Source organism: Notolepis coatsorum (genome assembly GCF_963971535.1).
Source record: "Notolepis coatsorum genome assembly, chromosome: 4".
NCBI classification, from domain to species: Eukaryota; Metazoa; Chordata; class Actinopteri; order Aulopiformes; family Paralepididae; genus Notolepis; species Notolepis coatsorum.
This window is the reverse complement of record NC_140168.1, coordinates 69,173,567-69,245,655: the sequence shown is the minus strand read 5'-3', so window position 1 is coordinate 69,245,655 and position 72,089 is coordinate 69,173,567. Positions and strand designations below refer to the sequence as shown.

The 72,089-nt window shown below is 42.7% G+C and overlaps 2 protein-coding genes across 2 annotated transcripts in view; both read left to right on the top strand.

The window, feature by feature from the left end:
- LOC311226546 (uncharacterized protein) overlaps positions 1-11,477 on the top strand; it is a gene marked incomplete at both ends in the record, with an annotated part of 21,034 nt that extends 9,557 nt beyond the window's left edge. The window contains 3 exons of the mRNA XM_084311966.1: positions 9,106-9,139; positions 10,577-10,765; positions 11,455-11,477. Coding sequence (XP_084168092.1) covers positions 9,106-9,139; positions 10,577-10,765; positions 11,455-11,477 — 246 coding nt within the window. The remainder of the gene's footprint in view (positions 1-9,105; positions 9,140-10,576; positions 10,766-11,454) is intronic.
- Positions 11,478-20,691: 9,214 nt separating this feature from the next.
- Positions 20,692-45,181, top strand: LOC311226545 (uncharacterized protein; the record flags this gene model as incomplete). The annotated part of the gene is made up of 3 exons (XM_084311965.1): positions 20,692-20,869; positions 25,614-25,667; positions 41,335-45,181. The coding sequence occupies 3 exons, from the start codon at positions 20,692-20,694 to the stop codon at positions 42,576-42,578; spliced, it is 1,476 nt and encodes a 491-aa protein (XP_084168091.1). The 3' UTR covers positions 42,579-45,181.
- Between the last annotated feature and the right edge of the window lie 26,908 nt (positions 45,182-72,089).

Sequence of the window (72,089 nt, the reverse complement as noted above, 5' to 3'; positions counted from 1 at the left end):
GAAGGACAGGATCCCCTTTTACAAGTTTTTGGAATGCTGTCTTTTTGCCAACTCCGAAGATCCGGGAAGTTGTGTCACAGCCAGTCACAGCATGGATGAACAGCAACTGAGAACACACATCCTGTCCGAGTACTTCTTTCAAATGGTTTATGGCGTACACTTTAAAACTGCCATCAGCTTTCGACTTGTCTGATCTGAAATAAAGGCCCTTGCTATCTCTCTGTGCATAGTAAAGAAGTAAGACGAGGAGATCAGTATCTTCTCCAATCAGCGTCGTGGTGTGAAGAAGAGATGATCCCACTGCGGCCCTTACTATGTCTACATCAGCATCTCCAAGTGAATTGACCACAGTGCAATCCCGTTCTTTCAGTTCATCACTTATCATGTGGATCAGTTTCTGTTTATTCAGATCTCTTGACAGGAACTCCTCCTTCTTTTTTTTTAAACTTTTTTGACCAGTCACCTGGTTCTTTTTAGCGTTTATCGCTTTTTCTTCTCATTCATACTTGGTCAAGTTCGACCGACAGAAGTAGACTGAAAGGGTTCAGATGGGGGGGGGGTAGACACTCTGGGAAAGGCACGGCTGCCGTCCGGGATTCGAACGCGCTCAGCCCCAGATCCGCGCGAGCGCGGTTGTCCACGGCGCTGAAATAGCACTCGCGGTACGTGGTGAGCTACTGGAGCTCCCCTGGAACTCCTCCTTCTTACCTGAGATCTCAGCAGTGAAGTTGACAATGGGATGAATATTGTTTCCTCTTCTTTGATGTGTGTTGTCTTTAATGGATGGCCCATCCTCATAGCCATCAAACACAATGGTTGTAGCTGAGCCATAATGTTGGATGGTGAAGTCTGCATATGACTGTGCAATTTTACCATAGCTTTGTCCGTGCTTCCATTGTATTCGGTGAAGGAGTGAACCACCATCAAGAACATAATGCTCCGTTTCTGGTACAGAATCTAGGATTGCATCACTTGCATGATCACAGATCGCGTGCGCTAGTTGTGGTTTATCAGCTTTGTGGAAGACGTTTCCGGCTTCAAAGAGGGCAGGAGGGAAAGGACTGAGTTCGTAACGCATAACCTCCTCCAATGACAGCTCTCCAGTTTGGGAGACAATAAGGAAACGTTGAAAAAGAAGTGCAGAATCAATTATTCGATCAGGAGCAACCTTGATAGACGATTTTTGTCCAAGGTTTATGGCTTTATCCTTTCTACTAAATGAAAATGTGAATGCCGGCTGTCCGATCATTTTGTGCATGATGTTGCGTCCAACAGAGTCATCATGCACGTTCACTCCATCCTCAGCGACAACACCTGTAACAACATTCCTTAAAGAAGAGTCTGGAGAGAAAGGTGAACATATAGCAAGTTTTGAAGTGATCTTCTCCAGGTCAGCAGCATCCCTTTTCATCCTTGCCTCTGTTGAATCCTTGTGCTGTTCTGATGTTGTGTATGTCTGGTTTGAGAACTCCTGCATTGCGGTGTTATACTCTGATGTTATGCCCTTTGACATTGTCCAAAGGGATCTCTGATTGTCGGTCATTCCACTTCCATGTGTCATCCCTCCTGTAGTCTTCAATGACCTCATCAATGTTGTTTCGATTACAAGATCTGAGCTGAGGCCTGCCCATGATTGGCTGCTGCGACGGATAACATGAAAACCCTTTTCAAATTGTCTGAAGACATCTGGGTGGTTGATGTGAAGCTGACTCATCTCTTGGACATAAAAGTGTGCCGATTTCAAGTAATTGTAATGCCCAGCCGCAGCGAATATCGGCATGCATTCAGAAACAGCGCGTAGGTGCAAAAGCCAGGAACCTGTGCGATCTGCTGTTATCAGTGCCCTAGCAACTTCTAACATGTGTTGGTAATTTAGCCACAACTGACTAGTTTTGGATCTAGCACACAGTTCCATCTTCCTTTTTCCCAGCTCTTCATTTATTGTAATGAGGGTCTCTGATGTGAACACTGTTTCCAATGGCATTTCACCCTTAACTATTGAGGTATACATTGCTTCAGACTGTTCAACCATTGCTGCAAATTCATGACTATCATCTACCATTTCTGATATTATCATGCGGTTAAGACATTTGTCAACCAGAAGATGGCCACGGAATGCTCTCTGAACTGATTTGCCTGTTATCATATGGGCTACTGAGTTCTCCCCATAGACTACCCCTAGAATGTCCTTAAGTCCTGTACCGTCCATCAGTGTACCAATTGCTCCTAGCAAATTCATAAATGTGTGAAATCCTCCTAGGAGCAGGACAAAGGACTTGAGGTGACTGCACTGTGGTGAATCTAGGATTATCTCTGCTGCTTTCCAATATAGGGGTTGGTCAAATGTAACTACTGGGGCAAGGTGGTGTTTGGATGCCAGACCACAAATGAACTCCAGTGTTGACAGAATGCATGTTTTGTCTCCGGAGTACATGTCTATCATTGGTAAGTATCTCACTGAAGACTGCCCTGGATGTTCATCTCCCTTATGAATAATGTGCATCATCCCCTGCCAACCAGGTGCAGGCTGTTTGAAATTGAACGATAACTCCCAAAGCAGATCAACCATCTTGTTACATTCTGCGAGTCTTGGAAGTTCTTTAAATGTGGTGTCTCTGCAAAAGTGTTTGGCAAAGTGATAATCTATTATCACAACTTTTGACCTCTGCACAAGATTCAGTTCATTAATTCTGAACCTCGGAATCCTTTGGTCTGTCTTCTGTCCTGGTGTCAAGGCAGCTATCATGCCCATCCCATGAAATGTCCCTTTCCCATCAATTGTTAGAATATTATGATCTACATTGTCTGCAGCAAATAAGACGGTCGTGTTCAACACATCAATATCCTTACCAAGCATGTTTGGTGCAGTACAATTTGCAGCATTCATTTCAAACCTCTGCAGTTCAGAATAGGAAGAGCAGAATCCCATCTTATTCAGCATATCTACAATGAACCGAGACCGGTTTAAGTGGTGCATTTGCACTGCTAGGCCAATTTTTTTTAGTAAGCTATTTATATTTGTATAGTCATTTTAAGCTCCTGGGCGCCAGTTTGGACGCCATCTTGAAAATGATGCCTTTCCGGAAGGTGTATTTTCCTAGATTTTTAGTATGTTCACAAGCATGTCTAGAGGTACCAGAATCAAGTGAAAAATCATAGTTATATATTTTTTTCTATTGAGATATATAGCCATTTTAAGCTTGGTCTGCCGCCATTTTGGACGCCATCTTGAAAATTAAGCCTTTCTGGAAGGTGTATTTTCCTAGATTTTTAGTATGTTAGTGAACATGCCCAGAGGTACCAGAATCAGTTGAGAAATCCTTTGCACCATATTCTCAATTTGAGATATAGCCATATTAATATCTCCACCGCCATCTGGGACGCCATCTTGGAAATGGCGGCTTTCGGGGGGGTCGATTTTGGTCGACTTTTAGTATGTTATTTAGCATGCCCAATACTATCGGAATCCATCGAAAAACCTTTTGTATCAATTTTCTTTGGGTTAAGTGCTTTTTTTTCATAGATTGACTCGCCTATTAATACTTTTGCTGAACTGGGTCCTGGAGACCACATGCGTGGACGTTACACTGCCATCTAGTGGTAACATAATGGTAAACCACGTTACAGGGAAAATTCAAGATGGCGACGAAAACACCTGAAGATTCAGTTGGATGCTCCAGACCCAACCGTCGATCAGGTAAAAAAAAACGAATAAAATGTCATGGTTGTTTCTCGTTCAGTTATGCATAATAGTGTTTGATATGACGTGCAGATTTGATAATGGTTAGTAACAGTAACCACCTACTATGCTGCTAAACATGATGTCCACATATGTGGACAGTCGATCTTATTTTAGTTTTTGTTATTCAAAATGTACAAATGTTAGCAAAAAGATTTATGAAAACGTAGTTTTGGAAGATTTGGGCAGAAAACAATAGTTTACAATAATATAAACAGATATTGCATGTGTTATGAATAAATCAACATGGATTTTTATTTAATCTTTCTCATGATTTTATTTCCAGAGCACAATTCTCTGTCAAGAACAGAGTTGATACTGGGGGAAATTGTTGGGGACAACTCAGAGGTGGAAGATCTGTCTGACATCGATGATCCTGTGGCAGATGTTGATTATCTGCCCCCACAAAAAAAGCCAAGCAGCGATGAGGACAGTAGTGGGGATGAGGACCCCGTTCCACAGCCCACTGAGGCCAGCGGGGGACGCAAACGTCTCGGTGAGCCATGACCCAGTGGTTGTTTATTGTTAGTCTATTTAGCATGAACAGCACACTAACATTGGAATTGCAATATACTTACTGTATGCACAATAACCAGATACACTGTGTTCAGTGTTTGTAGCAAGATGCTAATTTACAACACCTGTCTACAGGTTATCGTTCAGACTGTGATGTTGCCAGAGCTCCTAGACGTCAGGCTCGACAGGTTGAGGCTGATGGCTCAAACGATGGCCCTGAAGAGCAGACACCAGGACCAAGCTGTCCAGGACAGCCCAAACAAGGTACTTGCTATTACTTTGTTATCCACCAATACACCTCAGTGAATTCCATGTATGTGTAAACTTACTGCAATAAGGACTATTTTCATTTTGATTCTGGTTCTGCAGGACGTGGAATGCACTGGAAGCCTACTCCATTGATGCCAAACCTAGCCCAGTTTGAGCCTGAGGAGGAAACCGACCATGACAGAGGAGGATGGACCCCACTGGACTATGTGGAACAGTATATTGACAAAGATATAATGACACTGATTGTACACTGCTCTAACACTACGTCACTGGCTAAGGATAGGAACCCACTCAAGACGTCAGTTGATGAGATTTACCATTTCTTTGGTGCCTCAATTTTGATGTCCTGCATCCGGTACCCACAAATCAGGATGTACTGGTCCAATGCCTTACAATTCCCTGCCATCATTGAAAGATTTACACGTGACAGATATTTCAGACTAAGGCGATCACTAAAAGTGCTCATTGATGATGACATTCCAGAAGACCTGAGGGAGTGTGACAAATTCTGGAAGGTGAGGCCTTTTCTGGATCGCATTCTGAAAGGCTGCAGGTCTCAGGCTCGACCCGATTGCGTGTCCATTGATGAGCAGATGATTCCATTCACAGGAGCCTGTCCGTCTCGACAGTATCTGCCAATGAAGCCAAATCCAGTTGGCATGAAGAACTTTGTTTGCGCTTCAGCAGAAGGCATTGTGCTGGACTTTGACGTGTATCAAGGTGCAGATGCACTGATCGCCCAGGTCCAGGAACCAGAGGGACAGGGTCTGGGAAGCTTGGTCATCGATCGGCTGTCTCAAACTCTGCATGCTGGTACAAAAGTATACTGTGATCGGTTCTTCACAACGATCAAATGTGTGGCTCGAATGATGGAGAAGCAGGTGTACCTGACTGGTAGAATTATGAAGAATCGGGTTGCCGAAGCCCTGGAGAAGTTACCAAGTGACAAAAGAATGAAAGAGCAGGGAAGAGGTACCTCAGCACAAGTTACCGCTGAAGAAGGGACAATGTGTGTGGTGAAGTGGTATGACAACAAACCAGTACTGATGCTGTCTGCTGTTCATGCTACACAGCCAGAAGACACCTGCCAGCGATGGGACAAGAAGCAGAAACGATATGTGACTATCACAAGACCAAGTATCATCCGTGAATATAACTCTAAGATTGGTGGGGTTGACTTGGTAGACAGAATGATGACTTACTATAGAATGAGCGCCCGTACCAAGAAGTGGACTCTTCGGATGCTGTTGCACTTTACCGATCTTGCTTTAGCCAACAGCTGGCTACTGTACTGCCAAGACCACACTGTACGAGGTACACCAAGAAAGGGAGTCATGGAGTTTCTTGAGTTTCGCACGGATGTGGCTCAGGCGTTCTTGGCACAGCGTGGCAATGATGGCGACTCGGACCTTTCGGAACAAGAAGACAATGCATACCTTTTGGAGCCAGGTAAAAAACGTCCAGTGAAGGCAGTGCCCCACATCTCAGTCCGCAGGAGGGCTAATGCACATCTTCCAGAGGTGGTCAACCTGAAGAATGCAGCACGCTGCAGAGCGACAGGCTGCTCTGGGAGAACTCGAGTGCAATGTGTGACATGCAAGGTGTTCCTGTGCTTGCAATCTGGACGCAACTGTTACGCAGCCTTTCACACATAGGTGTGTATCATAGCTGTGTATAATAACTGTTCATACAGACAGCAAATGACGAGGCTTTTAGATGTTACATGTTTCCTGCAAATTTAGTTTTTCCATAGCAATGTTCAGAAATGGTTTTATATGGAACAGTGTTGACGCATTTAAAAAGATGTGATGTCTTCCCGCAACAGTTTTGCAGATACTTTGTTACACAGACCTGTTCCGATGTTACCTAACATATGTTCTGAAAGGGTGGGAATTAATATTTTCCCATTTGTTTTTGCAATGCGATGTTCAAAACATGTTCCTATATGTTATTTATAAATGAAAAAGCATTCAGGAAAACCACTGCTGTGGTTTCAGGTTGGAAATAAAGACTTTTGCACTTTGTGACACAATGGTGACAATGGAAATTCAGACCAAGTGTCCCCGTATGTGGACATCATTTTTCTCAAACTACATCATATGAAATAATTATGCTTAGTTTTTATACTAGGAAGGTCCCAATAAGCCCAAATAGCAAAAATAAATAAGAATGCATGCCAAACAAGAGTTCGGGTCTCAGGAGAGAAGTCTTATATTAACTTGCTGATACCTGTATTAAGTAAGGGATAATGTATAGCTACGAGGTCATTGTCACAAAATAATTGACCGACACAGAGTTTAGAACACAGAGGCGCCGCGCCGAGGTGTTCTAAACGCAGTGAAGGTCAATTATGTTGCGACAATGACCGAGTATAGCTATACATTATCCCGCTTATTACATGGCTAACTTACTAACAATATACCTAATTCATTTTACACCATCGACAAGACGAGATCAAATGCAGACGCAGTTGTTCTGTGGCTCCTCTGTCATCACCGGCAGCCGGCAGGTGTGTGGTCTGATTACCTGATGAGTGCAGCTGTGCATATGCTGAGCTTAGCTTTCGTGACTGTCTGCGACCAAAATGCTTGATTGTGATTGGTCAATAGCGCTGTGTTACCCGTATCAGCGGTCATTATTGCGCGTTGCCCATAGCAGCGGTCTGTTATCGAGAAATAACTGACCGCTGTCAGGGGCAACCGAGCGCTATAGACTTATAAATAATATACTAAATATAAGACTAAATAATAGACTTATAGAAGATGTGCATTAAATGCAGACCAATTCGCCTTATTCACTTCGCCGCCATATTGGTCAAGTCTGATGCAATGTGAGGCACTGTAAGTGCCTGTTCACTTCAATGCTAGAACTTAGCTATAAAAATGCCACTTCAAGAACCGAAATAGCCAAAACTGTTGGAATACACTATTGGAACTACAAGCGCATGATAACCTGACTCAGATTGTTTTTCACCACCATAGTTTTTGTGTCGTGAAATACATGGAGGTTAATTTGTCATCAAGTTTATTGAAATCCTTTGAGGTCCTGACTGGGGTGCGGCATAGGTGCTCACTCTCGCCCTTCCTCTTTTTCCTCCGCATAAACTGGACTATGAAACAGGCAACCAGCAACAGCCGAACCACCATACAGTGAAGCCTGACTGACTGAACAGCTAGAAGATTTGGATTTTGCTGATGATTTGGCACTCCTAGCAACATATCAGGAAATAAACACACAAACTAGAGAACTGCTGCTTTGCTTGGGCTCAAAATAATTTAATTGGCGACCCAATGCATGTGTGTGTGTGTGTGTGTTCCTGTGCCTTATGTGTGTGTTTACTGCATGCCAAATAAAGACATCTTCTAAGCAGGTTCTAACATGGAACTGGATAGGTCACACATTCACATTCAACTAATTCAGAACACAGCGGCCCGCCTGATCTCAACCCTACCGAAGTCAGCCCATGTCACCCCACTTCTTAGGGACCTGCACTGGCTCCATATTGCTGCACGGATCCGCTTCAAGGCCCTCGACCTGGCATACCGTGCGGCAAGGGGAACTACTCCCGCCCACCTCCGGTCAATGGTCTCTAACTACACACCCCCAAGACCCCTACGCTCTGCATCTTCTGGCCGTCTCAGACCCACTCCTATCCGAGCTCCGGGAGGCTCATCAAGGAGAAGACGCCTTTTCTCAGTCCTTGCCCCACAATGGTGGAACGAACTGCCCACCACAGTTAGGACAGCCGAAACCCGTCCAATCTTCCGCCGTCGACTAAAGATGCACTTCTTCAACCATTATCTGAAATGAAAAAAAATCATAATTATTCTAACCCTAACCAACCTTACTGTCATGCACTTACTGTTATGCACCTAATATACTAACCTACACTGTAGCACTCAACACTTTGATGAACATTGGTACTCAGCTGATAGAGTTGTGCCCTTCCTGATGACTTGTCGCACATAACTTGTAAGTCACTTTGGATAAAAGCGTCAGCTAAATGTAAATGTAAGGAGGCAGAGAGGAAGACCGAGAACCACCTGAAGAAGAATCACAGAACAGGAGATGAAGGCGGAAGGCCTGTCATGGCAACAATGGGATCAGAGGGCACAAGACTGGTGAGGATGGAGAGGTTTCATCAATGGAATATGTTCCTTAGGGAGCTTAAAGGCCTAAGTAAGTAATTGAAATGCGTTCATAGCGATCTATTAAATAACGATGGCGGCAAAGTGAATAAGGCAAATGGGATGGATCCCCAACGTATCTTTTTTTTTAAAATAAATGTTTTAAGCATAACAAGTGCAGATACAATTATAAAAAAAAAAAAGCCGAGTGCAGGAGCTTCCACACCAACGTCCTACTCCATGCTTAGTTCAACCAGAAGTCCCCCCAACTTATCTTTTTTGAGGGATGCCTGTTTATTAATGATTGATAGGAAGGTCTTGCAATGAAATAATGCACTCTGCCTGTGACTGCTGAAATATTGCCAACAGACTACTGTTTTCTCTGCTATGTTTGCATCTGTTGCCTTTAATGGGACCCATGATAAACTGTGTTCTTGCTCTCATGTCTTGCAGTTTTCCACTGATCACATCCAGCTTGAAGTAGTAGGTACAGAACACAATTCATTCAATCTCTTGTGTAAACAACTGTAGGTTGTGTTGCTATGTTGGTTCTATTGTCACGTTTTAGACTCTGATACGTGAAAGTTGTAATAAGATATTTAAAGATAAGAGATTAAACACTTTTGACGGTATTTATTATAAAAAGTGAATAAGCAAGGTATTATAAAAAGGGAATATGCAAGGTATTATAAAAAGTGAATAAGCAACGTATTATAAAAAGTGAATAAGCAAGGTACAATTGAAATCTAGTTGGTACAACGGGCCGGTCGTGTAGAAAAGAAAAACAGTCAAGTCATTGTAGTCCAGTCAGTGAAGTCCAGTCCGTCCAGCAGTTTCGTCCAGTTAGTAGAAGTCAAAGCAGAGAAGAAGGCAGAGAAGTCCCTCCTTCCCCGTCAGGGTGTTTTTTATTAGCTGCCCCAATAGTCCAGTGTGTATGTGGTCTCTGTCCTGCATGCATGTCGTGTGTCTTGGTCAGCCTGTATATCTGCCGTGCATGAGTGCGTGGTACGCACATTTATGTGCACATATGTGCGTGTGTGTGTCTGTCTGTCTTTATTGATAACGATCTGTGATTGATGGAGAGTGTGGTATTTGACCAGTACCTGACCGGGAATTTTATAATCCTTTGGGCGGTCGTATATTAGTGACTTGTGGCATTTTGTGACAATGAGTTGAATTATTTTATCTGGGCTAATCTGGTGAGATCCCTCACCAAAGGTTCTAATGGACTTAAGTGGATACACTGATTGTGATCTGGTCTGGAGGTTTGCCAGATACAGCAGTGTCCAGCGTGAAGTCAATGTGTGTTGAGTGAGAGAGTGAAGGGGGAGGTATGTGCTGTGTAGAGGAATGTATCTGTGTCTCCTACAGTGTTATGGAGAATTGCTACGTGGCCTATGTGCTGTGTCTTAATTTAGTAATTATTTATCACTATCCACAGACTTAGAATTCAAATCAAAATTGGTGATGTGTGTCGTCTGGTTCATGCAACTCAAGAGTATTGAACCAGCAATCTGAACCTGCTTCTCTGACCTTTTAGGTAACTGCTGTTCATCTTTTTAATTCTCATGCACTGTTCCTCATCTCCACTTGATGAATGAATGAATGATCATTACATTTATATAGCGTTTTTCTAGACACTCAAAGCGTTCCCCACAATGTAAGGTGGAAGTTGCCTAACCTTGCACCCAACCTTGGACTATGCAGGCTCAATGGGTGCCATCACTGGCACCAGGCACACATCACACTACACAATGGCTGAACGGCTCAGGAGACGGGGATTGATCAGCCAATTAAGGGGGGGAGGGATGATTGATGTGCTTTATTACAAGATAAAACTATTACCTGATGATTACCATGATATATAGTACCAACAGATTATCTTCTATCCATCCATTCTAACACATTGCTGTGTGTCTACCAGGGGCTGAGCACCATGCTCTGGAGAAGGTGAGACTGCGGGCCTCAGAGCTGATTAGCTGTGAATGGTGCAGCAGCAGGAAGCTGCCGGTGTTGTTCTTCCAGACCACTCAGGAGGAGTGTATGCGGCTCCGCACCCAGCTCAACATGTCTCAGGAGAGAGGTGGGCCGTGGTACGACTGTGCCGGAAACCGTGAGTACAAGGCCTCACACCCTAGAGAACACATTTATTATCCACTCCATAGGCACATTTCTGTATCTCTTGTCGTCTTTTCTTCAATTCTCTTGCCGAGTGCATCGCTGTGAAAACGACTGAAAGGAGGTCCCCTCCACTAAAAGAAAAGCTTTTTTTGGAGGCATGGCCTCGACTATAGAGATTGTTAATTGTGCAGAACTTGACACCAGAGACATCAACACAATTTTCATAATTCTGTCTCTGTACACCACCACAATGTATTTGAAATGAAACAATCAAAATGTGCTTTAATCGCAGACTTTCAGCTTTAATGTGATGGTATTTACAAATCATTACCAAATCAGGTGAACAGTGTAGGAATTACAACAATTTCTATATGTGCCTGCCTCCCTATTTTTAAGGGACCAGAAGTAATCGGACAATTGGCTGCTCAGTTGTTCCATGGCCATGTGTGTTATTCGCTCATTATTTCATTTACAAGGAGCAGATAAGTCTAGAGTTAATTTCAAGTGTAGTGTAGGAGCCAAATCCTATGATGATAAATTGTATCTGTATTGCCCCATTAGACATATAGTTTATTATGGTCTTTGTGCTTTGTGTTTATTAATATATCTTATTACATGGCGTTTTAACATTCGCAAAAATGCTTGATTGTGATTGGTCAATTATTTCTCGATAATTCACAGCTGCTACGGGCAACGCCCAATAATGACCGCTGTTAGGGGCAACAGAGCGCTATTGACTAATCACAATCAAGCATTTTGATCGCAGTCACGAAAGCTAAGCTTTACCATTATGCACAGCTGCACTACATCAGGTGTAATCAAGTCCACACACCTGCCGGCGATGACAGAGGAGCAACAGAACAACTGCGTCTGCATTTGATCTCGTCTTGTCGATGGTGTAAAATTAATTACGTATATTGTAAGTAAGTTAGCCCTGTAATAAGCGGGATAATGTATAGCTATACTCGGTCATTGTCGCAAAATAATTGACCTTCACTGCGTTTAGAACACCTCGGCTGCGCCTCTGTGTTCCAGAACGCTGTGTCGGTCAATTATTTTGCGACAATGAATTCCAAGATGGAGACTTACCTGGTCAACTCCCCTTTTTTCCCACGTTCCTCCTAACCACTCCTATAACATGGCAGGTCGTTTTGAGTTCAGGTAGGCCCAGGTAGAGCGGTACCATATAGTTTTTGAACGCACTTGATTCGCACTTGATTGAGTTTACGTTAATTTACAAAACCCTTTTTGTTTGTTTTATAGTGGCAGGCAGCTATTGGGGCTGTTGTGATTCGCTTTCCAATAAATCCCGTTTATTTGACAAAGTACATCGGATCAGCATCATCTTTTCTTTTGGACTGCAATTCACAGCATGTCGGACTAACAACGCATTACCTGGAGCCTCAAGGCAACTTTGGTTCATAGGATTGCCTTTACATGTAGTATTTGGAATCTGCTGTCAACTCTCAATATGGAAAATCAAAACGAACCCATCAGAGAGATAGCAAAACGACTGTTTGGTACATCCTTCAAAAGAAAGAACGCACTGGTGAGCTCAGTAACACAAATAACCAGAAGACTATGGAAAACGGATGCCAGAAGAATTCTTTCCCTGGTGAAGAAAAACCCCTTCACAACAGTTGGCCAGATCAAGAACACTCTCCAGGAGGTAGTTGTATCTGTGTCAAAGTCAACAATCAAGAGAAGACTTCACCAGAGTGAATACAGAGGGTTCACCACAAGATGTAAAACATTGGTGAGAAACAGGAAGACCAGATTAGAGTTTGCCAAAAATAACATATAAAAAAGCCTGTACAGTTCTGGAACGACATCCTATGGACAGATGAAACAAAGATCAACTTGTACCAGAATGATTGGAGGAGAAGAGTATGGATGATCCAAAGCACAAAGCATACCACCTCATCAGTGAAGCATGGTGGTGGTAATGTTATGGCATGGGCATGTATGGCTGCCAATGGAACTGGTTCCCTTGTATTTATTGATGATGTGACTGCTGACAAGCTGCAGGATGTATTCTGAAGTGTTTCAAGCAATATTCTCTGCTTATATTCAGCCAAATGCTTCAGAACTCATTGGACGGCACTTCACAATGCAGATGGACCCAAAGATACTGTGAAAGCATTTTTATTTTTGTATCCACTTTTTCTCCCATTTTCTATATTTTCTCCCATCCCAATTTCGTATCATCCAATTCAACCCTCCCCTGTCACGAACGCTGTTTCTTGCCTCCCACAAGCCGGCTGCAATGTGGACTAAGTCATACATAGCACAAGTCCCCTCCGGTACTTGAGGTAACAGCAGTCGCATCTTTTCACCTGCGCAGCTCGATCTCTCAGTGGCGAGGAGTAACGCGTGGGAGGCTCACGCTGCCCCCGACACTTCCTGATTCTACTGCGCAGGCGCACCAACCGACCTGTAGGAGTCGCTGTCCACAACGCCCGATCCCCACCCATCAGTTTCCCACCCCCTAATACGGCCAATGTGTATTAGTATGAACGACCAGTTAAACTGAAAGCAATGTGGAGCGCTGGGCTCGAACAGGCGAGCCCAGCGTCTCTGCATTCGTGGTGAGCGCCTTGCCCACTACGCCACTGTGAAAGCATTTTTAAGGCAAAGAAGTGGAATGTTGCAATGGCCAAGTCAGTCACCTGACCTGAATCCAATTGAGCATGCATTTCACTTGTTGAAGACAAAACTGAAGGGACAATGCCCCAAGAACAAGCAGGAATTGAAGACCGTTACAGTAGATTCCTGGCAGAGCATCACCAGGGACGAAACCCATCTGGTGATGTCTATGGGTTCCAGACTTGATGTCTATGAGAGTCATTGATTGCAAAGGATTTGCAACTAGGGATGCTCGATATTGGCTTTTTTACCTATACCGATATTGTCCAACTCTTAATTTCCGATACCGATATCAACCGATACCGATATATGCAGGGTTTCCCCCCCCCAAAAAACTTAATAATTTCAGGTAATTAACATTACATATCTCTTGTTGTGGAATTAACACAACATTATGCATACTTTTGACAATAAATAAAATCAGAATTTGTTCTTACTTGCTTGCCTGGGTAAATAAAGGTTATAGAAATGAAAAAAAAAAAAAAAAAAAAAATGAAAACCAATACCGATATTTTCCGATATCACATTTTAATGCCGATATCGGCCGATAATATCGGTAGGCCGATAATATCGGACATCCCTATTTGCAACCAAGTATTAAAAGTGTCAATTTGATTTATGATTGTTAGTTTGTCCAATTACCTTTTGGTCCCATGAAGGGGAAAAAGGGGGGGGGGGGGGGGGGGGCACATGTAGAAACGGTTGTAATTCCTACACTGTTCACCTGATTTGGATGTAAATACCCTCAAATCAAAGCTGAAGGTCTGCACGGCACATCTTGATTGTTTGATTTCAAGTCTGCTACTCATTGGAACAACTTGTTTTCTTCTTGGTCTCCTCAGAGTGTAATGAGAAGTACATTATTCTTATCTTGGAGAACGGAATGACGTTGAAAAAGCAGATAATTTTGGAGAACATCCTGGTGGAGATCGGCATAATAAACAACCTCAACAAGTTCCTGACCAAGCTTTCCTTGGACGAGACCAACATCAGACTGGTCAACTACAACAAGGCCACCAAGGAGATGGAAGAAAAGGTGGCCTTCACATCTATTACCATTATCATTGTTCTCGCATAACTTGAATAGATAGATGGGGGACCTTTCTACATGGGTAAATCTATTACTCTATTTGCCCAAATATAAGACCAACCTGATTTATAAGACGACCCCCCCCCCCCTTTTCAAGACTAAGTGTCGAATCTTGTTTTTATCTTGTTTTTATAAGTATAGCCTATCTGACCAGAATGTAGGCTACATCAACACCAACACATTGAATAAAACAATGTTGGTATATATTTACATCAATACCAACACATTAAATAAAACAACATAGGTATTATTTACATCAATACCAACACATTGAATAAAACAACATAAGTATTATTTACATCAATACCAACATATTGAATAAAACAATGTAGGTACAGTATATCTTTACATCTTTCAAATGAAATTGTCTTGTTTACACACAGCGACGCCAGGCTTTCGTAGATGTACAGAGGGAGCTTCATGCCAAGGGAATCCAATATTCCCTCCTCAAGCCTGCCATTCTACGAGTGCACCACAATGGAAAGACTCTTACCTTCTCAACAGCCAAGGAAGCCGAGGATTTTTGCCATCAGCTGAGTAACTCGAATATTAAGGCCGCCAGACAGAACCTGCACTGGAGCAAACGGTCCATGGACACCTAACTAAAGCAGCCTACACACTACTTTACCTTACAAATCGCCTGCGCACTGTGCTGTTCACAGTATACAACTCAGTCTGGATCTTGAAGTCATTGTGGTTTCAAACCACATGACATCAGCGACCGGGGTTTACACATCACACGATCTTTCATCAGGAGGAATCCCTGTCGACTCTGGTCTCCAAACTATGTTTTATCATGGAAACACACACAAGAAGTGTCATGGAGGTATTTGTTTTGGTCAGAGGAATACACTGGAGAAAGCACAAGGCAAGGTTTTAGTGGTTTCTCTTTTTCTCCTAGCAGAGAACAAAGCCAACTTGTCAACCGCACTCTGGTAATGCGCTGGTTATTTCCCAGATCTCCACCCATCCCCTTTTTAAAATGAACATCTAATCACTACACAAATTACACTCTTTGTATAGTTGTAATCGAGCTCAGTGCCAATGTAACGGAGGTACCGCGAGTATATCCACAGTCATGATAGACTTCAAGTGTTGTGAAGTGACTATGGCACGTAGCGGTACTGCAAGTAAACTCACTCTCCCTTAACAGTTTGAGTGCCAGCCATTAACATTGGAAACCCCGTTAAATGCCAGCACCCACTTCAATGATAGCGTTGTGAACGCATAATCTCTCTCTTACATTATGGCTATGTGTCTAATCTGCCTGTCGCTTATCAATGACTTTGTTTGCAGTCAACATTGTCGAAACGGATTGTTTTTTTATCAGTTCATTTTTGTTTTATAGCATTTTGAAAAGCCCTCGTTTTCAAGGAAAATATATAGATTCCGTGATAAACTGCATTTACTGGAATATTCTAGCATACACAAAAACGTTGTCATTTCTCGGCCTATTTATGAATCGTTTTCAAATACACGCTAGATTATCGATGGTATATGTGTACTTATGCACGCTATAGAGGCGGGCTGAACATTTTCCTCATCAGCAATCACCGCGCAATAGGGCTGTCCCCGCCTAAGGATTTGGATGGTCGACTATGATTGGCCATAATTTGCCGTTAGTCGACTATTGGTCGACTAAAAATAAAATAAAAATAAAGTATAATATTTTTAATTCTTTTTTCTTTTTCTTTTTTTGTATCATTCCATTTGGGCTGTGGGGGTGCTTAATGTCTGAAGGAGTCGACTGAAGGCTTCTTGTCCTCTGCAAAAGCATGCAATTGGTCCACTGATGGATACATCTTGATATTTGTCTAGTCTAGTGTGTTCATTAGATGGGTGAAATCCTCTTTCAGTGCCTCTGTGCCTGTTTTCGTAGGCAGTTAGCCTCTGGTATGCGTGCCATTAGCGTTAGCCACGCTTCTAGGCCTCTTTTCTTTTGGAAAGAATGATAAAAAAAATTATAAATATTTTTTTATTTTTTATATTCGACTAAGAGGTTGGCCAGTCGACTATGGCTCCTTTCGACCGATTAGTCGACTAATATGGGTCATGCCTACCGTGCACACACACACACACGCATAGGGCAAAAGCTTATATCTCTGTGAAAACAGGTCTGATTATCCTAAGACTGGTAAAATAAATTCCTTACCTGAGATCAGATGTTATCCAAAAAGATTATTCCATTTCCTGATCACCATTCCAAATATCGTTCACGCTTATTGATTACAGTGTTGGTACTGTAAATACATAATCCACGCTGTTCTGATGGCCGGCAATCACTTGGTCTCTTCAGTTGGCTTGACGGAAAAGTAAAATGAGCAAACTGACCACTCCCCCTGCATCAGTCTAAACTAAAGTAATGGGGTGCAGTTACACAGGGAGAGATGATAGGGGGCGGTATCTTCCCAATTGAGCTCAGAGAGACTCTGCAGCACTAACCCGAGGCTCGATTGATGAAATATGAATTCAAATCGCCAATAAATAAATAAAAAAAACGACAAACAAGCGCTATATAGCGTCTGGGGCACTCAAAGGTCGGCATGAACTAACGACAAAAAGCGTCCGTCCGTGGCTCTCAATGTGTTTAAAAGGCATCCAGACACATTACCAAGAAGTGAATTCACCTCTTGGTATAGTGGTCTGCAATGTCGCCCGCGGCGCGGGAGACTGGGGTTCAACTCCTACTCAGGGCATGTCAAATAAGACCGGTTTCAGTGGTGGCATGACCCGGATGCCTTGGGTGGTGTGAGTTTAGGGCGGTGAGTGTAACGGAGGTACCGCAAGTATATCCACAGTCACGATGGACTTCAAGTGTTGTGAAGTGACTGTGGCACGTAGCGGTACTGCAAGTAAACTCACCCCCCTTAAAATGCATCCAGACACATTACCAAGAAGTGAATTCACCTCTTGGTATAGTGGTCTGCGATGTGGCCCGTGGCACGGGAGACCGGGGTTCAACTCCCACTCAGGGCATGTCAAATAAGACCGGTTTCACCAACAGTCTGACTAGATGTGAAATAACGTGAAAGTCACACCCAAAAGCCCCAAAACAACCCCCTCCTCTCCAGTGAGAAACGTGTGTGGTTTTCTTTTGAGATTGAACATACTTTTTTCTGATGCCATTGTACAAAGAAATTTCACTAAGCCACATAGATACACTTAGGGCTGGGCGATACGGCCTCTAAATGATATCACAATATGTTTTTGCTCCATCACGATACACGATATATATTGCGATATTTTGATATTTCCTCTAAAGCACTTAAAAATGCTTGATTTAACCCTTGGATGGATACAGTCACACCAATAGATGATTATATAAACCTCTGTTGTCAAGCCTCGTCAATATAACCCCCCCACCCCCCCTTTTCTCACTAATGGAACTGGTGTCGTGGATCACTCCCCTGTGAGCGTTTCCAGGGTTAGCGGCTAACGTTAGTTAGCTTAGCTTAGTTAACGGCTAACTTAGTTACCACCTCTAGGCGTATGTGCGTGTACGTGACGTAAATTGGGTGAGTGTGTGTGTGTGTGAGGGAGATGGAGAGGAAAGTGCTGCGCTAAAGTAAGTCTCATCTCAGCCGCGGCGGCTTAGAAACGGACGTGAGGTTTTGTGCAAAACATCACGATGTCCACGATATGTTTAAAAAGTGTATCGTTGGGGGGGTCAGGTGGCGTAGCGGAGATTGCGTTCGTCACCAACACCGGAGACGCTGGATTCGCCTGTTCGAATCCAGCTCCCGGCGTTGCTATCAGCTTGGCTGGCCTCTCACACTAATACAATTGGCAGTATTAGAGGGTGGGAAAGCTGAAGGGTGGGTCCTGGGCGTTGTGGACAGCGACCCCTACAGTTCGGTCGGGGCGCCTGCTCAGCAAGGGTAGGAACTAGGGAGAGATAGTGCGGCCTCCCACACGCTACACTCTCCCCAGTGAGAACCTGCGCGGTCAGGCTGGCCTGCCGGCAGGCTGCACATGCGTCGGAGGAAAGCATGTGACAGTCTCCGGTCTCTCGGACCAACAGTAGGGGAAAGTACGCAACAACCAGGAAGGGTGGGATGGGAGAAAAATTGGGAAAAAAGAGGGGAAGAAAGATAATCAAAAGAAAATAATTAAAAAAAGTATCGTTAATGAATTGTACCCAATATTTATTTAATATTGTCATATTGCCCACCCCTAGATACACTCTTCCATAGCAAGACAATACAATTATTACCAGCAATCATGGCCAATTTGATGAACCGCACCTTGTTTCTCTTATCAGGAGAGATGTCAGACATGTCGCCTAATAAAGCAAATTTAGGTGTACATTACAAGGGATCTCAAACCCAGTGATCTCTTCGAGAGTCTCCCATATTGAGCCCCAGTAAGGTTTTAGTTTGTTACAGTCCCAAAACATGTGAATAAGGCTACCTGTTTCAGTTGTGCACCTAGGGCAAAGATCTGAGATTGAGTAATTCATCCTGTGAAGTCTTTCTGGCATAAAATTCTATGGATAATGTTAAACTGCACAAGTTTGTCGAGTGTTATATGAAAAGTATAGTGCTGACTCATAATTATTCCCATTCGCGGTCTTCAAAAGTACAGTCCAAGTCCCGCTCCCATTTGATTCTAGCGTTTAGGGGTTTAGTTTCAGTAAAAGCCTAAATTCGGTTAAAGACGGGATGCCTCTGGGGTGTATCACACCTTTTAGAATATCGTCAATGGGGAGGGGTTTTAGGAGAGTGGAGCTTCCTCCCTGAAGTGATGAAATGCCTGACCTGTAAATATTTGAAGAAATTAGTAGTTGGAAGGTGCTGCATAACTGTTCAAAGGACCCGAGTGTGTTATTTTCATAGAGGTCCCCAAATGTTTTAATTCCCTGATTGTGCCACTTCTTGTCTTGGTTATGCATCTCTACGTGTTTCTGGTAAAGCTGGGTTGGTGTGGAAGGGAGTGTTCCTGTGAAGTGCAATAACACTATTAAGATGTGTCTGAATCTCAAACCATGTTCTAGGTGTATGTTTATGAGTTATCAGTATTATTCTTCAGACTATGGTATGTGGTATGACCGGATAAAGGGAATTACCGGCCAGTGGCACGTCCAACGCAAACCCAATAATGTTTCAAATCGGTAAATGTTCACGCTCAATATCTAGGATTTATTTTTCACAGCTTCAGTTTATATGACAATGCTGTGTGAACGTGGAGGTCCTCCTGAGTGTGGATATACGTGTCATGCTGTCATAAAGCCAGTAGACTTGTACAGTGTCCAATATAGTCTGAAAATGGCACTGAGTGTAGTATGGGTTGCTCTGAGGACCAGCAACAATGTATTTTACACTTTTTCAGTTTAGATTACAGTGGGACGTGAAAGTGGTGGTCCTCCTGAAATGTTTATATGCTATTCATCAACATTTTAAGGCATCAAACATTAATCTGACTGTTCATTTGTTGACTTTGATTGTGTAATAAAACAAAATCATGTGGAATGTATTGGTAAAAACAACCTTCTAACTGTCTTCTACTATTATGCACTTTGCTACAGTACCAAGTAATCTACTATCATAGTAGTACTATGCCTATTATTACTACCTACTATGCTAAATAGTACTATGCACTCAAGACTGTAACATTTAAGTTGACGTGGCTGCCCGTGTCAATACCTTCCAAGCTGTTTTAAGAAATCTCATGTATAAATTCATCTGTCGGCTAAATTACTCTGGAAATGACATCATTCTGGCTTTAATGGACGTTAGGTTCAGTGCCACACTTTACCACTCATCTATGTGGAGACATTGGCACAGCTGTCTATTGTGGGACGTTGATGTGCATTTTAAGTGATGTTATTTTTGCCTGTTGTGTGTGTAATTTTATATAGGTTCGTTGTGTATGTTTTATTTTTTTTATCTGGACCATCAGTCCGTATTAAAGTTTGAATTGAATTAAATATAATTTACCCTTAGCTGCCAAAGTTATACCCTTCCTGTTTACTTTTTGTACACAAACTTGTAAGTCGCCTTGGATAGAAGCGTCAGCTAAATAATTAAATGTATAATCAAATGTAACTATAAACATACATTTCTCACGCATTTATTTTGAAGGCTAAAAACGTCCACACGGACGTTGTTTTCTCGAACCGGAAGTCTTGTCTCCAGCCAGCGGAGCGGATCTCTGGACCAGATAGAACACACAACATTACAAGGATGTCGCCTAACAAACTTCAGTCGTTGAGGTGTTTTCTCACCGAACGATTAACAGCAGCTGCGGTGGAGATATTTGGAGAAGTCGAGAGTGTCGTCGAAGAATACAGAGAGGAGAACAAACGTCTGCAGCAGATGTTGAACAACGTACTGCGGCCGGATAGCAAGCTCCACATAGCAGGTTTGTAGAATTAGCTACTAACACGGCTAACGTTAGTGCTCATCATTGTTATAACCGCACCGCAACCCACACTATTAGGTTGTTATAATTGCACATGTACATTTATTTAGACTGAAAATCGTCAGCGAAGCCCCACTAGAATGTCTTGTAGCCCAGGGCCATAACCCTAACAGCACTAGGCACATCGTAACCGAATTGGCACAATCAACGGACACAACTGTAGTTCTCGGTGGATTCAATAGGATGCAAAATGGCAAATTGATTGAAAATTGTATTAACAGATTGCAGAATGGGTACAAATAGTACAGCTCAATAATAAATACACACAATTGTTAAGGGGATGCAGAAAATACTTTCGTCTTGTTTACATCAGGGTCCCCCATTTTTTATTCATCATAACATATATGACATACAGATAGACATAGATGTGTGGGCTATCGGCAGGCAACAAATAAACCTTCAATTCTATATATATATATTGTATTACAAAATATGCACACCCGAGCCACTAGTGGTCGCCAAAGTGCCGGTGGGCAAATCGTCCTAAACATGTGGGCCCTTGCAGGTTAAGAGGAATTCAGAGATGTTGTTTCTAAACATTTTATCCATGTTAGAAAATAGTTGCACTGTGTATAGTACTATGTAGTACACAATTGTGAAGTTAACCATTTTTGTCTTATGGATTTTTTGGGCGGGCCTGAAATCATGGCTAATTGACACTGGAGCCATGCTTAACATAACTCCTCCCCTAATACTATACATAGAGCACATGGTTCTCCCAGAGTTGATAGTAGCTCAAAGGTGTAGGATAGTAGGGCTGACTTCGATTTTTTTTTTGGAATTCGAATCTTCTAGGCCGAGATTCGATTTAATTCGAAGCTTCGAGATTCAAAAATATGTTGTGGGACTTGTACAGCACTTTGTTCAACTTTGTCAGTGCTGTAAAGTTTAAACCTTTTTAAATCTTAGACAAACAAAACACTTTGCTTTCATAAAATATTGTAAGCCGTCATTTGAGGCTTTATAAAAGCAGCACAATGAACACATCTGTCAGTGCCGAGTCCGACCTCATCTTAAATAACAAACAGCATTGCTTGTTGTAATTAACAAAGAGAGGCATCTCTTTTTTAATAATCAAATTTTATTTTCATATTCGAATCCCATGCCCATCGAACGAAGCTTCGAAGTATTTAAGACAGCCCTATAGGATAGCAAAGCTAATATGGATAATGTGTTTATTTGAGGTGTTTATTTGAAGTCAAGTTCAGTTGACTTCTGGCCTATGGTATTTTCTCCCTAACTCGTACATGCCAACTAGGCTGCAATATAACATTAATGTATTGGGACAAATGCATCCGCCAAAGAACGTCCAGCTAAACGGCTAGTTTTTGGCACTGACGGACTGTTATGAGAGGAATCTAAAGAGCCTCATCCATGATATCAGTCCACTTTTAACCCCAACCAGAAGTCTCTCTGTAATCCCAGCTAGGGGCACCACAGCTAATAATGTTAAAGGAAAGCACCAACATTATGGGAAATGTGCTTACTGTCGGACAGCTTTTCTACTGAATGCACAGAGAGGAAATTGGTATCTATCTTTTTGTCTGACTCTGGAGAAGACGGTAAGCACATTTCCCATAATGTTGGCGTGTTCCTTTAACATTACCTCCACTCTGTCTGGGATGGGAATTGATAAGATTATATCGATACGATTCCATTATCGATTCTGCTTATCGATACAATTCTTTCTCGATTCCCTTATCGATCCCTGCTGAATTTATAATTTAAATAAATTGGAAATGCAACAGAACTAAGCTGGTTAGAATAAAAACATGCAACTTGACATTTCTGATTGTCATTTATTGTTGAGCCCCCATGTCAGAAAAATACAAAAACTGTAAAAAATAAACTTAACTATAAAATAAAATAATGTATTTGAGATTCTCTTAAACTAATTTATTTATTTTTTATTTTTTTATTCTTAAACTAATTTAATCTATTGAATAACGACCTGTTGAATGCAACTACAGTTCAATATCTTAAACTAATTTAATCTATTGAACTGTAGTTAGTTGCATTCAACAGGTCGTTATTCCTCTGACTCCTCCGTCTCTGGTCTTTCAGAAGACCAGCGCGTGCACGCTCGCCCCCACCCTTTCTACCTGAGCTCAGTGTGTCTGTCTCTAGAGCTGCCGCGGTATTGATGTTTTCCTTACCGCACACACTTGCAAAATATTTCCTACCGCCGCGGTTATTACCGCACGCACACAAAAAAAAAAAAAAAGTTTGAATGCATTTTTTTTTAGTAGTAGTCTACTCTTTATAGCATATAGCCTGCCTCTAGTCTAAATGTCTATCTTTAGAGGATGACTTTGCAGCATGAATATTGTTTGGGATTCGGCAAGCACGCATTAGTTATTGAAAGTGAAACACGGATTCGAAGTTTCCCCTCAGGCTCTGGTCATGCGCAGTTCACTCGGTGTCGCGGGCAGGGGTGGTTACCCCTAACCCCCCCGACCCTTTCTTATTATTACTATAAAGTTACTACTTTATAATAAAGGCATTTGTTTTGTGGCACTAACATTATATAGTTATACGTTCAATAACATCAGCGTATTTACCGGACCATAGCAAGGCAAGCAATACTCTATTCATATCTCAGTTCCTTTCTTTGCTCAGAGCGTGCTGAGTTGTCCCATTCTGCGGTCTGTTAATAAAGTTTTCAATCAGACAAGTGTATAGAACGAAGGGCTTTTATTATAACATTCGTTGCAGACAGTAAAATCATTATGTCTCGTTTAGTACTCCTGAGGAGCGATGGTAGTCCACTCCGGCGGAGAGTTAAAGCTAACGTTATTAGCCGTGTTGTGATGAGCTGACATTCAGGAAGTAAAAACCTAATACGCGCTTGCCGATTGGTGGTAACACACTGCATGACGCTACAACGTGTGACGCGTCTCTCTTCTGACCAATCAGTGGTCTGCAATGTTTCACGTGACTTTTCTGGTACCCAATAGGGTCGCTTGGAACCTCGATAGAGGAGTAGGGTATATCTGCAGAGCCGCAAGCCCAACGAGAGGAGGGTAATTTATTATTATTATTATAAAAAACAGCAGTGACGCGGTATTCAGCCTACTCTGCGGTGGCCGTGATGTAACAGCGATACCGCGGTAATGCGGTAATCGCGGCAGCTCTATCTGTCTCTGTGTCTGATCTTGGTTAGCTAGCGTTAGCTCTGCGGCTAATGTTAGGTTATCCGGAATTAAATTAATGACTAGGTTGCAAAGCATTGAAGTCGTTTTCACTGCACATAGAAACAGTCAAACAGCGGGAGCATTTCGGGAGCATATGCGACCAAAGCCCAGGCAATTTTGAGCCCTTAACACTTTCAGTGCCCAGCAGGGGGCGCACATTTAGTGCTTGAATGCCCAACATCCACTTAAATGTTAGCATTAATATCGCCTAATCTATGTTTTAAATTATGGCTATGTGTCTAATCTTCCCGTTGCATTATCAATGACTCATTTCCAGTCAACATTGTCGAAGCGGATTGTTTTTTTATCGGTTCATTTCCGTTTTATAGCATTTTGAAAAGCCCTCGTTTTCACGAAGAAAAAAAAAGATTCCATGATAATCGCCCTGTACTGTAATATTCTAGAACGTTGTCATTTTTCGGCCTATTTATGAATCGTTTTCAAATAAACGCTAGATTATCGATAGTATATGTGTACGTGTGCACGCTGGTGCCGCGCGCTGAAAAAAAATCGATTCTCTCAGTTCCTGATCGCTCTTACAGTCAAACAGCCATATCACATTATAGGGGAAAAGCTTATATCTCCGTGAAAACGGGTCTGATTATCCTAAGACTGGTAAAATAGATTCCTTACCTGAGATCAGATGGTATCCAAATGGATTATTCCAATTCCTGATCGCCATTCCAAAAATCGATCCCATGCGTATACTGTAAAACACATATTACACGCTTACATGTAAAAAAAAAAAAAAAAAAAACGGTTACATGCGTGAAAAGTAAAATGTGGATTCCGGAGTTTTTTTTTCTCATCCATTTTCATCGAGTCCAATCCAAAATGGTGCATTACCATCTGGGAGACGATAGGGGGCGCTTTTTTCACATCTGAGCGACCTGGCGGGGCAGGATTACCAACGGTAGACTCGTTGATGAACTATGAATTCAGATCGCGAAAAAAAAAAAAAAAACGTTCTCGTGATGGGCATTTAACCCGCGGGCTGATAACCCGAGATATCTCGTGATGGGCATTCAAAGTGTTTGGAATCAAATAGTCTGCTCTATGGCTACATGCGTGGTGCTAACGTTATTGTTTTAAAATGCGCAACTGTCGGAAAAACATGGCAGCGATAAGAGGAATTGATAGTCACGGAGGCATGCGATTCCAGGAATCGGACAATTAGGAACCGGCTCCCAACGGGAACCGGTTTTCGATTCCCAACTCTCTCTCTGCACTCTTGAGAGCGAGAGAGACCGCCCGATGCTTTCTTCTTCTCTAAGACCCACGCAATGTGCTGCAACTATTTTGTTCATAGAGGAAGTCACTGGGGCAATCTAACCAGATAGTTCCAAGACATTGTGTCGGTCCGAGAGAAGACTTGTCGGAAATACAGTTGGACTGCAGTGTTCTGTTGTGGATGGTTAACTTTTGTTTGTATGTTGTGATGTGAACTAAAATGTTTTTGTTTCTGGATCCTGTTTGCTGCCGGTCTGAAGCTGCGCGGCGCACTCGGAACACGGCCAGAGCTTCCACCATGGGTCTCAGACTCAGTAAGTCAGCTAAATGTATCTATCATCTGCTTTTAACCTGTGTTGAAACCGGTGCGGCAAGTGTAAAAGGTGAAACGGGTATACATATACTATGGTAATAGCCATACTGACCAGTGGTTATTATTGAGAGCCTAGGTATGGGATATATACAGATATAATATATACAGGTATGTAAACAGTAATATACGGGGTAGACTATAGGATGAGGTAGGTAGTTATGATTACAGTGCAAGGCAGTAGAATAAATAGGCATAAATTGAGTAATCAACAGAGTTCAGACGGTATGGGCAACAGAGCCTAGAGTATAGGCTGTCAAAATTGGCCTAAAATTACATTTGACTATTCCTTCTATATTAATTTTTTTTTTAAAACCACATCGGTTCGGGCGGCTGGGTGGCGCAGCGGACTAAGCGCTCGTCACCAACGCGAGAGACACTGGTATCGAATCCGGCTGTCAGCGTTGCCTCCGGCTTGGCCGGCTGCCATACTGGCTCAATTGGCAGAGTCAGCGGGAGGGAAGCCGGTGGGGTCGTATTCTGGTCGTTGTAAACAGCGACTTCTACAGGTCGGTCTGGGCGCCTGCACAGTGAGGGAGGGAGATGGTGAGGGTAGTGTGACACGTTACTCCTCGCCAAATGAGAGTCCGTGCTGGCAGGTGAAAAGATGCTGCTGGCTGTCTCCTATGTCTCGGAGGAAGCATCTGATGGACTTCAGGGCTCCCTAGACCGACCAGTGGGGGGCACATGCGAGCAACGACCAGGAAGGGGAGGGGGGAATTGGCATAACGACAAAAATTGGGATGGGAGAAAAACAGGAGGAGAAAAAGTGGATAAAAAAAAAACACATCAGTTCACATGTATTGGAGGGGACATGCGATGGGCTTCTATCCTCCCTACAACCGGCCAGTGGGGGGCACATGCGAGCAATGTTCAAGACGGGGGAGGGGAGAATTGGCATGGCTAAATTGGGATGGGAGAAAAAATGGCGAAAAAGTGGATACAAAAATATATATATATATATATATTTAATTTTAAACAACTTTATTCTTAGGGCGGCTGGGTGGCGCAGCAGAGATTGCGCTCGTCACCAATTCAAGAGACTCCGGTCTCGAATCCCGGTGTCAGCATTGCCTCCGGCTTGGGCCAGTCGTCATATGTTAAGAGCTACAGGCAGTCTCTATCTATCTCAATCAACTACTCGAGATAGAAGCCTGTGGCCGCTCGATATCCCCCAGCGAGGTGCTAAACTCGCCAAGTTCTCGAGTCAATTACTATTTATGTCAAGATTACTTCAAGTCACTGGTCTAGTTATATCCAGTTGATATGAAATGTAAGCATGAAGAGTTAATCTCTTCTTGTTTGTAATAAACCGAATGTATGTCTAGGAGAACCATTATCGCCTGTAATAAAAATAATATTATTATCATCATCATCATTATCATCATTTTACGAAAGGGCTTGTAATACTGCTCATTTGAAAGCTTGGTTGTATTACTACTCTTTTAATAAGTATTACCACTGTTAATAATGTAACATTATCGTACTAACACGTAATCATTGTTTGCACGCCCCAGTACCTCCTGTCAATCCATCAGATCTGTCGATCCATGGTACCGGTCCTCAAGTCCTGCAGTGACTCGAACACCGATTTCCCACAAAACTTGACAGAGTCCGTCGGACACAGAGATACCGGAATCCGCAAACAACAAACATTGCCATGTATAGTATTTATACAGTACATAGCATATATATATATAATATATATATTTTAGCTGAAAAGCATTAACCAGTCAATTGATTCAATCTGTAATAGTCACCTTCCATAGGAAATCAGGGCGGCGTCCGGCGTCGTGGCACATTGCTGGCAGAAATCAGTCCAAGGATTCAATGGATAATTAGAAAAAAGTAATCTTTATTTCAATGAAGTTACAAAAAAGGACTGTATTGGATATATCCATTACAGTTTAAAAGATTATATAATACAAAACATCTCATCTCTAAGATCGCCAAGGCCTAACACGGCTTGTGCCTGCCAAAGCAAATCCTGCATCTTGTCTTCTAAAGTAACAAATGGAAAAATCCGAACATCTAAAAAATCTGTCTCATAGCAAAAAACTCCCTTTGTCATTTTGAGCAAAAGAGCAAATGAGCTAAAAAACAAAGCTTTGTCCGGGGGACTCTACTTTGAAAAATAGACCGATTCCGTTCCTTACGGTATCGGCCGCTAGAAGAAAGTGTCTGCAAGCAAAATCTGAAATTCTGAGCTCTCGAAGTTGGAGCAGTCATTTTTATATCATATCAGGACCGCTTTGCCATTGGTCCAAAAACAGTGATGTCACAGCTATGTCATTCCACTAGCCAATCAACGTATAACACACATAGTAAGGATGGACTCCTCCCCTTCTAGTCGTTACATCTACTGGAGAAGTAACAGATTACGTTGTGTTGGAAAATCCCTATCTGTTACTAGCAGGCTACCAGAGGCCCCAAGGTCGTCTCACATTCTTAAGGGGCCAAGCAGTATGGAAGCAATTGCCCTGTGTTGCATTGTTACGACCCCTGTGAGTCTAAGGGTAAAGGGCTGTAACATAACAGTTGGTTGACAGAAAAGATGGACCACGTTTGTAAACAACAATGATATTTATTGAAAGATGCAAAGGAAGCACATGTAGCTCAGGGGTGAGCCCAGGCCAAAACAACAAACAAACACCACTATACTCCAAATAAACACAATCTAATCTATGGTAAAAGAGATTACATTACCTAAACTACTCTTACCTAACCAAAACAGGAGAAAACAATGTCCAAAGGAAATGGCAGCTCACCCCATCTGTGCTTCCTGAGAAAGAGAGAAAAACACATTAATTATACAGAAACAAAAGCAGAATATATACAAAGACAAACTATGGCTGACAATGCTCTCTCTGTGGCCATACACACACAAGGAAATTACTACTAAGCACCAAAGGCAATAAACGAAATGCAATACTGTCAAAGTTACAGGTTTACCAAAAACACAACATGCCTAGCCTCATGCCAGAGAGAGAGAGAGACTGAAGTGAGAAGCCATGTTTTAACAGGTGTGGGGTGATCCATGATTGGGTGGTGTGGATTGAGTGTTGGAGTCTGAAGCCATCCACCAATCGGTGCTGTATTGCAATAATGGAAGGATTGGCCTGGCAGGGACCAATGGTAAAGGGAACAATGGCTGGAGGGAGGGAACAAAATGGAGAACACACACATGGAGACACACACTGGGGAATATATACATTGGGATGTAACATGCATGAATAGCAATTGCCCTTCTTGCATGAATAGTCTAACACGCCTATATATACAACTCAACACTCATATACAATAACACTGATTGATCACACATCATATATGTATTTTGTAGTTTAAAGTATAATATGTATGTATATTTTTGTATTATAATGTATAAAGGGTTAACTTTTGTAGGCAGAGATTCACTCCTCTGCTCACATCCCAGCCTGTGTGTGGGTCACTCCCTTTTTTTTGCACATTCCAGAGAAATGGACAGAGAAATGGACTCTGTGCAGCCCCATGCATTATCAAAAGGTTTCTGTTTCCCGTCTGACTGCATATTCCATTAACTGTAGTGTAGTTTTATAAGTGTATAAAGAATATACAGGTCATATACATAGCTCCAATCATATATAATAAACATAAGAACATTATACAAAGTGTCACTCGTTGACTTGTGGCACTTAACATGTGTTTACACATAACGTGTTTCTTCTCAACTCCTTTCTGACTGGGCATTACCAGCCCAGGCCTAGATACTTGTGCAAAGCGTATATTCATATATATACATATACACATATATATATATATATGAATACATATCACATCTAGACACATACAGTAACATATGCCTAGATTTAAAACAGATATATACCATAAACATATGCTTAAACCTTTTACATCCCACAATTGACAGAGAGAACAGGATGTCACAATCAACCAGTGTCACTAGTTGGCTGTGACACTTCACACCCCCTCTGTCATTCTGTTCTGTCATTCTCCACTGTCTTAATAGCGTCTGTACTGGGGGACGAGATGGCGATTGCGGGGTCACGTGGCTGTGACTCTCCACACCCCCTCTGCCATCTTGGTACCTCGGTACCCTGGTAGCCGGCGGGAAGACTTGCATCTGTTATTCCCTGGCTGGACAGCTCGATGGGATAGGGGCCACGTCGTTGCTTGGTGTCCGGCGGGAAGACTTGCATCTGTTGTTCCCGGCCGATGCACCCAGGTTGTTGTCGTCTTGTGGTCATCTTGGTCATCTTGGTCATCTGGTCATCTTGGGGTCACCCCCTCTGACCTCTTGGATCTCTCCCATAGTTTGAGGTAGGTTGAATTGTCACTTCTCGGGCGACCCCACGGGTCCCCGAGAATTGTAGCAGCAGTCCTCTATTGAAGTGTGGTTGGCCTGGTCGTGTGACCCTGTCCGTAGGCCTCGCAGGACATCACAGATACAGTCCACAGAGGACTCATTTCTTTTCTCTCTTTCAGGTCCATTCAGGGCTCTCGTCGCCCTGTAACCTGGGTCCAGGCCGATGTCTCTCTGTCTCCATGTCACAGGATATGCGGGCCTGCTTGGCCTGCTTAGCTCTCTTGTTCGGTCTAGGAGGTCCAGGAGGTCTAGGAGGTCTAGGTCTAGTTCGGTCTAGGAGGTTCGTCCCTTGGGTACCGAACTCTCTCCCTAGATCTTGATCTAGATGAGGACCTTGAGGATGCTCTGGAGCTTGACCTCTCCCGGTCTTCCTCCATTTCTGAGTTCTGATCTGGGTCAGTATATTCCTTTTTGCCATTTGCTGCGTCGTCCACTGACTCTGGGGGACAGCCCCCCCGTCTAAGAATGCTCCTGGCCCGAGATAGGGCAAGTTCTGATCCTTCCGGTCCGAACTGTACTGTCGGTCTCCTTGGTGTATCCTAAGGAGGGAGGTCGGTTCATTCCAGGATCGCAACATATTCATTTTTATCCTCTGATCTTTTATAGAGCGTACAGCTCTCTGTCACCCCGTTCGTATTGGGCTGGTAGGGTACAGAGTATTGGGCCATTACACCCGCTTCCTCCAGTAGTTTCAGTCCTGCTTTCAGATACTGCTATTCGTCCCGATGGCACTGGTTCAGGTTTTGTCCCCCTTACCATCGCACATTGTTCACAGGCTTTTCGGACTGTTGTTTCCATCCATTTCCTTCTTGCACAGGGGGTCAACCCTGTGTTGTGCTTGTCTCGGTCCAGACTGGGTAGTTGGTGACTGTTATGTCTGGTGTTAGCTCTGGCTAGTTAGCCTGCTGTAGACTCAGGCTATGTAGACTCAGCTCCTGCTGATAACACCAGCCTGTATGATTACGCTGGTTCCACTTCCGTCACAGTAGCAGGACTTATTCTGACTTTAAGTAAACATTTAGGTTACTTCTAGTTCAGGTGACCTGTTACCTGAACATTACGTTACCCTTTAGTCGTGAGTAAACGCTACTTTAATCACAAAAATAGAGCTTTCTATTGAAGTGTGATATTCTCGAGTAGAGCTTTCTACTCAAGTATGACTTTAAGCCTTTTATCGTAGGTTTCTAGTCGCGTGTAGAGCTTTCTACTTAATTGTGAGAGACTGATCCGTCTCATAGGGTAGAGCTTTCTACTAGAGTTTTGACTTTAGGTATAACACTGCGTTACCGTTCAGTCGTGCGTAAACGTTTACTTTAATCACAAAAATAGAGCTTTCTACTGAAGTGTGATATTCCCGAGTAGAGCTTTCTACTCGAGTATGACTTTAAGCCTTTTATCGTAGGTTTCTAGTCGCGTGTAGAGCTTTCTACTGTAGAGCTTTCTACTTTCTACTTCATTATGTTACTTCAGAGGCACCTGACAGCAGTCATTTCAGTTCATATTTTTTCGGCTGTTAACACCTATTCAAATAGTATAAAGCCCAACTCTCTGATGTTCTAAGCCCCAGAACCTCCGATCCGTTTCGACAGACCTATAAACCAGTGACTTGGCCGCCCAAGCACCACAGCGTCCTGTATGCTGAAGCTTCCAAGTCCCCACAAATCTGATAGGCCCGTCGGATATAGAGACCCTGATGCTCGCTCTGTCCCCCCGCATCAAGGTGCTAAGCTTGATGAGAGTTTGCAGAGTCTCAATTTTTATCCATAGGCGCTGGTGAGTGTACATCTCATGCAGCTGATATGGTTGGTACGGGTGCTAACCTACCAGATGGTTGCTGTCAGGAAATCTCCTTTGCATGAAATAGATTACAAATTTACTTTACTTTACTCTGATTTAGAGAAAGGACAGACATCTTTACATAGTATACTTAAAATATATACAAAATGAATGTAGTATTCTATGTCATGTTTCTTCCTAAATGATAATAACACTATATATTATTCCTTTCGACAGATGAGCTGAATGTCAAGCGCAGTGTGCACTTGCTTGAGTGTCATGTGTCAGGGCCCCAGAAGGTAAGGATACTATTGATTCTCCTTCCGGGCTTTGGATTCCTCCCTTTTCGCCCTCATCTCTGCTTGCTGCTCTGGGGTTAGTTTCTCCCCCATGTTTTCCCCTGGATCTTGACCAGGGGTTCTTATTTCTCTTTCCATCATTTGGGCCTTTGAAGCCCCTTCGGGGAGCTAGCGTCTCCTTGTGCTAGCTTCTCTTGAGCTATTACTCAGGATGTTGAGTAATCAGAACTGTGTTCAGTTTCAGAGGTACTTAGCTCCCCATCATGTTCAGGCTCAGACTTAGTTTCACCTGGGGGAGTCCTCTGTGGCCTCGGGTTCTGATCCCCGATCTGAATGTCGCCATCCTCCTCCTCTGGGCCAAAGAGAATGGGATCATTCCGCTTCGATTCCAGCTCGTCCCAGGTAGTGTGACGAAGTGTTTTTGAGCAAGACACATAACCCCTGACTGCTCCCGTTAAGCAGGTTGGCACTTTGCATGGCTGCCTCCACCGTCTGTGTTTCTTAAGCCCTTGCTTTCTCTGGAAGCTCATGTAACACTGGTCACAGTAGTAAGGTTTCTCTCCTGTGTGTATCATGTAGTGTTGTTTAAGGTTAGTCTTCGTCTTGAAGCTCTTGTTACACTGGTCACAGCAGTAAGGTTTCTCTTCTGTGTGTACCCTGTGGTGATTTTTAAGTCCTATCTTACTCTTGAAGCTCTTCCCACACTGGCCACAGCAGTAAGGTTTCTCTTCTGTGTGTACTATGTGGTGACTTTTAAGCTCTGTTTTCGTCTTGACGCTCTTCCCACACTGGTCGCAGCAGTAAGGTTTCTCTCCTGTGTGTATCATGTGGTGTATTTTAAGATCTGACTTTGTCTTGAAGCTCTTCCCACACTGGTCACAGTAGTAAGGTTTCTTTCCTGTTCCAGGTTTAGGGAGTTCTTTGGGTGTGAATCCCCCCATTTCGTGTCCAGAGGGAACTCTCAATGAGGGCGGAGCCCTCTTATCCATATACATGGAAGTGGGAGCAGGCATTGCTCGGCCAACTCCTGGGTCCTGACCTTGTTCCTGTGTCATCCCCTCCTGGGTGTGTCTCGCACAGGTGGAGTAGAGCTCATGGCGTTCAGGGTTAGTGAAACCCCCTGAGCCTTCTTTCTCCGGGCTTGGAGACCGAGTATCTGGTGTTTCCTCGTATATCCTCCCTGGTCCTGACAGGGGCCACGTAATTTGGGCCCTCTGTTCTGAGCGACTCACTTCCCGTGGTGTTCCCGAGGGACCAGACCATGTCTGGTTTCTGTATGCCCACTTGTTCATGACCTGTGTGAGGTCTCCAACCATAGTGGGCTCGATTTCCTCGAACAGGCTTCCCCAGCCATTACGGTAGTGTAGTGGCCATGCTTCCATTTGAGCTCTGCACACTGTGTTTGCTTGGTATTTATCCGGGACTAGCAAGACCACTGCCATTGATGCAGCTGGTATTTCTTGGTAGGCTTCCAAAAGGCACCATATGCTCGTGTTTGCATCATAGTGCCAAATCCCTATTCCAAACAAGGTCATGACTAGGCTTGTTATGCCTACGCCCTGGGCTTGTCTGAAGATGTTCCTGTAATATGCCAGGAGTACTCGGGTTTGGCTTTCAATGTCTGTTCCTGGCAGCACATCCTGCATGGCAATTGTCAGTATCCCCGCGTAACCCTTATGTTTAAGTAGGTAGGGGACTCCTACCAGCACCGTGCCGTCCTTAAGGAGGTTATGAGGTTGTCCGGCCACTTCTCTTGCACACCAGTCGGCGTAGCCAGGTCCTGCCATATCCTGTATGGTTTTTGCCATTCCTCCTCCATTACGTAGGCCTCGGTGGGCCGGGTTAACCACAAACGTGTGCTTCCCTTTTGGTACAAAATGTTGTAACCATATGGAACAGACCCATAGGTGCTGTATATGCTTCGGGTTTCCCGGTTGAGTTCTTGGTTTAATAGCACAAGAGATTTCATTTAATCTTGGCATGCCAGGTGGCATGGTCTGCTCCCCTTGCGGGGAGTTTGGTGTAGGGATTTGGGGGAGTGGGTTCCACTGTCCCTGAAGTCCCAGGCTGTCGGGCCAGTATGCGGGGGCCGTGGCTGCCGTGGCCTTCTGTGTTCCAATTTCTGCCTGTTGTACAGCCGGTAGCTCTGGGTATTGTGATTTGCTTGGTTCTGTGAATTCCCCTCTTTCCGCAAGCGTCTCAGGGGACTCTGGGTGTGTTCCCCGTTCTCTTGGGTAGTCTAACCCCCTGCTGGGTGTAGAAACTCCCAATCCATCATCCGAGGGTAATTCCTCGTCCTCGGTGATGTGGGAATGATTGTGAGACATCCTGTTCACTTCCATTAGCTCTTGGCTAGTTAGCCATCAATTAGCTCCTGGCTTTGTTCGCCTGTGGTGAGCTAGTTAGCTCTGGCTTGTTAGCCGATGGTGAGCTAGTTAGCTCTCGTCTGGCTAGGGCCAGCTCCTTTCCAGTTAGCTCTGGCTTGTTAGCCGATGGTGAGCTAGTTAGCTCTCGTCTGGCTAGGGCCAGCTCATTTCCAGTTAGCTCTGGCTTGTTAGCCGATGGTGAGCTAGTTAGCTCTCGTCTGGCTAGGGCCAGCTCATTTCCAGTTAGCTCTGGCTTGTTAGCCGATGGTGAGCTAGTTAGTTCTCGTCTGGCTAGGGCCAGCTCATTTCCAGTTAGCTCTGGCTTGTTAGCCGATGGTGAGCTAGTTAGCTCTCGTCTGGCTAGGGCCAGCTCATTTCCAGTTAGCTCTGGCTTGTTAGTCGATGGTGAGCTAGTTAGCTCTCGTCTGGCTAGGGCCAGCTCATTTCCAGTTAGCTCTGGCTTGTTAGCCGATGGTGAGCTAGTTAGCTCTCGTCTGGCTAGGGCCAGCTCATTTCCAGTTAGCTCTGGCTTGTTAGCCGATGGTGAGCTAGTTAGCTCTCGTCTGGCTAGGGCCAGCTCATTAGCTTGTGGCTAGTTAGCCTGCATTCCAAGTGGGCTCCGTTTTGGTCGCCTCATGTAGCCTCGGGCTAGGTAGCCATCCAGTTAGCATTCAGTTCGCTTGTGGCTAGTTAGCCTGCATTCCAGTGGGCTAGGGCTATGTAGCCTCCTGTAGCCTCGGGCTAGGTAGCCATCCAGTTAGCAATGGTAGCAATGGCTAGGTAGCCTCCAGTTAGCACCAGCTTATTAGCCGGCGCTGCCAGCCTGTATGGCTGCGCTGATGTCTCTCTAAACTGCCAGACATTTTAGAGAGAGGGTTTTCTTTACTTTCTTTTTCTTTAATCCAATTTTGCGGCCTCAACCGCTCCACCAGCAATGCCCCCACTATGCAGATGCCTTTAATTTGCCACTGCTTTTCACTGAGGGCCATACAGATCAATATCCTTTGTCTGGTGTATTCTAAAGCTCGGTTCTCCGTTTTTCAATATTTCTATTTTATTTAATTTTGGCTGTTATCTTACAGATCTCAGCCCTAAGCCAGGGACGCCATGTTAAGAGCTACAGGCAGTCTCTATCTATCTCAATCAACTACTCGAGATAGAAGCCTGTGGCCGCTCGATATCCCCCAGCGAGGTGCTAAACTCGCCAAGTTCTCGAGTCAATTACTATTTCTGTCAAGATTACTTCAAGTCACTGGTCTAGTTATATCCAGTTGATATGAAATGTAAGCATGAAGAGTTGTTAATCTCTTGTTTGTAATAAACCGAATGTATGTCTAGGAGAACCATTATCGCCTGTAATAAAAATAATATTATTATTATAATCATCATCATTATCATCATTTTACGAAAGGGCTTGTAATACTGCTCATTTGAAAGCTTGGTTGTATTACTACTCTTTTAATAAGTATTACCATTGTTAATAATGTAACATTAGCGTACTAACACGTAATCATTGTTTGCACGCCCCAGTACCTCCTGTCAATCCGTCAGATCCGTCGATCCATGGTACCGGTCCTCAAGTCCTGCAGTGACTCGAACACCGATTTCCCACAAAACTTGACAGAGTCCGTCGGACACAGAGATACCGGAATCCGCAAACAACAAACATTGCCATGTATAGTATTTATACAGTACATAGCATATATATAATATATATCTTTTAGCTGAAAAGCATTAACCAGTCAATTGATTCAATCTGTAATAGTCACCTTCCATAGGAAATCAGGGCGGCGGCCGGCGTCATGGCACATTGCTGGCAGAAATCAGTCCAAGGATTCAATGGATAATTAGAAAAAAGTAGGGCTGTCAGTTTATCGCGTTAATTAGATTAATTAATTACACAGCAAATTATCGCGTTATGAAAATTAACTCAAAATTAATTACAAAAAAAAAGATTTTTTTTTTCTTTTTTTTTTTTAATAATTTTTTTTTATCTCATTCATTCCATAAGAACGTAGAATACACATTACAGACTTTTTTTATATGGTCCATTTGCATGTTCTTGGTATCTGATTCTAGAGACATCTATGGATCTCAGGGAATGTATTCCCAGTGTCCGAAATACTGTGTCTGTTACTAGGCTTGAGTAAATTGTAATGAACCAAATGAGAATATCAATAATTTTTTTTTTTATCTTTGACTGTGAATAACACTATGCTCAAATTGACCAGACCTGAAAAATCTAAGCAAATTAATAGATGGAAGATGATTAAACAGAAGGTTTTGTAGATACAGTACTGAATTCTGCCATCCGGACACATGCAATTTGAAATATGATTATAGAATATAGAATATCAGGCATAAAATGGTTATGCGATTAAAATGCGATTAATTAGATTAATTAATTACAAATCCTGTAATTAATTAGATAAATTTTTTTAATCGCCTGACGGCACTAGAAAAAAGTTATCTTTATTTCAATGAAGTTACAAAAAAGGACTGTATTGGATATATCCATTACAGTTTAAAAGATTATATAATACAAAACATCTCATCTCTAAGATCGCCAAGGCCTAACACGGCTTGTGCCTGCCAAAGCAAAATCCTGCATCTTGTCTTCTAAAGTAACAAATGGAAAAATCCGAACATCTGAAAAATCTGTCTTATAGCAAAAAACTCCCTTTGTCATTTTGAGCAAAAGAGCAAATGAGCTAAAAAACAAAGCTTTGTCTGGGGGACTCTACTTTGAAAAATAGACCGATTCCGTTCCTTACGGTATCGGCCGCTAGAAGAAAGTGTCTGCAAGCAAAATCTGAAATTCTGAGCTCTCGAAGTTGGAGCAGTCATTTTTATATCATATCAGGACCTCTTTGCCATTGGTCCAAAAACAGTGATGTCACAGCTATGTCATTCCACTAGCCAATCAACGTATAACACACATAGTAAGGATGGACTCCTCCCCTTCTAGTCGTTACATCTACTGGAGAAGTAACAGATTACCTTGTGTTGGAAAATCCCTATCTGTTACTAGCAGGCTACCAGAGGCCCCAAGGTCGTCTCACATTCTTAAGGGGCCAAGCAGTATGGAAGCAATTGCCCTGTGTTGCATGAATAGCAATTGCCCTTCTTGCATGAATAGTCTAACACGCCTATATATACAACTCAACACTCGTATACAATAACACTGATTGATCACACATCATATATGTATTTTGTAGTTTAAAGTATAATATGTATGTATATTTTTGTATTATAATGTATAAAGGGTTAACTTTTGTAGGCAGAGATTCACTCCTCTGCTCACATCCCAGCCTGTGTGTGGGTCACTCCCTTTTTTTTGCACATTCCAGAGAAATGGACAGAGAAATGGACTCTGTGCAGCCCCATGCATTATCAAAAGGTTTCTGTTTCCCGTCTGACTGCATATTCCATTAACTGTAGTGTAGTTTTATAAGTGTATAAAGAATATACAGGTCATATACATAGCTCCAATCATATATAATAAACATAAGAACATTATACAAAGTGTCACTCGTTGACTTGTGGCACTTAACATGTGTTTACACTAGTGCTGTCAAACGATTAAAATATTTAACTCGATTAATCGCATGATTGTCCATAGTTAACTCGCGATTAATCGCAAATTAATCGCATTTTTATTTTTTAATTTTTTTTTTACCTTAAAGGATAACTCCACTATTTTGGGAAATTAGCTTATTTAACATCTTCCCTGGAGTTAGACAAGAAGATGCATACCTTTTTTGTCTCTGTGCGTGCATTTTAGCTTTGGGAATAGATGCTCCGTTAGCATAGCTTAGCTTCATCACTGGAAGTGGGGGAGGACAGTAGCCTTACAGTGCCTTACAGTGTATTGCAAGGTCTGACATTGACCAAACTTGATATGCATGACCTTAATGGGCTCTAGGTCAACTCCTGAAAAGGGGGTCAATGTCAGACTTTGCAATCAAAAGTTAGGGGGCTAATAACCCTTGCCATAATTTCAGTGCACCCCTAACTTTTGATTGCAAGGTCTGACATTGACCCCCTTTTCAGGAGTTGACCTAGAGCCCACCAAGGTCATGCATATCAAGTTTGGTCAATGTCAGACCTTGCAATACACTGTAAGGCACTGTAAGGCTACTGTCCTCCCCCACTTCCAGTGATGAAGCTAAGCTATGCTAACGGAGCATCTATTCCCAAAGCTAAAATGCACGCACAGAGACAAAAAAGGTATGCATCTTCTTGTCTAACTCCAGGGAAGATGTTAAATAAGCTAATTTCCCAAAATAGTGGAGTTATCCTTTAAACAGATCTTTTTCAAGTTCCAAGTTTTAATACTCTTATCAACATGCGAGTCAACAAATGCTTGCTTTATGCAGCCATTTAACACAAAAGGATGACCCTCATGCATTGCAAATTTGCATCAAATTCAAAACAGAGTGATGCACAAAATAACTTAAAAGAAAATAATAATTTAAAACAATGAATAAAGTGTGCATGAAATAATAGGGGAAAGAAAACGTTACATTCACACACACAAGGGCTGATTAATCACACACCCCCCTCTCTCCCTCACACACACACTCTCCCAGCTCTCTTTCTCTTTTGCCCCTTCCTCATCTCTCTCACCCCCCTCTCTCTCTATATCACACACACACACACACACACACACACACACACACACACACACACACACACACACACACACACACACACACACACTTCAGAAACAAACATAGTATCAATGAGAGCATCAATAATACACCTGAGTGAAGTCTAGTAAAAAAAAAAGAAATTTAGTTAATCTTGAGTTAAAAGAATTTGTGGCATTAATAGAATCGGGAGTTAACGCGATATTAACGCGATATATTTGACAGCCTTAGTTTACACATAACGTGTTTCTTCTCAACTCCTTTCTGACTGGGCATTACCAGCCCAGGCCTAGATACTTGTGCAAAGCGTATATTCATATATATACATATACACATATATATATGAATACATATCACATCTAGACACATACAGTAACATATGCCTAGATTTAAAACATATATACCATAAACATATGCTTAAACTTTTTACATCCCACAATTGACAGAGAGAACAGGATGTCACAATCAACCAGTGTCACTAGTTGGCTGTGACACTTCACAATTCAATTCACAATTCAATTGGCAGAGGTAGCGGGTGGAAGTCGATGGGTGGGGATTGGACGTTGTGGACAGCGACTGCTACAGGTCGGTTGGGGGACGCCTGCACAGCAGAGACAGGAAGTAGCGGGGCTAGTGTGAGCCTCCCATGCGTTACACCTCGCCACTGAGAGTCCGCGCTGTCTGGTTAAAAGATGCGACAGGCTGCCTCCTCGTCTACCGGAGGGGACACGTGATGCAAGGCTTCTATCCTCCCTACGACCGACCAGTGGGAGGCATAGTCGAGCAACGTTCAAGACAGGGGAGGGGAGAATTGGAAATACGAAATTGGGATGGGAGAAAAATAAGGAGAAAAAGTGGATAAAAAAAATATATATATACTTTATTCTTTTGTTGCGGCCCGGTGCCAAATGATCCACGGCCAGGTACCGGTCCGCAACCCGATGGTTGGGGACCTCTGCTATAGAGCATTCTCTCTATACTCTATATATATGCTATGCACAAGCTTACAGACTTGCAGAGATTGTCTTGACTTGGAGATTGTTATTCTATGCGCCAGCCAGCTTTTAGAGAAATACACTTTCAATTGTGACGGAGAAGATCATCTCCCGATTCAGATACAATTGAACACAAACTGTTCCAAAGATATTAATGTTTCTCAGCATATTTTTACACCGCCAACAAAGTACTAGGCCTGTTGTCTCGGAATGGATTTTGGTGCGTCTCCCTCTTTCTGAGACAGAAAGTACTTAGGCAGTAGCCACTCCTCTCAGACGCAACTGTAGTTTTTTTCACACAGCGAGGAAAATAATACCGTCTAACAATAGTTAACACATTGGCACTCAAAATTGCCAATATCTCGATTTCAACCTATTTCTGAATTGTGCAACATTTTGTGGTTTTCTGAGGAATCGTGAGCTCCTTAACAAGATGGCCTAGACTGTGCCGGGTCACATATCGATTTGATTTTAAATTAAATAAAATGTCTGCATCATGGTTTTCACTCCCATCCACTCCCGTTGATTTTGTTGTCATAGTTCCCACTCCCGTCTGCTCCCCTTTACTCCCGGTCCTGCCCAATCACATGATTAAAAGTTAAATTGACTCCCATCCTGTGCTAATGTACGTTCCTGCTACTAACTTCTAATCACTTCCCTCTTCACTGTGATTCATTCTGTTGTAGTTTAGTCATGCCAGTCTTTTTTATTTTTTTATTGTGGATCCCCATTAATCTACACACCAAAGTGAGACTACTCTTCCTGGTGACTTGTCTCCCAGTTGAAAAGTGACTCTCAAATCAAGATTGCCACTACAATTTTGAAAGATAAACTGGCCATGAGAACCAGAACTAGACAATTATGAGCAGCCTGACCATTTTATGTAGAAATGTTGGAGGGTTTGGTTGAATTTGCTTTGCTGTTTCTTTAAAACATTAAATACACAAAATGAAAAGGTCACTAAAAAATAATAATCACTGCGGGCATGACCACCCACATTTCACTGTATGCCTTGTATGTCGTGACAAATAAAACTCTTGACTTGACTTGAATATAATTTATATAGGGAGTAGTGGTATTAATGCTTAGATTAAATTAAAACATTTAAATTTCTGCTGGACTTTAAATAATCTGTTTGAATACATTTTTGCTCCACTCTCTAGACTCCCTCCCTCCGCAGCTCCTTGTGTGTGAAGAGGAGGTCCACCCTGAGCAGCAGGAGAGGAGCCCCATTCTCCTCCAAGGTCTGGAGGAAGCTGATATTGTAAGGTTGACATCTACTCCTGTCCATGTGAAGAGTGAACATGATGAAGAGTCCTCGTGGTTTAACCAAACCCAGACTGATGACAACAGAGAGGCAGAGCCTCTAGCCAGCACCTCAACTGAAGAGATTAAAACAGAACCTGATGGAGAGGTCTGTGGAGTATCACAACCAGCCAGTAATGTTGGTTATTTAGAACCAACTAGAGATGTCCAGCTCCTCTCTTCAGGCTGTTCTGGAACTGAGACTGATGACATGGAGGATGATTGGAAACCTCAGTCAGGTTTAAAGAAACTGATATCAAAAAAGACACAGAAAAGACAAAGTGATCATGAACTCAAATCATCTGGTCACACCCCAGCAAAGAAAATTCGCAAAACAACCAGTGCTATCTGGGAGCACTTTACAATCAGCACAACTGATACAACTAACGTCATTTGCAAATTGTGCATGGCCACATTAAGCAGAGGCAGGGATGTGAAACACCTAACAACATCTGTAATGCACAACCATATGCATTTCAAACATCCCGTTATGACCATGCCTGTCCATGTTCCCCCAGCATGGGCTAATACACAGCCACAACCAGCCTCCTCTTTGTCGCCAATAATGGCTGTGTTCAATTCAAAAACACTTTACCCAGACAACCGCCTGACTGCCGAGCAAATTACACAAACTGTGGATGAAAGGATTTGCCGGGACCTCTTGCCAGCTGGTGATTTAGAACCAACTATAGATGTCCAGCTCCTCTCTTCACACTGTTATGGAACTGAGACTTTAAATAGAGCTATGGAATCGTCGCATGAACTCAAATCATCCGGTCACACCCCAGCAAGAAAAAGTCGCAGAACAACCAGTGCCATTTGGGAACACTTTACAATCAGCACAACTGATACAACTAACGTCATCTGCAAATTGTGCACGGCCACAATAAGCAGAGGCAGGGATGTGAAACACCTATCAACACGACCTTTGCACAACCATGTTCTTTACAAACATCCCCTTGTTCTTGCTAATACACAGCGTCTACCAGCCTCCTCTTTGTCACCAATAATATCTACGTTCAATCCAAAAACACTGTACCCAGACAACCAGCCAACTGTCAAGCAAATTACAGAAAATGTGGGTGAAAGTTACTTGTCATGACCTCTTACCCTTCTCAACTAACCGATCCCTACCCTACTCAATTGACCTTAGCTTGACCACAATTGCTAACACTACGTCATAGGGACGTTGATGACAGACCATGTTTGCTATCCACAATAACATTCTGTGAGACTGTCTAATGTCTAACGTGGTATCCTTCACCTGCTATTGTTACCACAGGGTTAGCATGCTGGTCCCGGCTAGCAAACGGTACATGGAACTATCACTGCTATCTAGTGCTAACGCTACATGACACAGCTGCGGACTAGCAAGGGGTAGTGGTAAAGTAAGTAGTAGAAAGTTGTTCAATAGCATTATGAGTTTAACGCTACTGTTAGCTTTAGCTGAGCATTGGTTTTAGCTAGGGCTAGGTTAACCTAAGTAGCTAACTAATGCTAATATGTTTGTTGGCAGCATGTACTGGATCAATCTTCCACATAAATCCAATGCTGACATTTGAGCAAATTTGTTTTTGGTTTCAGGGAAAGGATGAAAATGGCACCCTCTCCCTCACTTTTGCATGTTTCCACTGTCCAGGTACATCTTTTAAGCATCCTCCACTGCAGATAATCCCAAGTAGGCTACTTTTCATAGAAAATGAAATGGCTTTGCATTCCGAGCTTGTCAAAATGTGACCAAATCAAATGGCACGCAGGACAAGCTAAAAGGTGTTAGTGTTGCAAGGTAGACGGTGCTTGGGATCAGTCAATTGTGGAAAACACGGGTTACAGGGTGCCCTCGCACTTTCCTTTCTCATGTACATTTGTGCCAAGCAAATATGGCTTGGCAAGATTTCCTGAAATAAGTGAAAAAGATCTAGGGTTCCCCTGATTTTAACAAATAAATACCACTTACAGCACCTTTTAAAGCAAAGGTGAAGAAATTCCTGTTAGAATAGAATCTGTATTGTCATTGTTACAACAAAATTTAGTTTGGAGCATCACCACTGGCATACAAACATAAAATATGTGCAAAATAATAATAATGTCAATAATAATATAGTATCAATGTCCCAATGTCCTCAATAATAATAATATACCATGAATGTCCCAAGTGCAATAGTGCTAGTGCAAATAAATAAATATTACAGTGACAGTCCAGTTGAGTTAATGGATGGAGGGGGGGGGGTTTGACTTGCAATACCAGACCCTGGCCAAGCAGATTTTCCACTAATGTCTACATATCACTCGCAGGGCAGTGGGTAGGACATGTGATCAATGTGGATCACACTGCAGTGAATAGACTAGATTAGATCCAGAACCTCATTGCAGTATGGTAAAATTAGGTCCGTTTTCTGTGCAGTCTTTTGTAACAGACGATGCCCTGGGGGAACATGGACAGGCATGTTCATAACGGGATGTTTGAAATGCATATGGTGTAGGCCATGGCTGATGGTGGCTTTGTGCACATCAGGTGCATGGCTCACATGGTAGTTCCAAATGCTCTGAAACGGGTGTTGGCCCAAAGTCCCTAGGCATTACCCACCTGGCCTAGTTTAAATCTTACCCATCAGACAGGAGTCTGTATGTGTCCCTCTGTGGCTCCAGATCAGCCCCAGTAAAACAAGGTGTCCCTCAGGGTTCAGTTCTTGGTCCATTTCTTTTCACCTCCTCCCCCTTAGTCAGATCATCAGGAAACATGGTCTCGATTATCCCTCCTACGCCGATGACACCCAGCTATATCTCCATACTGTGATGGCCCCACTCTGCCTCTAGGGAGCATGGTAGAGTGGGTGGCTCGTCAGTCCAATTGACTCACCTGGTCATTGAGAGCTGCCTGTATAAATATGTCCCTACCTTCTCGCTCTGCTTCTCAATCTCCTCTGAACAGGTTATCTACCACCCATTGAATTATAATTGTCTTACTTACACCACATCACGTTTCACTCATCAACACACTGCATTCATCACTGATTCTTATACATACATATTCATTGTTTATGTAAATTAATGTTATATAGGTTTAAATAAATTATATTGTTAAATTGCTTTCACGTGTGGACTCCCTATTTGTCACAATTGACCAGTTTGTGACAATACCAAACCATCTTGCCTCCTTGACCTCCCTCATCACCTACCTCCATGAAATTAAGGATTGGATGACCAACTAAACCGCAATAATACTAAACTCATGGTTGTGGCACCCAAGTCTACCCTTCGTAAAGCCAGTAACCAAGTCCATAATCTGCGGGTCTTGCTTGTTTGTTTTTTAAATCCCGTATTAAATCAGTTACTATGTGCCTTTTTTCCAGCCCAAAAACATCCGCCCCTCACTCTCCGACACCTCAGTTGAAACTCTTATTCATGCCTTTGTCACCTCACGCCTGGACTACTGCAACAGAGTTCTGCACAGTGTTCCTGCCAAGGCCCTTTCCAAACTCCCAATATGTACAGAACTCTGCTGATAGGATTCTCACCCACGCCAAACCCTGGCAGCACGCCAAACCCTGGCAGCACATCACCCCCACCCTGCAGCAACTTCACTTGTGTTTTTGGTTTTATGCATCATGTAGTTATTGTCCAACTAATGTCAAGGGCCATTTACCCAAATACAAAAGACAATGTTGTTTTAATTAAGTTTCAAATGAATGGCAGTGTTTGGCTACATGCACTATATAGGCAGAGTTTAAAAGATAACTTTTTTGTGTGTGTGTGTTCATTCTTGTCTTGATATGCGTTCATATAACAGACTGTTGTTCAGTATGTTTTTCCATTGTAGATATTTGGTAGCTTTTTGTGGCGATTCATAAATGTCTCCACTCCAGTGTATCTGAAAATGTAGCCTCAACACCTTGTAGATGTTCAAAAGAAACTCACATCTGATGAAAAGGACATGCTAACCTATGGGGCTACATTGTTGACTTTTAAAGCTGCTTCATTGCACTATAGTGGCTGTTTTTATGGAGGTAGTACTAGTAACATTAAAGGGCATCATTATAGGTCAAAGGTGGACCTTAAACTAACCATAACCTTAACTTTTCATCTTAACGTTAAAACGAACCATCATAGTATTGCTGTGTTTGTAATATCAGGGTGGGTGGTTTGGTCTTCGCCCGCCACCACCAGCCTTAAGTTCAACTCCTGGTTGTGCTGTTTTGCGCCCTAACCCTAACTTTAGCGATACAACATGTAAATATATTACGTATGGCTATAACATAACGTGCATTATGTACCTTTTTTTTCTTTGGTCAATTAGTACTTTATTTACGTTTTCTGATGAGACCGTGTTGATGCCACTTTGTCTCCATGGCGATAGTGGCATGGTTGTATAACCACAAATTCACTCCCAAATACTGACGCTATGGTGGCAATGTAGCAGTCGCTCCTGCATTGGAGACCTCACGCCCCACTCTAACCTAACACCTAAAATTCCTGTGTGGAAAATAATTAACGCTGTGGTGGATACAAGTTAAAACTGATGACTAGGTATCTACTATTACTAGTTGTTTCATTGTTAGCCTGTTGAATTGTTGAGTCCAGATGAGACTTTCTGAACAGTGACTCCATTTCAGAGGGTACCAGTGTCAGAAACTGGTATATTGTCCTTAAAAACTAATTGGAAATGAATGAATGAAATGTATTCATATTTTGATAGGCATATAGTGGTATGCTAGTATTATTGTGGTGCCAGGTTGATACCAGATGTAAAAGGGAATGTCAGCCATTTGAGAGAATTCTCATATTATTTGATACTATTTTATTAACATTGACAAATAAATATTCTGTGACTGTGGGCCCATAAAAAGTGATTTATTGCATTCAAATTAGGTTAATTCTGGTTCAGATTTAGGAATACAAAAAATATAGTATATAATTACACGTAATAATAACGAACTATTTAACTATTCTTACTGAAGACTTTCTTTCCCTGAGATCCACTGGTGTCTCCCCACTGGAACCCACTGGTTCTCTCCCCACCGTATGTATATATTCTCTCCCACCCACCCCCTCCTAATGTAGAGTCGATCTCCTCCCCATCATATGTATATACTCTCGGTCAGGATCTATCGGTAACAGTACTGTATATTTGCATATCATATATGTCACAAATGTAACAGTATACCTGTATGGCATGTATGTCCCTATGCCATAAATCTCATGATGTCATGTGTATGTCATAAATGTCACTATGAATTGAAAATGGGGGACCCTGATGTAAACAAAACAAAAGTCTTTCTCTGGTCTGCATCCCCTTAACAATTGTGTGTATTGAGCCGTACTGTAGTGTATTGTACCCATTCTGCTAATCTGTTAAATAAAGTTTTCATTCATTCAATACTTTAGGGGGCGCTGTCATATTTTCTTGCTGTCTTTGAGAAGCACGGATAACCCGGAACTTAAGTTCTTTGTTTACTAGCCCCTTTCACAGTCACGAAATGGGCTATTTGTTTACCTACTCTATACAATTCAAATGTTTTTCGCTATAATACCAAGGAAAATGTCTGACATAACGCTACAGTCTCTCAGGTCGTTGGTGAACGAGCGACTAGCTGCGGCTGCAGAAGACATTTTGGGGGTGTTTGGAAGAACTGTAGCAAATTACGAAGAGGAGGTTTTCCATTGTAAGAAAGAAATCAACCGACAACAGAAGTTGCTGTATACCCTTCTGCTACCAGAAACCAGTCTGCAAAGATTAGGTTAGTAAACTAAACAATTATCTTAATTACCTCGTCAATAAATACATTTACGGGGGCCAGTTTCGAATTGCAGCCTCCGGTAGGTGCTCGTTGTAATTGAGAGCGGTTCTTTGACAGACCTATTTGCATTTCAAAAGTACAACCCCAGTCTGTTGTCATACGTAGAGCCACTTTCCATTGGGTTTAGAAACGTTGGAATAGTGAATCTCACGCATTACTTGGGATAATAATAATAATCAGAATATACCAGGGCCTCTAGGTGGCAGTATGCGAACTGTCAATTTACACTGTACGTTGTAGATGAATGAATGAAAACTTTATTTAACAGATTGCAGAATGGGTACAGTACGGCTCAATACACACAATTGTTAAGGGGATGCAGACCAGAGAAAGACGTGTGTCTTGTTTACATCAGGGCAGTGGCGGCTCGCCACTGGTGGCGCTATGGGCGCCGACCCACCTGTTAAATGAGAGAAGAATAAAAAAAAAAACTTTTTTGTTTTTTGTTTTATAGCCCTATAAACAATATAAACATGTTTAAAATGAATAATATTTACTCATTTTAAGTATGTTTGTATTTCCAATGCACAATATAACGTTATTATCTAAATTAAAAAAACAGCGTTTTCATGGGCAGGAAGTGACGTTTTTTTTTATTTTTTCGTATTTCTCGCCCGGGCAAGAAGCGATAGCGCTCTGAGTGCGCGTCACAGTTTGATCGCTGTCTCCGTCACAGCCAATCAGTGCATACGGCGTTGTGCGTTGAAATATGACTATTATGTTGGAATCCGAGCGCGATTTGAAGCGGTCTAGAAAGCAGCGTGAACTTCCGTGAGAATTTCCATAGCCGCATTTCGCGGAGACGCTCTCTGATTGGCCGACGCCAGTATTTTTTTCTATGGCAGAATTTCACAGAGACGATCTCTGATTGGCCGAATACAATTTCTAATGTTCCAATTCTAGCAAGTTCTAGCTTGGTTCCTGGTACTAGGACTGTTGTTTGTCTTAGAGCGTGCCGTGCTGTGACTGCAAGTTCTTTAGACTGTTAAGCTTAGGCACTCTTTCAAAGTTGGTTAAGGTTAGAGTTTGTCTTAGAGCATGGCGATAGAACGCCAGGTAGTTTGCAGTCTGTTCGAGCGGAAATGGACAAAGGAATGTACTTGTTGAGTGTTGTGCTAACGTCGACGAGCTCAGCTGAGCTAACACTTGGCTAACAAGCTATATGGCGGATTATACACGTTTCCTGCCCTGGACGTTTCAACTAAACAGTGAGTCTCTCTCTCTCTCTCTCTAACGTTAGTACTACTAGGCTGGTGCGGGCTAACTGGCTATCGTTCTGGGAGCTAACGTTAGTAGTACTACTAGGCTGGTGCGGGCTAACTGGCTATCGTTCTGTGATTTGTTTACTTGGTAACACGGGTTGCTAAGGAATTTAGGTTCGAGGTTGAAGAAATCTCTCTCTCTCTCTCTCTCTCTCTCTCTTCTTAACGTTAACGGTTGTAAATAGTTTTTTTAGGAGCAGTACTACTGCTGGCCATTCATGAAGCGAGACATTGCTGATTGTTTATTTATCGATGGCTCATTGATTTAACTACTGCAGCTCTCTCGGATTGAAAATACGTGGATTATGGCTTGTTCAATATCGTCTATGTTTGAATGAATGAATGAATGAGAACTTTATTAACAGATTGCAGAATGGGTACAATACAGTACGGCTCAATACACACAATTGTTAAGGGGATGCAGACCAGAGAAAGACGTTTGTCTTGTTTACATCAGGGTCCCAGATTTTCGATTCATATCGATAGTTTAATAGCTAGCCTTGGCTCGTTTAACAATATGCAAAATATGTGTACAGCCCTGTACTCATACTGAAGTTATTCTTGGTATATAATAGGTCTGATTGTGTAACGAATCGATTCCACGTCGTGCTGTGTGTGAGAGAGAGAGAAGGAGAGAGGGAGAGATCTGCCTGTGTTTGGAGACGGGCGAGTTTTGTTTCTAACTTTTCTATTTATATTGTGTTTCAAGTTGTGAATTAGAGTCTAGACTATACTTTATTTGACTGGTTGTGTGTTGTTGTAGTAACAGCTGAGCGACTCGTTCATAAGAGCCGATTCATTGCCGTGAGCGTGAGTCGAATCGCTCACATCTTGCCATGAGTCTTGCGTGGTACAGTACTGTACTGTACATGTTCGCAAAATATTTGGTATAGCGCCCCTAGTGGCGAAGTACCCAGCGGCCGCCACTGCATCAGGGTCCCCCGTTTTCGTGCCATACCTAGTCTTAGTAGCTATACCACTGGCTAGTATGGTTTACTCTACCATAGTGTATTCATCATACTTCTACCACTGTACACAATACTGTCTGTAAATGTATTAGCACGTTTCAAGTTTTGTTTTATTTGTCATATGTAGGGTAAACGTCCCTATTAAGTCCAAGTACCATATTATACACCCATATATTGCAACTTCCGAGTCAAATTGAAAAGAAAATTGCATCATCATTTTGTGCTGTGTATTATTCCTTCCAATGAAGCTGCTTCTTACCTACATGCCAGTTTTGTTTTAAGACAATCGGATTAACTGACCTTGAGTTATTGAAGCGCCCATGTGCCAGCTGAGCTGTGAAGAAGTTGCATAACAACTTGGGTCCTGGGGGGATCCTCAAGAGAACACTTTATTTTAGGGATGCTCGATATTGGCTTTTTTACCCATATTCCGATATTGTCCAACTCTTAATTTCCGATACCAATATCAACCGATACCGATATATGCAGGGTTCCCCCCCCCCCGCCCCCCAAAAAACGGAATAATTTCAGGTAACTAATAATTTCACTGGATATATATATAACAAATATTGTTATTGTTTATTTTTTTTTTAAACCGATACCGATATTTTCCGATATCACATTTTACTGCCGATATCGGCCGATAATATCGGACATCCCTACTTTATTTATTTATGTATTTCTTTTATTTTTTTATACATATTTCGACTCCTGTTTTTGGTAAGTACTCATTTGTAAAAAATTAAGATATTGATGTTTTGAATAAGACATTGTTAGAATATTACTTAAGTATTACTGTTATAACTATATTAACTAAAAATATAACCTTTAGCATGCTAGCTAACTGACTAGATAGTTCTAGCATACAGTAGCTGCATAGTATGGTTCATTGCAATGGCATAAAGCATGATACGCATGTATAGTTTACATTTTTGTATGTAGTTTACATTATTATACAGTTCAATGGTCAATAAATGTGCATATTTATCTTAATTCTTTGTAAATTAACATTTTGATCAGGTGGGCTTAAATGGGACACTAGCAAAACATCTGAGCTGTTTGGGTGGATTTAAATGGGTATAGTTAATTACTTCTCTGCATGATCAATTTATTTCATATATAGACTTATCTCATATCATTACTTTTTATATGTCATACTGTATGTAGAATAAAATATCCTGTCTTGTATCCATTAAATCACTGGTGTTCCCTTTCAATCCAATTGACTGTGTCTCAATGGGGATGTTCTCCCTTGTGACATTTGAACTCTTTTCCCTTCAAATTTTGAGCTCACCTGATGCATTCAGATCCATAATTCAGATAATGAATACCCATATTCAGCGATATAGTGCATAGGTCCATTAATTCTGGATAGGCCCATATCATATCCTAACATTAGCTATAGCTTAATGTGTTAGTCATTTTCAGAGCAGATGACTAAAACAAAGAAAAACTACAGTATTAGCCGTAGGTAGCCTATTATGAGGTTAATCAGGCCTAGTTATGCATAAGCAGTTCCTTAACTGTTAGGTTAGGCTGTGTTTAGCTATGTGATGATGAAATTATATTAGTAGTAGGGATGCACGATAATTATCGGGCCGATAATTATCGGGCCGATATCAGCTGACGTCATCCCGATAAACTCGATAACGTTATTAATAGCTCCGATAATATAATATATTTTTTGGTAAAAAAAAATGCGGTGTGGGTGAATTGGAATGAAGTGCGTTTGTTTTGACTAAAGTCTCCTCCCGTTTTGTCAGTACTGTGCTACGACTGACAGCGTGTGGTTTAGGAACAGGGCGTTTTACACAAATCCAGCGCTCCCTTTCTTGGCTGTGACGTAGCCACGCAAGTTAACGTTAACAACAAAGATGGCCGCGTCGGTACTCGGAGTTTCAGAGTAAAAAGATCGCTTGCTATTTGTAATAAATGCAATGCAGACGTTCCACAAGACAGACAGACCGGCGCATGCAGTTCAGCGTCGCGGAGCATTTAGCCTGCTGGCTACCTAGCTCCACTTCAACCAGCATCGGGAGCTCCAGCAGCTTGTCGATGTGCTAATAGCCTCAGCAAGCTAACGTTAGCTGGCTCCAGCAGCTTGTCGATCTGCTGGAGCCAACTAACGTTAGGTTGCTGTCGGCTATTAGCAGTAGAGATGTTCCGATACCATTTTTCCCTTTCCGATCCGATTCCGATACCTAAGCTTTGGGTATCGGCCGATACCGATATTTATCCGATACCAGTGCATAAAAAAAAATTTAAAAAAAAAATTATATAAATTATACTTTTTTTTTTTTTTCAGATACTGTTATACTGTTTTTTAGTAATAACTAGAACGTATAGTATTTATTCAACAACAGGTGATTGTATAGATTTGTATTAGTATCATTAATCAATGAGTATGGGCTGCAGCACTGCAGATATACCCTACTCCAATGATCCACACGGACATTAAACGGTGTTGCACTCGCTACTCAGTGGCTCTGCAGATATACCCTATTCAGTCTGTAAGCTAGATAGAACGTTCATGTTGTGGTTTTTGATGCAAAATAAATATTCAACATTCTCTTTTGAAACTCCGCCTCAGACTCTTATCCTTTGGCACTTGCTGTACTTTGCTTGCAGGTCTGCAGCCATTATTGCTGGATTATGTGAATAGCACCAACTTTAGACACGGTAACGTTATCAAGCTAAGCTAACTGACCTAGCGCGTCTTCCCGCATTGATAACGTTAGTAATAGTCAGCTAACGCTAGTCCGTAGCTACTTAACTTAAATACAATTCACCGTGGGTGCATTATTGTTGATAGACGGTCACGGACAGTGTTAGGTCCTGGAGAAAGGACAGGCGATCATCTGATTTGATGTAACGTTAAAAGCGGATGTTGTTCCAACTAGCTATCTTTCCAGCTAATGCTATCATAACACCAGCCAAACATAGCCCGATTCCCGTCCGAGCTCCCCGTCACACCGCACTGTCGGGGACAATGGAATTTAAGAAAGTGTATCTGCTGTTAAAATGACACAGCATCACACTTTAAAACATGTTCATTTTATAATCCTCACTCTCCGCAGGACTCGGCAGGAGATAAATTACATCATGGGATCGGAGGCTAGAATTTACGTGTACTCGCCGATACCGATACCAGCGTTTTAGGCAGTATCGGCGGCATTTCCGATACCAGTATCGGTATCGGAACAACTCTAATTAGCACATCGACAAGCTGCTGGATCTCCCGATGCTGGTTGAAGTGGAGCTAGGTAGCCAGCAGGCTAAATGCTCCCGACGACATCAACAAGCTGCTGGAGCCAGCTAACGTTAGCTTGACTGGTTGCTGGCTAATGTAAGATTCTGATCAAACTGGCCAGTATCACGTCTTCGTCTGTTTGGCCCTCCATCCAATTCCTCTATGTTGTGTATTTTTAATGGTCCTGACGTCTCCGATACTGGTAGATAAGATCCTTATCTCCCCCGTTAGTGCAATCCATAAACCATCATAACTCTCCACTTCCGTAAGAATTCGACACTTCGACAACGTGAAATACCTTACAAGGAAAAGCGTGGTTTTATTGCTATAAACAGAAACCTCAGCTCAGATGTCAACAGATGTTATTGTCCTTGAAGAGTATTCTAATGATCTTTCGGTGTGTTCAGATTATCGTCCTTTTGCTGTTCAGTCCAATAGTGGTCAGGCCTAGTCGTTAGCCTGAACCCTCCTCGTGTTAGCCGAAGCTAATGATGTCGTGGCATTCTTCCTTAACCCCCCCCCCCTCCCCTCTCGTGATAAGAGGAGAGAGAGTCCTCTGTGTGATCTCAGTCCTACTCGCTCTTGGTCAGATTCTCGTCTGAGTCAGATTCTAGTCTGTCTTACACCCGGAAACACCGTTCGATTTATAGATGTTCGTCGTCGCAACGACGGCCCCGCCTTCTGGTTGTCATGCGACGTGTTGTCATGACAACTGCGTTTAACCTTTACACACACTTCAAAACGTTTCTCTACTGTTGCATTAAAGAGGTCACCCCTCTCCCTCGCTCTGGGCCTCCAGTACACTCTAATCTCAGATGTTCTAATGAGGAATGTCAACAAACATTCTCTCGCTGGCAGTGTGGCTCACAACAATCACCCTGCTCTACTGAACCACCATCTTCCGCATGCACTTCGACCTCTCTGACCCGGCACCGTTTTAGCTGTGGTCACTCCCCCCAATCTATACATCACATACATTGAAAAAGCACCCTGTTTCTCTCATTCCCCCCTTTGATTCTTCAATCAACTTTCAGAATCAACAGACTACTTGGTTTTTCAATTAATTATACCCAAAAATGGACTCATAACAATTAGGGCCCCGCCGTCTGCTGTTTTGCCTTTTGTTTTCCATTACCCGCATCACACCCAAACCAGAAAGGATAAACAACGGTCATGGAGGAGAGAGAGAGAGAGAGACAGAGAAAAACACAGATTGCAACTTTTCAGACGACACACCTAAAACCATTCGGCCCCCCTATTTAGGTACCCCACGTCCAAATCAGAGCGCTCCCTTCCCTCTCTTACAGTACACCTCCCATCTTGGGCCGGTCCCGTCTTCTAGGGCAAGGGCCCCTTTCAGTGACGGCTCCTTTCCTGAGCTGGTCCCCCCTCCAGGGCGCGGTCCCCTAGGCAAAAATGTCCCCCCTGGTCTGCTACTGCTCAGTGTCTCTGGCTGTCCTCTCCACATCTGCTCCTCCACCGCCGCCATCTCCTCTCTCTCGGATGATCTGTGTACCAGGCTGCGGTGCCTGGCCCCTGCGGCTTCCTCCTCCTCCAGTCTGTCCTCCTGGTCATCTCCATCGCTGTCGGTGTCGTTCCCCCCTTGAAAGCAGAAACACAACACCGGCAGTCGTCTGTCCATTCGACTTCCCTTGTTTTGCTATTAGTCTACCACCTTCTCCACACCCATATCTAATCCTACAGGGCTGTTCCCTGTTTTGTTGTCTTCCGGCGTGACACCAGCAGCTAAACGATACCCACTCGGCGCTCTACGTTTGTCCCACGGGTGACCCCCAGCGCGCGCCAGTTCTTTCTGGTGACGTGTCCCCTCAAGACTCTGCCTATTTATTAGGTGTGAGAAGGCCCCACTGGACTTCGCTCTTTATTCCATAATTAACCCATTCAAATAACTGCACCTCCTCTGTCTGTGCAATTCTTATTTAATCCATTGTATGCTTAAACTCTATATCTAATATTATTATTATAATAATAATAATCCACTCTCTGTGCTAAATATTCCCCTATGGGTAATGAAAACTCCCCAGCACTACCCCCCCTCCACCACTAGGTGGCGACCTACTCCTCCTCTATGGTGGTTTAGTTGACGTGTCACTTCCTGATTCTAAACCCCTCGTGGCTCTGCGGCCATTTTGACTCGGTGCAAATGGCTACTCTCTCAACAAACGAACGCTGCCCTTCCTTCCAAGGCCTAAAAACACCGCTGTTTTTCCTCTCTTTCCTATCCATTATCAGGGGACGCTTTCTCAGACTAATACTCTTGCCTGATCGGACATAATACACACTGGTACAATCTCCTTTCGACTTTCCTTCTGTTATGAAAACAGTCCCGCCATAACAATTTTTCGATCTGATTCAAGCGCCCCCCCCCCCCCCCCCCTTTCCTCATCTCGCATTTACCCTCCTTAAACCAAAACTGTGCAGCCTGCCTCGTTTGCTTTTCATTCTCTGTAGATAACACCCTCGATTTTCACCATGGCTCTCTGCTCATATTATTACAGCTGGCATTCTCTCTGTCGAACTAGAAATGTTTACGTTTACGGATTCACTATCTGTTCGTTTTTATTTGGCTTAAAAGATCAAAACAACCGTGTGCACAGTGAACTCACATTTTTGATCGGAGCGCTGTTTCCCCTACAGCGCTGGTTCGCCTCCTCACCGCTCGACTCGCCGCTCTCTCCCAGGGCTGGCCGGCCTTGCTTCGATCATGATTCTCCCACACATTGATGACTGTTGTCCACTGTCGCCCCATTATTGAAAAAGTCTTTATCCGTTGTTCTTATCTCTTGCAAATCCGGCTGTCATCAACAACCAACTGTTCCCGTTGTTTTAATCTCTTGCAAATCCGGGTCACGGCACCAACTGTAAGATTCTGATCAAACTGGCCAGTATCACGTCTTCGTCTGTTTGGCCCTCCATCCAATTCCTCTATGTTGTGTATTTTTAATGGTCCTGACGTCTCCGATACTGGTAGATAAGATCCTTATCTCCCCCGTTAGTGCAATCCATAAACCATCATAACTCTCCACTTCCGTAAGAATTCGACACTTCGACAACGTGAAATACCTTACAAGGAAAAGCGTGGTTTTATTGCTATAAACAGAAACCTCAGCTCAGATGTCAACAGATGTTATTGTCCTTGAAGAGTATTCTAATGATCTTTCGGTGTGTTCAGATTATCGTCCTTTTGCTGTTCAGTCCAATAGTGGTCAGGCCTAGTCGTTAGCCTGAACCCTCCTCGTGTTAGCCGAAGCTAATGATGTCGTGGCATTCTTCCTTAACCCCCCCCCCCTCCCCTCTCGTGATAAGAGGAGAGAGAGTCCTCTGTGTGATCTCAGTCCTACTCGCTCTTGGTCAGATTCTAGTCTGTCTTACACCCGGAAACACCGTTCGATTTATAGATGTTCGTCGTCGCAACGACGGCCCCGCCTTCTGGTTGTCATGCGACGTGTTGTCATGACAACTGCGTTTAACCTTTACACACACTTCAAAACGTTTCTCTACTGTTGCATTAAAGAGGTCACCCCTCTCCCTCGCTCTGGGCCTCCAGTACACTCTAATCTCAGATGTTCTAATGAGGAATGTCAACAAACATTCTCTCGCTGGCAGTGTGGCTCACAACAATCACCCTGCTCTACTGAACCACCGTCTTCCGCATGCACTTCGACCTCTCTGACCCGGCACCGTTTTAGCTGTGGTCACTCCCCCCAATCTATACATCACATACATTGAAAAAGCACCCTGTTTCTCTCACTAACTAATGAAGCTACTCGTCCCGGGAGATAACGGCGCTGCCTGGCTGGTTGTTGGCTAACTAATGTAGCTACTCATCCAGTGAGATAACGGCGCTGCCTGGCTGGTTGTTGGCTAACTAATGTAGCTACTCGTCCCGTGAGATAACGGCGCTGGTTGTTGGCTAACTAATGTAGCTACTCGTCCCGTGAGATAACGGCGCTGCCTGGCTGGTTGCCCTTCTGTCAAACTTCTTTAATTTAGCAAACGACTCGTCAATAGGTACAAGCGGGCCCCCAACACCGTGGCGGTGGTGATGCCGCAGGTGACCCGTTGTGGTGGTGATGTGAGGTGATGATGTGTCCACTCAAAAAAAAGCTTCGAGCGTCTTAGGTTGGATGCACCACAAGCTGTTGACGGATTGTGAATTTTCATTTGGAAAAATAAATATGGTCACTTTATCAGTCAAAACTGTTGTCTTGGCTTTTGTTTCTGTTGTCTGGTTAGGTCACATTTAAGTTGGTGTTAAGTTATTGTCCTGGGAAGTCTTTTTATGTATTATTATTGTATTGTGATATGTTTTGTTTCATGTTGAAAAAAAAAATTTTTGATAAAAAAAATATATATACATTAAACATTTTTTTATAATACAATAAATATCGGATATCGGCTTGAGGAGCATAAAGTTATCGGTATCGGTGTCAAAAAAGCAATATCGTGCATCCCTAATTAGTAGTGTCCAAGACTAATATAACGATGCTTTGTCATTCCTCATCCCAGTGGGGCTGGGGCTTCACACCTACTGACTTGCTAGATCTCATTCAAGAATAATGTAAATAAAAGAGGCTTGAAACACCATTCAAGGATAGAAGACCCGGCCGAAAGTGGTACGAACGCTTCATGCGGGACCATCAGGAGTTAAGCGTCCGGAAATCAGAACAGTTGTGAAAGTGAACAGAAATGAAATGAAAGTGAAATTAATTAGGCTAAATTTAATGTAATTGGCCTGAAAATCTAATATGTTATACAATGAGAGCCACGTGCACACTCTTCCACCGTTGAGCGCAGGATCGGACTGCTGAAAAGACGCTGAATGTGTTTGAACGCAGCAACTGACGCACCTTAGACAATCGTGAGCCCACTGTTCCTCCTCCACTGGCCAGCATCTCTCTCCTGTGTTTTGCAATCCTTTTTTTGGACTTCACATGAGCCCATTTTCTTTTCACTTCAGCCACTGTGCGCTCCTTTCCTGACACCACGTTAACCTCACATGTTAACTCGTCCCATGCCACTTTTTGTGGGTGGCCTTGTACCCGTATTGACACTACTAAATATGAAGATGTCACTAAGATGTCATGTTCTACTCCTTACAACAGTTCTGCATTTACGTTGTGCACCATGTATATTATTTATTTATTCTTACCATATATATATACTGTATATATCCACATCTGTCTGCACATACCTGCATATAATCCCTTTTACATATCTTTAGATACTATAATCTGTACATATTTGCACTCTGGTTGGATGCCAAAGCTATTTTTGTTGTACTGTACTTGTGCTGTATAATTACAATACATTTTAATCTACTCTAATCAAATTTTGATAATTGATTTTGCGCTGCCTATTGAATCTGCACACGATCCTGTGGTTGCACTTCATAAGGAGCTGGCGAGGCGTTTATGTATGCAAATTCAGGTGTACGAGAACACAAGCTTTCAATTTAAGAATGAGTGACGTTCTTCATTCGGGGGAGCACAGCTGAGAACACTGTTTACAAACACCTTTTCACACGTTCATGAATCTGGCGGGGATCTTTCTTAAGTTTGTTCTTATGAAGATATTTACGAAGATACTTACAAACATGTTTGAGAATGAGGTCCATTTTACTCGGTCTAGAGTTCTGAATGAAGGTCCGACTCCTGAATAGTCTAGACTAGAGCCCTGCTGCTCAAAATGCAGTAAATGATAGTTGACTAAATAGCAGGGAGAGAATCTGAAATATCAAGTTGTCTGAAATATCACTCTTACTAAGTTAAACAACCCAATGCAAATCGACGTGAATTGAAAGATAATTCAGTTTTGAGACAATTTAAGATTTATTCATTAAGATTTACAGTGCTCCTCCCCTCTTCCAATATACCTTCCCAAATCACTAATATAATTCACTGTTTCTCTCCTTCCTCCTATCTCTTTCCCTTTATCTCCAAACCTCCACCCCAGGCAGAGTTCAGGCAGGTAGACAGAGAGACTATTTAGTTTGTCCCTAGTTATCACAGATTTGCTAATAGTGGCAAAGATGATAATGAATGACATGTGAATAGTTATACATTCTCTTTGGAGCTAGAGATTAACTGATTGAAGGGGAATATTTCCAATTGTATCTCCCAGCTGTGTTTTCTTCAGGGGTGAATTAGAAAGTGAATATAGAAAGGATTCAATAAATAAAGGTCAAGCAGTGAATTTGGAATGTTTCTTTCACTATTGTAGTTTAAATCAAGCATTCTATTGAAACAATACTGGTTGTTATGGTGATTAGGGATTTAGGAATAGTGTACCCAGGTAAGATGGGCTGCATTTTTATCAACATCAGTGTCTCTATAATTATATCTCTATGGGCCCAATTTGCTCCACCTTCCAGCTGCGCTGTGAAGCAGCATTGATGGTGATAAAATAGGATAAGACTAATACCTGCCGTTACTTTAATTTCATAGCAGATTGAAAATCAAATGCAAACCTATTCCTCTTGTTGAAAACAGCCAATAATTAAACAACAACGGCATGGCAGCCACAGTAGCTACAAAGTAGCTACAAATTCCCTACCTACCTATCGGCTAAAAATACTATTTTGTGACTATGGTGAAATACATAAATTATTTTAAAGCCAGGTAATACCACTGTTGTCATTATTAGACTGATGTTACATAAATGACATAATAACAATAATACAGATCTGTTGAAACTAGAACCTTGCATACAGTATTATACATAATTGGTTTCCTACAGTAGGTTACATTTATAGACTACTTCACAGTACCAACAAACGCAGACTGGGCTGTAAACTGTTGTAGTTTAGTCATTTCAGTCTTTCTCGCAACTTCCTGGTTGAAAAGTGACTCTCAAATCAAGATTGTCGTTACAATGTTGCAAGGTAAACTGGCCATGAAAACCAGAGGATTATGAGCAGCCTGGCCATTTTATGTAGAAATATTGGAGAGTTTGGTTGAATTTGCGTTGCCATTTCTTTAAAACATCAAATATAATTTTCATAGGGAGAGACTTGTGAATAGGGAGTAGTGGTATTAATGCTGACACTAAATTAAAACATTTACATTTCCGCTGGACTTTAAATAATTGGTTTGAATAAACTTTTGCTCCACTCTCTAGACTCCCTCCCTCTGCAGCTCCTTGTGTGTGAAGAGGAGGTCCACCCTGAGCAGCAGGAGAGGAGCCCCTTTCTCCTCCAAGGTCTGGAGGAAGCTAATATCGTAAGGTTGACATCTACTCCTGTCCCTGTGAAGAGTGAACATGATGAAGAGTCCTCGTGGTTTAAACAAACCCAGACTGATGACAACAGAGAGGCAGAGCCTCTAGCCAGCACCTCAACTGAAGAGATGAAAACAGAACCTGATGGAGAGGACTGTGGAGTATCACAAACAGCCAGTAACGTAGATCCAGCTGGTGATTTAGAACCAACCAGAGATGTCCAGCCCCTCTCTTCAGACTGTTCTGGAACTGAGACTGATGACTTTGAGGATGATTGGAAACCTCAGTCAAGTTTAAAGAAACTGTTATCAAAAAAGACACAGAAAAGACAACGTTTGTCTAACAGCAGGACTTTAAACAGATCTGTGGATTCGTTTCATGAACTCATATCCGGTCACTTTCCAGCTAAAAAGATTTGCAAAAGAAGTGCCATCTGGGAGCACTTTACAATCAGCACAACTAATGCAACTAAGGTAATCTGCAAATTGTGCATGGGCACATTAAGCAGAGGCAGGGATGTGAAACGCCTAACAACATCTGTAATGCACAACCATATGCATCGCAAACATTCCTTTATGACCTTACATGCCCACGTTCCCCCTGCAAGGGCTAATACACAGCCACAACCAGCCTCCTCTTTGTCGCCAATAATGGCTGCGTTCACTTCAAAAACACCGTACCCAGACAACCTCCCGACTGCCGAGCAAATTACACAAACTGTGGATGAAAGGATTTGCCAGGACCTCTTGCCAGCTGGTGATTTAGAACCAACTATAGATGTCCAGCGCCTCTCTTCAGACTGTTATGGAACTGAGATGTTAAATAGAGCTATGGAATCGTCTCCTGAACTCAAATCATCCGGTCACACCCCAGCAAAGAAAATTCACAAAACAACCAGTGCCATTTGGGAACACTTTACAATCAGCACAACTGATACAACTAACGTCATCTGCAAATTGTGCACGGCCACAATAAGCAGAGGCAGAGATGTGAAACACGTATCAACACAACCTTTGTACAACCATGTGCTTTACAAACATCCCTTTGTGCTTGCTTACACACAGCCACAACCAGCCTCCGTTGTGACCGTGCCTGCCCACTTCCCCCCTGCAAGGGACAACACACAGCCACAACCAGCCTCCTCTTTGTCGCCAATAATGGCTGCGTTCACTTCAAAAACACCGTACCCAGACAACCTCCCGACTGCTGAGCAAATTACAGAAACTGTGGATGAAATGATTTTCCAGGACCTCTTGCCAGCTGGTGATTTAGAACCAACTAGAGATGTCCAGCTCCTCTCTTCAGGGTGTTCAGGAACTGAGACTGATGACATCGACGATGGTTGGAAACCTCAGTCAGGTTTTAAGACACTGATGGCACAAAAGACAGAGAAAAGACAAAGTTTGCCTAACACCAGGACTTCAAATAGATCTATGGAATCGTCTTGTGAACTCAAATCATCCGGTCACACCCCAGCAAGAAAAGGTCGAAGAACAACCAGTGCTATCTGGAAGCACTTTACAGTCAGCACAACTGATGCAACGAACGTCATCTGCAAATTGTGCACGGCCACAATAAGCAGAGGCAGGGATGTGAAACGCCTATCAACACAACCTTTGCACAACCATGTTTTTTACAAACATCCCCATGCGCTTGCTAACATCAAGTGTTCAATTCAAAAACACTGTACTAAGACAATCAGCCAACTGCCAAGCAAATAACAGAAAATGTGGGTGAAAATGATTAATCAGGAACTCTTATCCTTCTCAATTGACCGATCCTTAGCTGGACTACGGTCACGTTCAGTCTGACAAATATTTTCAGATTGAATGTGCCCCTGCATTCACTATGATTGCTAACACTGTCTACATCATAGGACCGATGATGACAGACCATGTTTGCTATCCATGATAACATTCTGTGAAACCAATGGAGGTTTAACCATTAACCATCTAATGCTATTTTTATCACAGGGGTAGCCATTGTGCAGAGTCGTGAATATGACATAGTTCTGATATACAGGTTTAGCTAGTTTAAGGTTAGGGTTTAGCTAGTTCAAAATACATTGGCGTAAATGTTTTCCTCAGTTGTATCTCAAAGAAAGAAACACCATATCCATATTTTATCTTTTTTAAATGATCCCCCTGAATTTATCTACACCACAGTGGAAACACAAACAACAGGCTGATGGAGCCTACTGGACATTATAGTGCAGTGAAATTTAGTTCCTGGACTAAAAATAATTAGACTGGGTCGTTTTGGCTGGGCTGTAAACTGTTGTAGTTTAGTCATTTCAGTATTTCTCGCAACTTCCTGGTTGAAAAGTGACTCTCAAATCAAGATTGTCATTACAATGTTGCAAGGTAAACTGGCCATGAGAACCAGAGGATTATGAGCAGCCTGACCCATTTTATGTAGAAATATTGGAGGGTTTGGTTGAATTGGCATTGCTGTTTCTTTAAAACATCAAATACATTTCATAGGGAGAGACTTGTGAATATAGGGAGTAGTGGTATTAATGCTTACACTAAATTAAAACATTTACATTTCTGCTGGACTTTAAATAATCTGTTTGAATACATTTGTGCTCCACTCTCTAGACTCCCTCCCTCCGCAGCTCCTTGTGTGTGAAGAGGAGGTCCACCCTGAGCAGCGGGAGAGGAGCCCCATTCTCCTCCAAGTTCTGGAGGAAGCTGATATCGTAAGGTTGACATCTACTCCTGTCCCTGTGAAGAGTGAACACGATGAAGAGTCCTCATGGTTTAAACAAACCCAGACTGATGACAACAGAGAGGCAGAGCCTCTAGCCAGCACCTCAACTGAACAGATGAAAACAGAAACTGATGGAGAGGACTGTGGAGTATCACAACCAGCCAGTAACGTAAATCCAGCTGGTGATTTAGAACCAACCAGAGATGTCCAGCCCCTCTCTTCAGACTGTTCTGGAACTGAGACTGATGACTTGGAGGATGATTGGAAACCTCAGTCAAGTTTAAAGAAACTGTTATTAAAAAAGACACAGAAAAGACAACGTTTGTCTAACAGCAGGACTTTAAACAGATCTGTGGATTTGTTTCATGAACTCATATCCGGTCACTTTCCAGCTAAAAAGATTCGCAAAAGAAGTGCCATCTGGGAGCACTTTACAATCAGCACAACTAATGCAACTAAGGTAATCTGCAAATTGTGCATGGGCACATTAAGCAGAGGCAGGGATGTGAAACGCCTAACAACATCTGTAATGCACAACCATATGCATTGCAAACATTCCTTTATGACCTTACATGCCCACGTTCCCCCTGCAAGGGCTAATACACAGCCACAACCAGCCTCCTCTTTGTCGCCAATAATGGCTGCGTTCAATTCAAAAACACTGTACCCAGACAACCTCCCGACTGCCGAGCAAATTACAGAAACTGTGGATGAAATTATTTGCCAGGACCTCTTGCCAGCTGTTGATTTAGAACCAACTAGAGATGTCCAGCTCCTCTCTTCAGGGTGTTCAGGAACTGAGACTGATGACATCGACGATGGTTGGAAACCTCAGTCAGGTTTAAAGACACTGATGGCACAAAAGACAGAGAAAAGACAAAGTGTGCCTAACACCAGGACTTCAAATAGATCTATGGAATCGTCTTGTGAACTAAAATCATCCGGTCACACCCCAGCAAGAAAAGGTCGCAGAACAACCAGTGCTATCTGGAAGCACTTTACAGTCAGCACAACTGATTCAACGAACGTCATCTGCAAATTGTGCACGGCCACAATAAGCAGAGGCAGGGATGTGAAACACCTATCAACACAACCTTTGCACAGCCATGCTTTTTACAAACATCCCCATGTGCTTGCTAACATCAAGTGTTCAATTAAAAAACACTGTACTAAGACAATCAGCCAACTGCCAAGCAAATAACAGAAAATGTGGGTGAAAATTATTAATCAGGAACTCTTATCCTTCTCAATTGACCGATCCTTAGCTGGACTACGGTCACATTCAGTCTGACAAAATATTTTCAGATTGAATGTGCCCCTGCATTCACTATGATTGCTAACACTACATCATAGGACCGATGATGACAGACCATGTTTGCTATCCATGATAACATTCTGTGAAACCAATGGAGGTTTAACCATTAACCATCTAATGCTATTTTTATCACAGGGGTAGCCATTGTGCAGAGTCGTGAATATGACATAGTTCTGATATACAGGTTTAGCTAGTTTAAGGTTAGGGTTTAGCTAGTTCAAAATACATTGGCGTAAATGTTTTCCTCAGTTGTATCTCTAAGAAAGAAACACCATATCCATATTTTATCTTTTTTAAATTATCCCCCTGAATTTATTTACACCAGTGGAAACACAAACAACAGGCTGATGGAGCCTACTGGACATTATAGTGCAGTGAAATATAGTTCCTGGGCTAAAAGTAATTAGACTGGGTTGTTTTGGCTGGGCTGTAAACTGTTGTAGTTTAGTCATTTCAGTATTTCTTGCAACTTCCTGGTTGAAAAGTGACTCAAATCAAGATTGTCATTACAATGTTGCAAGGTAAACTGGCCATGAGAACCAGAGGATTATGAGCAGCCTGACCATTTTATGTAGAAATATTGGAGGGTTTGGTTGAATTGGCATTGCTGTTTCTTTAAAACATCAAATACATTTCATAGGGAGAGACTTGTGAATATAGGGAGTAGTGGTATTAATGCTTACACTAAATTAAAACATTTACATTTCTGCTGGACTTTAAATAATCTGTTTGAATACATGTGCTCCACTCTCTAGACTCCCTCCCTCCGCAGCTCCTTGTGTGTGAAGAGGAGGTCCACCCTGAGCAGCAGGAGAGGAGCCCCATTCTCCTCCAAGTTCTGGAGGAAGCTGATATCGTAAGCTTGACATCTACTCCTGTCCCTGTGAAGAGTGAACACGATGAAGAGTCCTCATGGTTTAAACAAACCCAGACTGATGACAACAGAGAGGCAGAGCCTCTAGCCAGCACCTCAACTGAACAGATGAAAACAGAAACTGATGGAGAGGACTGTGGAGTATCACAAACAGCCAGTAATGTAGATCCAGCTGGTGATTTAGAACCAACCAGAGATGTCCAGCCCCTCTCTTCAGACTGTTCTGGAACTGAGACTGATGACTTTGAGGATGATTGGAAACCTCAGTCAAGTTTAAAGAAACTGTTATCAAAAAAGACACAGAAAAGACAACGTTTGTCTAACAGCAGGACTTTAAACAGATCTGTGGATTCGTTTCATGAACTCATATCCGGTCACTTTCCAGCTAAAAAGATTTGCAAAAGAAGTGCCATCTGGGAGCACTTTACAATCAGCACAACTAATGCAACTAAGGTAATCTGCAAATTGTGCATGGGCACATTAAGCAGAGGCAGGGATGTGAAACGCCTAACAACATCTGTAATGCACAACCATATGCATCGCAAACATTCCTTTATGACCTTACATGCCCACGTTCCCCCTGCAAGGGCTAATACACAGCCACAACCAGCCTCCTCTTTGTCACCAATAATGGCTGCGTTCACTTCAAAAACACCGTACCCAGACAACCTCCCGACTGCCGAGCAAATTACACAAACTGTGGATGAAAGGATTTGCCAGGACCTCTTGCCAGCTGGTGATTTAGAACCAACTATAGATGTCCAGCTCCTCTCTTCAGACTGTTATGGAACTGAGATGTTAAATAGAGCTATGGAATCGTCTCCTGAACTCAAATCATCCGGTCACACCCCAGCAAAGAAAATTCACAAAACAACCAGTGCCATTTGGGAACACTTTACAATCAGCACAACTGATACAACTAACGTCATCTGCAAATTGTGCACGGCCACAATAAGCAGAGGCAGAGATGTGAAACACGTATCAACACGACCTTTGTACAACCATGTGCTTTACAAACATCCCTTTGTGCTTGCTTACACACAGCCACATCCAGCCTCCATTGTGACTGTGTCTGCCCACTTCCCCCCTGCAAGGGACAACACACAGCCACAACCAGCCTCCTCTCTGTCACCAATAATGGCTGCGTTCACTTCAAAAACACTGTACCCAGACAACCTCCCGACTGCCGAGCAAATTACAGACACTGGATGAAATGATTTGCCAGGACCTCTTGCCAGCTGGTGATTTAGAACCAACTAGAGATGTCCAGCTCCTCTCTTCAGGGTGTTCAGGAACTGAGACTGATGACATCGACGATGGTTGGAAAACTCAGTCAGGTTTAAAGACACTGATGGCACAAAAGACAGAGAAAAGACGAAGTTTGCCTAACACCAGGACTTCAAATAGATCTATGAAATGGTCTCGTGAACTCATCATCCGGTCACACCCCAGCAAGAAAAGGTCACGGAACCAGTGATATCTGGAAGCACTTTACAGTCAGCACAACTGATGCAACGAGCGCCATCTGCAAATTGTGCACAGCCACAATAAGCAGAGGCAGGGATGTGAAACGCCTATCAACACAACCTTTGCACACCCATGTTTTTTTACAAACATCCCCATGCGCTGCTAAGTGTTCAATTAAAAAACACTGTACTAAGACAATCAGCCAACTGCCAAGAAAATAACAGAAAATGTGGGTGAAAATGATTAATCAGGAACTCTTATCCTTCTCAATTGACCGATCCTTAGCTGGACTACGGTCACGTTCAGTCTGACAAAATATTTTCAGATTGAATGTGCCCCTGCATTCACTATGATTGCTAACACTACATCATAGGACCGATGATGACAGACCATGTTTGCTATCCATGATAACATTCTGTGAAACCAATGGAGGTTTAACCATTAACCATCTAATGCTATTTTTAATCACAGGGGTAGCCATTGTGCAGAATCGTGAAGATATACAGGTTTAGCTAGTTTAAGGTTAGGGTTTAGCTCTGTTTTGTTTTTCCTTCTTTTGGTTTTCCTTCCTCTGGCACATAGGACCTTGTGCATCTCATTGCATCATGCACTTATTGACCAACTAATGTTTTAATTAATGTTTTAAATGAATGACAGTGTTTGGCTACGTGTATTTTCTGTCATTCTTGATATGATTTCTGTGGAAAATTATTTTACCAAGTCTAGTGAACTTAAAATAAATTGAGATTCGGTCAAAGTATTCCAAAAAACACTGTTTATTTCTGTGATCACAGAAGTTTCTCAGTTCAAAATCAGAGAGTGTACACATGACAGTCAGTCTCTAACGAAGTGAGACCCACTTGTTGGGTCCCACCCAGGTTTATACAGTAAGGACCGCTAGATCCACAAAGAATGGAAGGGCGGCACGGTGGTGTAGTGGTTAACACTGTCGCCTCACAGCAAGAAGGTCCAGGGTTCGATTCCCGCTTGGGGACCAGGTTTCCATGATGCCAGTTACCCAGGTGGGGTATCTCCTAGGCCTTTCTGTGTGGAGTTTGCATGTTCTCCTCGTGCTCGCAAGGGTCCCCCCCCCCCCCCCCCGATAAGAGAACACCAATGGAAAAACATGCAAAAACAACAGATCGCTAAAGCTGTTGCGTCCATGATGAAGACGGGCAGGACTGGAGCACTTGGATGGTCCTCGGGCGTGGCTCACGCCACAGCCCTTGTCTGCTCCCCGCTGCCCTTGGGGGGGAAGGACGACGGGATGGGTTAAGCACAGAGGAGTATCGCATCGGCGATCCTACAGACAATGCATGCGTGTGTTCCGGTGTGTGTGTGCTGCTAACATTGAGTGTCGTTGCATGCCAATTAAAGACCTCTGCGACAGGTCCTGCATTATTATTATTATTATTATTATTATAAAGAATGGATTGCACGGTGCTAATTGTAATTGCACCCTTACTTACAATTCATTATGAATTGAAAAATGGGGGACCCTGATGTAAACAAGACGAAAGTCTTTCTCTGGTCTGCACCCCCTTAACAATTGTGTGTATTGAGCCATACTGTATTGTACCCATTCTGCAATCTGTTAATAAAAAATTTGAGAATTGAATATTATTCAGCTAAATGTAAATGTATTTAACAGATTGCAGAATGGGTACAATACAGTACGGCTCAATACACACAATTGTTAAGGGGATGCAGTCGCAGACCAGAGAAAGACGTTTGTCTTGTTTACATCAGGGTCCCCCATTTTCAATTAATTTACATTTATACACAACATATGACATCGTGACATTTATGGCATAGGGACATACATGACATACAGGTATATAGTACTGTTACATTTGTGACATGATATGCAAATATACAGTACTGTTACCCATAGATCCTGACAGAGAGTATATACATATGATGGGGATGAGACTGTACATTAGGAGGGGGTGGGTGGGTGGTAGAGAAATATACATATGGTGGGGAGAGAATATACGGTGGGGAGGAGACTACATTAGGAGGGGGTGGGTGGGAGAGAAATATACATACGGTGGGGAGGGGACTGTCTATTAGGTGGGGGGGTTTGGACATTTACGGTGGCCAGTTTCGAATTGCAGGCTCCCGTGGGTGCTCTTTAACACATTCGGGGCCATTGGGATGCGTCTAATAAATCTCTAGAGGACCGGCAAATGTAAACAGACGTGGGGCTGTTTGTAGAGCTAAATTTATACTTTATAGTATTGCTATCTGTCCATTCTCATTGTCAATTGGGACCATAAACCGTCCCTTCAAAATGGATTAAAGAAAAAAAGATTTTTCATCAATACGTTCTCATTTTATAGCGCCGTGAATATAAGCGTTATACGGCATTTGGTCTAGTATATTTCCTGGGAGGCGAGATAAAGGGCTAATAGTTACTAACGTTATATCCAATGGCATTTCTGTTATACAGATGCTACAGTTAAAACTCAAACTGCATATGATCGGCACGATCCTCAAGCATGTATGCATGAAAGGGGCGGGGGACGAAGTTTCTTATTATTGATTACCAATAACCGTGTTCGTCTAAGTAGCCACATAGGCCGATCGTATCGTATCATAACAAGGCTCGATCGGGCTGTAATTTACGTGAAAAAGATCTTACCATGAGCCGGTTGGATCCCCCCAAGCATTTCCCCGTTATCGATCGCCATCTGGTAGATCGATATGTCCATTGGCTGATGATAAATCCCCTTAACGTATCCCGTGCAACAGACAATAGCTATCGCTTCAGATGAGTAGAAAACTACATTAGAGATCCAAAAAGAAAAAAAGACAACTTCTGCCACAGGGAACACTCTATTATCGCGATAGCGCCCCTAAGAGGATCTGGCCGGTATTGCACGTTGGCAAATTCAAAGAGTAGGGTAAATCTGCAGTGCCGCTCAGCGACCTTGAATAGGTTATTAAAATGGAATAAAAGCAATAACAACTTGCCACGGATATATCCGTGCTTCTGTCCACAACGGGTGGAATCGAAACACGGAGTTCTCCGTGGTCGGGCGCCATTGTGTTAAGAGCGGTTTTGAATGTGGGTAGGGATTCACATTCCTTTACAGCTTTGGGTAGGGCGTTCCACATTGTTGTGGCATAATTGCGAAACGTGGTTAGTCCCTTGTTTGAGCCTAATCTGGGTTTAACATGATTTGTTGAGCTTCCTCTGGTGTTGTGGTCGTGGTATTCACTGACCTTTGGGAAGTATTTTGACATGTACATGGGTACCTTAGTCGTATAGTGTATCTTGTAGACCAGGCCCATTGCAAGTTGCTGTACTCTGTCATCTACTCTAAGCCATCCTAGGTAGTCAAAGTGGGCAGGGGTGAGGTGGGTTCTAGGAGTAAGGTCAAGTAGTAGTCTGACCAGTTTGTTTTGTGATGTTTGTAATCTTGTTTTTAGCGCCTTTGAGGTGCTTTGGTACCATGAGGTGCAAGCATAGTCGTAGTACCCTTGAATGAGTGCTCCTGCCAGAGTCTTCAGGGTATTCTTGTTTACCAGAGAGGAGATCCGGTACAAGAATCTAGTTCGTTGGTTGACTTTTTTTATTACCTTGGATGCCATTTTGTCACAGGAAAGATTTGCCTCTAGGATGGAACCTAGGTATGTAATTTCATCTTTCCTTGTGACAATATTGTCACCCACTGACTGTAACTGAGAAGCCGTCGGTCTTGCTGAGTTTGTTATTTGATCCGAAGAGAATGGACTCTGTTTTACCCAGGTGTAATAATGATAGTTTGTTATCAGCAAGCCAGGTGCAGATTCTGCCGAGTTCTGAGCTGATGGTTTTTTCAACCTGTAACTTGTTCTTGTCAGAGACCAGCAGGGCTGAGTCGTCCGCGAACAAGAACAAGTTGCAGTCACAAGCTGACGACATGTCATTTGCATAAATTAGGAACAGTAGCGGTCCGAGTATGCTTTCTTGTGGAACACCACAGCTCACTGTGAGGGGGGGGGGGGGGTAGGGTACCGTTTACCTTCACCATCTGTTCCCTCCCCTCAAGGTAGGATTGCATCCAGCTCACTGATAGACTATCAAAACCAATTGCTTTTAGCTTGTCAATCAGAATGGAGTGATTGACAGTGTCGAAGGCCTTTTGTAGGTCCAGCATGACCATGCCGCAGTATTTAATACGCCACTGCTTTAATCAATGGGGGGACTGCGAGATTTGCGAGTGCTTAAAATATATCTTAAATTAAAACTATGGGTCTATTACACCTGTCGATTATCAGTGAGTTGCTTCCAGTCAACATGTACAAAAGGGATTGTTTTTTCATCTGTACATTTCCGTTTTATACCGTTTTGAATATGAATATAGTTTGGGTGCTTCTGTGTAATTCCAGGAAAAGACACGACAATGGCGTTTTAGTGGAATACACTAAACACATTGTCATTTTTCGCCTGATTATCGAATCTTCCTGAAATCAACGCTAGATCATCATTATTATCCTTCCTCATGCAAGAATGAAAAGACCAAAGGCACACAGCCACACATACACACACAGAGACAGCGTCGATCGGGGTAGAAATAAAGATCAGATCAACGATCAAATTTATATATAGTGTTCTTACCTTGTATCTGATGAAATGCAAAAGAAATAATCCAATTATCTGATCGCCATTCCAAATACTGCTCATGGAGGTCCGTACCACATTACCCTCCGTTACACTCTGACGGGCGGGCGGGGTTACTGTTTCCATGCATCGTTGTTGAGGCCTACCTCGCCCGAGGTTTTAAACCCCGCCCGCACGGCTCGGATCGTTCCAGAAAAGAAACTACACCATTCCCAATGGGGTGCAATACCAGCTGGAAGGCGTAGGCTGCGGTATTTGCCCTTTTGCAAGCTCAGACCCATTCCCAACGATAACATCAGGCTGGATGGATGAAAATGAATGGATATCGCTAATAAATGAAATAACAATCAACTTTTGATATGCTGGTCCAGAATTGATTGATTGATTTGATTGATTGAAAACTTTATTAATAGATTGCAGAATGGGTACAATGCAGTACTGCTCAATACACACAATTGTTAAGGGGATGCAGACCAGAGAAAGACTTTCGTCTTGTTTACATCAGGGTCCCCCATTTTCAATTCATCATCATAACATATATGACATACATGACATACAGATAGACAGTACTGCTACATCTATACATTCATGACATACCAGATTTACAAATACAGTACTGTTTGTGATACAAAAAGAGTCTAAAAAAGAGTATATACATTTGGCGAAGAAACTGTACATTTGGTCTGCATCCCCTTAACAATTGTGTGTATTGAGCTGTACTGTATTGGACGTTTGGACCCATTCTGCAATCTGTTAATAAAATGTTCAATCAATCAATCAAGTCCCAACCCCAAGGAAACTACAAAAGAAGGAAGGGTCATAAAATAAAATCAGCGTCCATCAGTCCAATTGACGCCTGTATTCAAATAAAAAAATATACAAGCTATCTGAGGAAATATACATAAGCCAGTATATCAAATGTTAGCTAGTTAACAATGCAACTAATTGCCGATGCTTCTGACATCCGAGGTAATAACGATGAGAATGGCTGATCCCATTCAACCGAACTGAAAGTGTCCACACTTGGCACAGTGACGTAATGACTCTTCCCTTTTTATAGTTTCCTTGAGGGTAACCCGGAACTTGAGTTCTTTGTTTACGTAATGCTACTCGTGTTCA